Here is a 72,089-nt window from a genome sequence, read left to right as displayed (position 1 = left end):
ACTTCAGGCATATATATTTGGGAGATGTATGAATTATATTCCGCTGTGACTGTTGAGACATTATATATATATATATATATATATGCATGTATGTTTGGATTTTGGATTTTGTGTTAGACGTAGCGTCTATTTCTTGAATATTTGTTATATTCGCGTGTTTTATCGCTTCAATAGAAATAGGGCGTTACACATAGAATTGCCAAGATCAAAACCTCCAGTAAACTGATCACCACTTTGAGATATAAAGATCAAACACTCACAGAAACACAGAAAATCTCCACACATATATTTAATTATTACAAATCTTTGTTTTGTTCTAACTTTGTTTTGCAGGAACATCACCTTGTAGATGAAGTTATCCCAAATCTAATTACTAATGAAATCAATGCTATGCTGACAACTCTACCTACAATTCAAGAAGTTAAAGCAGCAGCTTTTTCTCTTAATAAAGATAACACACCTGGTCCTGATGGGTTTGGAGCTTTCTTCTTTCAAATTTACTGGTCAATAGTGCAGAATGTTGTTATGAATGCAGTTTTGGAGTTCTTCATAAAAGGGTGGATTATTCCAGGTTTTAACTTTAATACCATTTCTTTAATCCCAAAAATCCCAAATGCAACTTCTATTGATCAATATAGACCAATAGCGATGGCCAATTTCAAATTCAAAATCATTACAAAGATCATATCAGACAGACTGGCCCAGATTATGCTAGCTTTGATTTCCAAAGAGCAAAAAGGTTTTATGCATGATAGAAACATATGAGATTGCCTTTGTACAACATCTGAAGCTGCTAATCTTCTTCATAATAAATCTTATGGTGGCAAACTTATCTTGAAAATTGACATATCTAAAGCTTTTGGTACTTTAGAGTGGCCTTTCTTGTTGAAAGTATTGAAGGCATTTGGTTTCAATGATACATTCTGCAATTGGATAGATGTCATTCTAAAGTCTGCTTTTCTATCTATTTCTGTTAATGGGAAGGCTCAAGGATTCTTCAAGTGTTCCAGAGGTGTTAGGCAGGGGGACCCTCTATCCCCTCTTCTTTTTTGTTTAGCAGAAGATGTACTTAGTAGAGGTATTTCTAAGTTGGTTATGAAGGGGAAGCTTAATATGATAAATGGTCCTAGAAATATACAAGTTCCCTCACATTCTTTTTATGCTGATGATCTCATGGTGTACTGCAAGGGTAATGGTTCAGGTCTTGAACATCTTAAGGATCTTTTTACAAGGTATGCCTTAGATTCTGGTCAACTGATTAGCACATCAAAATCAACTTTTTTTCCAGGAGAAATTTCAACTAATAGAATTGGTCAAATACAACAGTTGTTGAACTTCAATATAGGATATCCTTCTTTTGACTACTTAGGGGTTCCAATCTTCAAAGGGAAGCTTAAAGTATCTCACCTTCAACCTGTAGTAGACAAGATCAAAGCTAAGTTGTCAGCATGGAAAGCCTCTCTACTCTTTGTGGCTGGTAGAATTCAACTAGTGAGATATGTTATTCAAAGTATGATGATGTATTCTATTTCAATTTATTCTTTGCCTTGTTCTTTGATTAAAGATATATAAAGATGGATCAGAAATTTTATTTGGAGTGGAGATGTGGAAAAGAGGAAATTGATCACTGTTTCATGGAAGAAAGTTTATAGGCCTTTGTCTCAAGGCGGTTTAAGTTTGAGGTCTCTAAAGAATTTAAACTCATATACCAAGCTTAATCTTATATGGAAAACTCTTCACTCACAGGAAGATTGGGCTTTGCTCCTAAAAGATAGAGTTTTTAGAAACTCGAAGCCAATCAAGCATCATATTTATTCATCACTTTGGAGTAGTATGAAAGAAGAGTTTAAAGATATGAACAACAACACTTTGTGGTTGTTGGGGAATGGAGAAAATATTAACTTTTGGAATAATTGTTGGTGTGGTGCTCCACTTTCTCAAGCTTTGCAGATTCTAGAAGCTATCAGTCAGAATTTAACTTCATTGGTAAGTGATTACATTGTTGATGGAATTTGGGAGATCCTTGAGTTCCTTCATCAAATGTTTCCTGCTTTAAGACAACTTGTTCAACAAGCTATTATCCCTTTGGAACCAAAAGATGACCAACTATTATGGAAGCATACTGCTAATGGTGAATTGAATCTCAAGCAAGCTTGCCAATTAAAACTTCAGAGTCATCCTCAATTAAGCCGGACTAAAACTATTTGGAACTCAGATATCCCCCATCAAAATCCTTGATGGTGTGGAGACTGATGCATAATAAGATTCCAAGAAATGATAATCTAATGGAGAGAGGTTGCCAAATTCCCCCAGTCTACAACATGTGTTACAATAGCATTGAAACCTCATCCCATTTATTCTTCTCTTGTTCTTTTGCTGTTAAGCTTTGTTCTTGGCTTGCTTCCTCCTTGAACACCTCTTTTCCACTTACATCAGTTGATGATATATGGAGTATTTGTGATAGATCTTGGTCCCCTCAGTGTAAGTTCGTCATAAAATCAGTTATTGTCTTCCTAATCAACTTTATCTGGTATGCTGGAAATGAAGCTAGATTTAACAACAACTGCATCAATTGGAAGTCAGCAATCTCATAAATACTATCTAGTACAACTTTGTTAGGTTACGATAATAGTAAAGCTTCAACAATTCCATAAGGGATTTCACCATTCTGAAAGCTTTTAAAGTCAACATCAGACACCCTAGGGCTCTAAATGTTACAGAAGTTATGTGGAAACCTCCACCCCCTACTTGGATCAAATGCAACACTGATGGAGCATCTTCAGGTAACCCTGGCACTTTCTCTTGTGGAGGGGTTTTTAGAAATGTTGAAGCAGATTGTATTGGATGTTTCTCTGAACCTTTGGGAGTTTCAACCTCCTTCATTGCTGAAATGCATGGTGTGATGAGAGCTACAGAAATTGCTAAGGTAAAACAATGGCTAAATCTTTGGTTGGAAACAGATTCCTCCTTGGTGGTTCACGCCTTCAAATCAAAAAATCAAGTTCCTTGGTGTTATACCCTAATTTTGGACCTAAAAATACTTGTTCAATTCTTCTTTTCTTGCATTATAAGTCATTTGATATGTCTCTGATCAATTGCATCTTTCTCTGCATTTTATTTCAATGTTATTTGCAAAATTCATGAAAAAGGGTATTTTAGTCATTTCCTGCATTCAACTCATTTTAATCCTTGAAAATTGTTTGAGTCTTTTAAATTGGTTTGTATAAGTCCTTGTTTCAATTCTATGTCAGAATCCATTTCAAAAATTGCATTTAAAGTCATTTCGAGTCAATTTTGCCCCTAGGGGCATTTTAGTCTTTTCACGTGTTAAAACCCTGTTTAAATTTTAAAAATTGTCTCTGAGTCTTTTATTTTGCTTGTATGAATTCTTGCTTTAATTCCCTGTTAAAAATCCATTTTTAAATTGCATCTGAGTCATTTTTAGTCGTTTTAGTCCCTAAGGGCGTTTTGGTCATTTCACATATTTCTGTTTCATTTTAATCTGCTTTGTTGTTTTTAATCGTCTCGCTTTACGTTAATTGTCAGTTTACTTTTTCAATTCGATTTTAGTTTTAATTTTCATTTTAATCCTTGCACTTTTATTATTTGCATTTTAATCCCTTTTTTAGTTTGTTAGAGTCCAAGTGCCACGTGTCCAAATGTTATTGGTCCACAAAAGTTTGTTACAAGTCAAGTCCATGTGGCATTTCCTCATTGGTCCAAGCATCCCTCTCATCACCTATATAAGTCAAACCTATGGTCAATTTTCAACAACTAATCATTTTTTACAACTAATTATTTTTCCACCATTTTTTTCACAAAAATCACAAACTTTTTCTCTCAATTTTTCCCTCCCATTTTCTCATCTCTAACAAACTTTCCTCCACCACCTTCTTCCTCCCTAACAACCTTCAACCACCCTAACCACCTTCTCTCTCAACTCTAACAACTTTTCACCACCACCAAAACCACCCTAACTAACTCCTCTAATAACCTCTAACCACCACACAAAAAACTCCATAAACCACCACAAACAACCACAATTCCCCAATCTACCACTAATTTACCACCAAATCCGAAATTCAACAACGCCTCCATCAACATATTCATCGCCGTTTCTACTCACGCAATCCCATTCCCGTTTTTTCATCATTCTTGTTCATCAATCATATGAAATCGTCACCGTAATTCAATCACCGACTCGAAGCCAATTGGAAGTTGGAGCTGAGTTCGTGAGGGACAGCAACAACAACTGATTGGAATCGCATGAAGAAAGGAAGGAGTGAGCAAACCAAATCACGAAAGAAAAGGAATCCGAAGCTTGGAATCTCAACAACGACATGGCGGTGGTGGATTCGAACTCCAAGTGCTTAGGAATTCAATTCTGAATCGAGTTGAGCACAGCAAGAATAGAGGCGAAACAGAGGTAAGTTTTATTTTGCTTCAAATGTTGTTGCTTAGATCTACTTGTATCCGTTGTTTTTCGTCGAAATCCGAGTTCGTATTTGAGTTCTAGGAAGAAAAGGATGATTAAAGATGTAAAAAGATTTTGATTTGGTGGAGTTTTGAAACTCCGACGCGGTGGTGCCACCACCGGCCACCGCGTCGGAAAACCATTGCTCGCCTGAGAAGAAGATGAAGGGGGCGGCAGTTTGGTGTGAGAAGAATTCTCACGTGTTGGTTAAAAAGGAGAAGGAAGGGGTACTTGCTTGTTTGTATTATACCAACCCATTACCCATGCTCCCTCTTAGGCCCAACGAATTTTTGCTCTTTTTTCCAGTATTCTTTTCACACCCCCCCTTTCCTGCGTGTGTGTGTTATATTTTGCTAATTGCACCCCTGCGTGTTCAAAAAGTCCTTTAAAAATTCCTAAAAAATTCCTATAATTTTCTTTGTACTTTTTGATCAATTTTGACATATTACATGTCAAGATTGATCAAGAAATACTGGAGAATTATTTTTACTTTGGTTTATTGTTTTTTTTCTTTAATTTTTGTTGAAAATCTTGATGAAAAACTTGTAAAAACCTTGTGATTTCTTTTACATTTGTTTTGAGTGATTAAGACTTGTTTCTTTTGACCTTTTGCATGTTGAAAATTGTTAAAAAGAATACATGTGAAATTGTGAGTGATTTGTGTTGTTTTTTTATCATATTTTGTTAAGTCTTTTTTGCACATTTTAATTCCAATATTTTGGCTCATGATAATTGGTGCTTGAAGAGTAATTTTGGGGCATTATTTGTTATTGATCTGGAATATTTGGTGCTGTTTGTAGTGTATGATATTACTTTCTTGTGTTGTGATGTGTTTGAATATTACTATGTGCAAAATTGGTGTAAAAATAGGTCTAAAGTATGCCAAAACTTTGGAAGCTTGATGTGGCCTTGTGATTTTCATGTCATATGCTGAAATAAAACCCTTTGGAAATTTGCAAGGACATGAAAATTATAGGTCATGATTTTGCTTTCATATCATGGTAAATTTTAGGCATGTCTTTGCCACTTTTTAGTGCTAATTTTCATTGATTTGCTTAATATTTTCTTGCCTATCTCTTCTATCATTTTGTGCCTATCATCACTAACCATTTGTTCATTGTTTCATAAGCATACTTCATTCTTCCATCTTAGTTTCATTTCTTGCACTTTAATTCATACAAGACTTAGAATGTAAAAACTTAGGAATTCTTGTAATATTTTACTTTCATGTCATTTAAATTCCTTGCAAGACCATAGAATGTATCTAGGCCAATGATGTAATAAGGACAATGGACTCTAATGATGTACACCGACACAAGCACCGACACATGCACACACATCACTATATAGCTAGAATATGCATGTTTAGATGTATGTTTAGGATTGTATGTTTAGATGAATGGTTAGGCTTTATACTTAAAAAAAATCAATTTTCCAAAAAAATGTGAACAAAATCACTCAAATCATTTTCAAAATAAACCTTGGGATCAAAATCCCATTGTAATTTTCCTTTTTCATTTTCTTAATCAAACTTCAATGAAAAATAATCATGCTTAGACCATATTTTGCAAATAACTAATTCCACCTCACAATTTCATAATCTCATGCCCTTGAGGCCTCTTTCTATTCTTCAAAATTCCGATTTTTAAAACCTAAAATCAACCAACAAAAACAAAAACATTTTTTGAGAGAGAACTACGGTGGATTTGATCCCTTAAACGGGTACGTAGGCAAGGAACAAAATTCCTTCAATTCAACTAAAACAAAAATTCAAACACATTCTTCTCCCTCCAATTCTTCATTTAGCAAATTTTAGGTGTAAATAACATTTCAAAATAGCATTTAAAAATAAAGCGCGCGCGTAGAAATTAAAGACGGTTCCTATAGGTTACTATAGTCGTTATGGGTGCCTAACACCTTCCCGTAGCGAAAACAACTCCCGGACCTCGATTCTCAAGGGTTTTGCTTACTTTTTCCCTTCCCAAGAAAAAATAAGATATCACCGGTTTAAAAGGTTCAAATATAATCAATGTTTGACACCCGAAAACCAAGATAAAACACTTGGCAAATTAGAAACAGATGGAGCAATGCTTTAGTCATTATTAGAAGTATGAATTTTGTTGTAACTCATATTTTTAGAGAAGGAAATCAGGTAGCAGATTCCCTTGAAAACTATGGTTTAAGCTCAACCTCTTTTGAGTTTTGGTAAGACATACCTGGGTTTCCAATTTAATCTTTTGCTAAGAACAAGATTGGCTTACCTAATTTTAGATTTTCTTCCTTTTGAAGGAGTTTTGGTTCGGTCCCCTCCTTCTTTTTCTTGTACTTTCCTTTCTTTTAATATATTTTAGGGGTTGCTAGCTCTTTGCTGCACCCTTTCTTAAAAAAAAAAAATAATCTTAGGAAAAGGATGATGAAATTTTAGGTTGATGAACTTAAGCTTCAAAAGGAATAAGCGGTGGATTTTAAATCCATCACGAAGAACAGGCACAATATGAAAAGAAATTTGACGAACTAGGTTAGATGAACCTCTTCGAAACACTGAACGGACCTTGCTTTTCAACACTTGTCAAAGACTTCTGGATAAGAGCATAAGTGCTAGAAAAGGCTGATGAACAACATGATACAGAGATCATATCCTCTGTCATGGGGATTGGAATTATTATCATAAACAGCTGGCGACTTCACTGGGGAGATTCGAGAGTTACGCCTAGTCTTTATTTCCACGCTTGCGCTTCGTTTTTACTTGTTTCTTTTACTTGCTTTCCTATGTGAATTCTTGTAAACGTGTGGGGTGAGAATATCAAAAGTCCTGCACCCGGGCTGAGTGAACTTAGGATTTAGGGGGGATATAATCGACAATTCATTCCGGGGGTTGCCTCGTGTTTTGGATTATGCGATCAATCCCGCATAGCTGAGGCATTTTGGGGGTGATGTTGTCGGCGCGTGTTGTCGCGTTTAGGCACTTTACTTCTAATTGTTCTATGACGCTATGAACCGTAGATAACCGAACCCATCCATGGCCATTTTCTAGGATGTAGTGCGGAGGCTAAACCGAGTGTTGTCTCGAGTTTTAGTCGTCACGCGATACTACACTCAAGTTAGACCTTCCACGTATAATCATGGAGCGAGTGTTGTCTCGTGACACCATGAGATACGTCGGAGAGGTTGCAACTTGGGAACCTTTTTAGAACCCGGTTACTATTATCCTAAAGCCCTAGTTTCACCGGACACCGTGTCCACCCATGACTCCTCGACTTTGAACTTCAACCCACCATGTTTTCTCCGAACTTGAACATAATCATGCATCCATGCATACATGCATACATGCATAAACTTTTTTCCATGCATTTATCGGAAGACTTAGACAAGTCATCTTTTGAACATCACGGATGTGAACACCAAGTGATACCATCTCAACTAAACTTCTAGTTTTGCTTAAGATCTTCAAATAAAACTGTGTTTCTCCGTGATGTTCACAACCACTTTGACAAAGTCCTCTGACAAAAAAGAGTCTTTTCGCATTTGCATATCATGCATCATTCATCGGTCACAAATGGCTTCCCGTGCTCATTGTCTCCTGGTTCTTCTGCCGCGGTCTGAAAGGTGGCTCGTGCTCGCAAGATAGAGTTTATCAAACAAGATTGTACAAGAGAAGAAACATGGCCAACCTTGAGGAAGAGAATGCCAGCCCCTCGGGCCAGCCCATTAAAGAGTCTAATCTGGACGAGATTCTGAGGCTTATCAAAAAGAGCGATTATAAAATTGTTAACCAGCTGCTGCAAACTCCATCAAAGATATCCATCTTGTCTCTGCTCATGAGCTCAGAAGCTCACAGGAAGGTGTTGATGAAGATACTTGAGCAAGCTTACGTTGATCACGAATTCTCTGTGGAGCAATTCAATGGAATAGTGGGTAATATCACTGCTTGCAACAGTTTGGGATTCGGTGATGATGAACTCCCCGAAGCAGGGAAACATCACAACTTGGCTCTACATATCTCGGTGCACTGTGGGTCTGATATGATATCCAACGTGTTGGTGGACACTGGATCATCGTTGAATGTAATGCCTGAGTCCACACTAAGGCAATTAAGTCATCATGGAATTTCCCTGAGGGGTAGCAGCTATCTGGTTAAGGCTTTCGATGGATCCCGCAAGGATGTTCTTGGGGAAGTAGACTTGCCAATTACCATTGGTCCTGAGACATTCCAAATTACTTTCCAAGTCATGGACATCAATGCTTCTTACAGTTGTCTCCTCGGAAGACCGTGGATCCACGACGCTGGAGCAGTAACTTCTACGTTGCATCAGAAGCTCAAGTTCATGAGGAATTGTAAGATTGTCACGGTGCATGGTGAAGAGGCATATCTGGTTAGCCAAGTGTCATCTTTCTCTTGTGTTGAAGCAGGGTCCGCTGAAGGGACGTCGTTTCAAGGCTTGACCGTGGAGGGTGCAGAACCCCGAAGGGCTGGTACTGCTATGGCTTCACTGAAAGACGCCCAGAAGGCTGTTCAAGAAGGACAAGCAGCTGGCTGGGGCAAAGTGATTCAGATCCTGGAAAACAAGCGTAAAGAGGGTCTTGGATTCTCCCCAACCTCCGGTGTTTCAACTGGAACTTTCTACAGTGCTGGGTTCATCAATGCTATTGCTGAAGATGCTGCTGAGAGTAGTTATGTGCCTACATTTGTTGTACCAGGAGGCACTGTGAGAAATTGGGAGGCCATTGATGTTCCTTTAGTCATGCATGCTTTCATGTAATGTGTCTTGTTGCTCATGTTTTTCTTTGTTTTCAAAATAACAATCCTTTCGCTCTGCCCAAGGCGAAAGTGATATCATTGTAAGGGCATGTTTGTTTCGGCATTGCCGTTATCAATAAAAGTTGTCGTCTTTCTCACGACTCTTTGTTTTTACTTTTAGTGCCTTTTTCTTGGAAATAATGGTAATGCCAGAAAAAACCAAAACATCTGTATTTTCTTATTAATTTTAAAAATCTGCATAGAAAAACATTTTTCTAAAAATCATCCCAATCATATTGTGCAGATTGAACCATAATAAACCCGTTGAACACAGTGACCCTATGGTTCCTCCAAATTTTGAATTTCCTGTATATGAAGCTGAAGATGAGGATGATGATTATGAAGAGGTACCGTATGAGATCACTCGACTGCTTGAGCAAGAAAGAAGAGCCATTCAGCCTCACCAGGAAGAGATTGAACTCGTCAACCTGGGTACTGAAGAGGACAAGCGAGAGATCAAGATTGGTGCTGCACTTGAGCCAGAAGTGAAAAGGAAGATTATTCAGCTTCTCCATGATTATCCAGATGTCTTTGCATGGTCTTATGAAGATATGCCGGGTCTAGATCCCCAGATTGTGGAACATCGGATACCGACAAGACCTGAATGTCCTCCTGTCAAACAGAAATTGAGAAGGTCTCGTCCAGACATGGCTCTTAAGATCAAGGCTGAAGTACAGAAGCAAATTGATGCGGGTTTCCTCATGACAGCTGAATACCCTGAGTGGATTGCCAACATCGTACCAGTGCCAAAGAAAGATGGGAAAGTTCGAATGTGTGTTGATTACAGAGATCTGAATAAAGCCAGTCCAAAGGATAACTTCCCATTGCCTCATATTGATGTGCTTGTTGACAGTACTGCTCAATCCAAAGTATTCTCCTTCATGGATGGTTTCTCTGGTTATAATCAGATACGAATGTCTCCTGAAGATAGAGAAAAAACGTCCTTCATCACTCCGTGGGGAACGTTCTGTTATAAAGTAATGCCGTTTGGCTTGATAAATGCTGGTGCTACCTATCAAAGAGGTATGACAACTCTGTTTCATGATATGATTCACAAAGAAATTGAAGTATATGTTGATGATATGATTGTGAAGTCAAGTGATGAAGAGCAGCATGTCGTGTATTTGAAAAAGATGTTTGAAAGATTGAGAAAGTACAAGCTGCGGTTGAATCCCAACAAGTGCACATTTGGTGTACGATCTGGAAAGTTGCTAGGCTTCATTGTCAGTCAGAGAGGCATTGAAGTTGACCCTGACAAAGTCCGAGCCATCAGAGAGATGCCGGCCCCTCAAACTGAGAAGCAAGTCAGAGGTTTCCTCGGACGTCTAAACTATATTTCAAGATTCATATCTCACATGACTACTACCTGTGGACCAATTTTCAAATTGCTCAGAAAGAATCAGCCTGTTGTATGGAATGATGAATGCCAGGAAGCTTTTGATAGCATCAAAGAATACCTGTTGGAACCACCTATCCTTGTCCCGCCAGTGGAAGGAAGGCCTTTGATTATGTATCTGTCAGTGTTGGATGATTCAGTGGGCTGTGTTCTCGGTCAGCAAGATGAGACTGGTAAGAAAGAGCATGTTATCTACTATCTGAGCAAGAAATTCACCGACTGTGAGACTCGGTATACAATGCTTGAAAAGACTTGTTGTGCTTTAGCTTGGGCTGCCAAACGCCTGCGTCATTATATGGTGAATCATACAACTTGGCTGATATCCCGAATGGATCCAATCAAGTACATCTTTGAAAAGCCTGCTGTTACTGGAAAGATTGCGCGTTGGCAAATGTTGTTGTCTGAATATGATATTGTGTACAAAGCTCAGAAAGCAATCAAAGGAAGTGTCCTTGCTGAGCATCTTGCTTGTCAACCTCTTGATGATTATCAGCCGATTAAGTTTGATTTCCCTGATGAAGAGATTATGTATTTAAAAGCAAAAGACTGTGAAGAACCACTGATCAATGAAGGGCCGGATCCCAATAGCAAATGGGGATTGGTGTTTGATGGTGCTGTTAATGCTTATGGTAAAGGAATTGGAGCCATCATTGTGACTCCGCAGGGGCACCACATTCCTTTCACTGCTCGAATAACTTTTGAATGCACAAACAACATAGCTGAGTATGAAGCATGCATCTTGGGCATTGAAGAAGCCCTTGACCTGAGAATCAAACACCTTGACATCTATGGAGACTCTGCACTCGTTATTAATCAGATAAAGGGTGAATGGGAGACTCATCATGAGAAGCTAATCCCATACCGTGACTATGCAAGACGTCTGTTGACATACTTTACCAAGGTTGAGTTGCACCACATCCCCCGGGATGAAAACCAAATGGTTGACGCTCTTGCTACTTTGTCTTCTATGTTTCGTGTCAATCACTGGAATGATGTGCCTGTAATCAAAGTGCAACGTCTTGATAGACCCGCTCATGTGTTTACCATTGAAAATATGCCAGATCAAGCTAATGAAGATGGGAATGATAAAAAGCCATGGTATTACAACATCAAACAATTCTTGCAGAATCGTGAATATCCATCCGGTGCTTCCAACAGGGATAAAAAGACCTTGAGACGATGGGCTAGCAGATTCCTTCTGGACGGGGAAATCCTGTACAAGAGGAACTATGACATGGTCTTGTTGAGATGTGTTGACAAACAAGAAGCTGAGAAGTTAATGCATGATGTACATGACGGTACTTTCGGGACCCATGCTTCGGGCCATACCATGTCAAGAAAACTGTTAAGAGCCGGCTATTACTGGATAACCATGGAGCGTGATTGCCACAAACATGCCAAGAGATGCCACAAATGTCAAATTTATGCTGACAAGATTCATGTACCTCCACATGCTCTCAATGTTATATCTTCCCCATGGCCTTTCTCTATGTGGGGCATTGACATGATCGGAAGAATTGAACCAAAAGCTTCCAACGGACATCGTTTCATTCTAGCGGCAATTGACTACTTCACCAAGTGGGTTGAAGCTGCCTCTTATGCCAATGTGACCAAGCAAGTGGTTGTCAAGTTTATCAAGAATAACATCATCTGTCGATATGGTGTTCCTAACAAAATCATCACTGACAATGGTTCCAATCTGAACAATAGCATGATGCAAGCTTTATGTGAAGAATTCAAAATTGAACATCACAACTCTTCTCCTTATAGACCTCAGATGAATGGTGCAGTTGAGGCCGCTAATAAAAACATCAAGAAGATTGTTCAAAAGATGGTCACTACTTACAAAGACTGGCATGAAATGCTACCGTTTGCCTTGCATGATTACCGTACTACAGTGCGCAGCTCAACCGGGGCAACCCCCTTCTCTCTGGTATATGGTATGGGAGCAGTTCTCCCTCTGGAAGTGGAAATTCCATCTCTTCGAGTAATCATGGAAGCAAAGTTGACTGAGGCTGAATGGTGTCAAAGTCGGTATGATCAGTTGAATTTGATTGAAGAGAAACGTATGGATGCTATGACTCATGGACAGTTGTATCAAGTGCGAATGAAGAATGCTTTTGACAAGAAAGTCCGACCTCGAGAATTCAAGGAAGGCGAACTTGTACTGAAAAGAAGGATAAGTCAGCAACCCGACCCAAGGGGCAAGTGGACACCTAACTATGAAGGTCCTTATGTTGTCAAGAAGGCTTTCTCTGGTGGTGCTTTGATTCTTACACACATGGATGGTGTTGAGCTTCCAAATCCTGTTAATGCCGATATAGTCAAAAAATACTTTGTCTAGAAAGAAAAGAACAGCGTGGTAGGTCGAAAACCCGAAAGGGCGGCCTAGGCAAAAAAGCGCTTCCCGGTGGATCGAAAACCCGAAAGGGCGATCCAGGCAAAAGTTAGGGACAAAAAAAAAATATATGAAAAAGCTCGCTGAGATTGTACGCAACTCAGGCAAGAATGAGCGCCTCGATGAGCCGAAAACCCGAAAGGGCGGTTCATGCAAAAATGAGGTTGATAAAAGACAAGTAACTATATCTGGCAAATCACCATCACCCCTTGGGGCATCTGCAACTGTCAATGATCGTCTTCATCAGAGGCTTCTGTACTTGTGAATTCAAAATTTCTATGAAATGTAGCGGTCATCGTGTTCAATGTATCACCAACCAACAAAATTACCATTTTCCAAGCTTTGTAAATCCGTGAAGTCGTGCCTTTGGCTGACTTTCACTCTTCTACATCAATTTGAGCCTTTCTATTGTTTGAAACTCTATTTCCTTTCTACTTTCAATGCTATATACAAAACATTTTCTTTCCATTTGATAATGTCAATGTCTGAAACAAACATCTTTTGAAAACTAAAAATCTTTTTCTGTCTATTTTGAAAGCAAAACTGAGCAATATGGTACATTTCAATGAAACATGCATGAATAAATGAATATCAATGTCTATTTCAATACATGTTACAAGCAGGTTACTCCCCAGGATGATCTGTGGTCAATGGCAAGAATGAAAAAAAATAGAATGAAAATGAAAAATGAAAAATGAAAAGCTCGCTAAGTTGAAAACCCGAAAGGGCGGTTCAGGCAAAAATGGGGTTTGAAAATGAAAAATGAAAGAATGAAATATTGAAAAAGCATTGACCACAGATGCGAACATCCAATGATTACTCAGCACTGACACGCCTAGCAACGGCGACCTGTATCCAAGAACCTTCCAAGGGTCCCTCCTCTACAAGTTTATTGCCCTCAGCCATGGATTCAATACGTCTCTCAACGACGGTCTCTCCAAAGAGGTTTTCCCCTGTGAATATGTCGCAGCACGAGCCACTACGTGCCCAATCTTCCAATGTCTCGTCTGCCTTTGTGAAACTTTCTTGTCAAGTTACAAGCCAATCATGCATTTCAAGCATTCATACATGCATAATCATGCATTTTATGTGCTCATACATCCAATAATCTTGTTATACCATACATACATGTCAAATATCCAATGTCAAATGTCAAATGTCAATGTCAATGTCAATGTCAAATGTCAATGTCAAATATCCAACGTCAAATGTCAAGTTCAAATGTCAATACCCAATGTCAATGCCAATGTCAATATCAATGTCAATGTCAATGTCAATATTAATGTCAAATGTCAATGTCAATATTAATGTCAAATGCCAATGTCAATGTCAATGTCAAATGCCAATGTCAATGTCAATGTTAATGTCAAATGCCAATGTCAATGTCAATGTCAATGTTAATGTCAAATGCCAATGTCAATGTCAATGTCAATGTTAATGTCAAATGTCAATGTCAATGTCAATGTTAATGTCAAATGCCAATGTCAATGTCAATGCCAATGTCAATGTCAATGTCAATGTCAATTTCAATGTCAATGTCAATATCTAATGTCAATGTCAATGTCGATGTCAATTTTCAACTCAAATCAATGTCAATTTACTCTTGGGCCAACAAAAATGGTCATGTCTACTCTCAAATCAAGTCAATGACAATTTACCCTCAATTGGTATCTTGTTAAACCAGACTTTCAATTTGAATCTTGTTACCGGTCAAGTGCAAGGTTCAATCCAAAAAGAACCACTTGTACCTGCTTATATGTCTATGTTTCCGGTCAAACGGCAAGTTCGATCCAAAGAACAGTTTGTACCCTTTGCTTATGTTTTGTTATCGGTCAAATGGCAAGTTCGATCCAAAGAACAGCTTGTACCCGTGTCTTGTTTGTATTTCCTCGGTCAAGTGGCAAGTTTGATCCAAAGAACAGCTTGTACCCGTTTCTTGTTTGTATGTCCGGTCAAGTGGCAAGTTCGATCCAAAGAACAGCTTGTACCCGTTTCTTGTTTGTATTTCCTCGGTCAAGTGGCAAGTTCGATCCAAAGAACAGCTTGTACCCGTCTCTTGTTTGTATCTCTCGGTCAAGTGGCAAGTTCGATCCAAAGAACAGCTTGTACCTGTCTATTTGTTGCCCGTTCTTTCTACCTTGATGTCTATGAATCCCTTGGCGGTGTGACACAGCCCGTAGATTCCGGTTCGATTGTCTTGCATTCATAAATGAAATGTTGCATGACATTCATGTCTTTGAAAATCTGAAAACGTATTTTTATGTCCAAAAGCAGTGCAAATGTTAATATTTAAGTATCTTCGTCCCGTCAATTCTAAGACTTCGTCTCTTGACTCCCCGGACAAAGAAACTTAAATAGGGGCAGCTGTTATACCCTAATTTTGGACCTAAAAATACTTGTTCAATTCTTCTTTTCTTGCATTATAAGTCATTTGATATGTCTCTGATCAATTGCATCTTTCTCTGCATTTTATTTCAATGTTATTTGCAAAATTCATGAAAAAGGGTATTTTAGTCATTTCCTGCATTCAACTCATTTTAATCCTTGAAAATTGTTTGAGTCTTTTAAATTGGTTTGTATAAGTCCTTGTTTCAATTCTATGTCAGAATCCATTTCAAAAATTGCATTTAAAGTCATTTCGAGTCAATTTTGCCCCTAGGGGCATTTTAGTCTTTTCACGTGTTAATACCCTGTTTAAATTTTAAAAATTGTCTCTGAGTCTTTTATTTTGCTTGTATGAATTCTTGCTTTAATTCCCTGTTAAAAATCCATTTTTAACTTGCATCTGAGTCATTTTTAGTCGTTTTAGTCCCTAAGGGCGTTTTGGTCATTTCACATATTTCTGTTTCATTTTAATCTGCTTTGTTGTTTTTAATCGTCTCGCTTTACGTTAATTGTCAGTTTACTTTTTCAATTCGATTTTAGTTTTAATTTTCATTTTAATCCTTGCACTTTTATTATTTGCATTTTAATCCCTTTTTTAGTTTGTTAGAGTCCAAGTGCCACGTGTCCAAATGTTATTGGTCCACAAAAGTTTGTTACAAGTCAAGTCCATGTGGCATTTCCTCATTGGTCCAAGCATCCCTCTCATCACCTATATAAGTCAAACCTATGGTCAATTTTCAACAACTAATCATTTTTTACAACTAATTATTTTTCCACCATTTTTTTCACAAAAATCACAAACTTTTTCTCTCAATTTTTCCCTCCCATTTTCTCATCTCTAACAAACTTTCCTCCACCACCTTCTTCCTCCCTAACAACCTTCAACCACCCTAACCACCTTCTCTCTCAACTCTAACAACTTTTCACCACCACCAAAACCACCCTAACTAACTCCTCTAATAACCTCTAACCACCACACAAAAAACTCCATAAACCACCACAAACAACCACAATTCCCCAATCTACCACTAATTTACCACCAAATCCGAAATTCAACAACGCCTCCATCAACATATTCATCGCCGTTTCTACTCACGCAATCCCATTCCCGTTTTTTCATCATTCTTGTTCATCAATCATATGAAATCGTCACCGTAATTCAATCACCGACTCGAAGCCAATTGGAAGTTGGAGCTGAGTTCGTGAGGGACAGCAACAACAGCTGATTGGAATCGCATGAAGAAAGGAAGGAGTGAGCAAACCAAATCACGAAAGAAAAGGAATCCGAAGCTTGGAATCTCAACAACGACATGGCGGTGGTGGATTCGAACTCCAAGTGCTTAGGAATTCAATTCTGAATCGAGTTGAGCACAGCAAGAATAGAGGCGAAACAGAGGTAAGTTTTATTTTGCTTCAAATGTTGTTGCTTAGATCTACTTGTATCCGTTGTTTTTCGTCGAAATCCGAGTTCGTATTTGAGTTCTAGGAAGAAAAGGATGATTAAAGATGTAAAAAGATTTTGATTTGGTGGAGTTTTGAAACTCCGACGCGGTGGTGCCACCACCGGCCACCGCGTCGGAAAACCATTGCTCGCCTGAGAAGAAGATGAAGGGGGCGGCAGTTTGGTGTGAGAAGAATTCTCACGTGTTGGTTAAAAAGGAGAAGGAAGGGGTACTTGCTTGTTTGTATTATACCAACCCATTACCCATGCTCCCTCTTAGGCCCAACGAATTTTTGCTCTTTTTTCCAGTATTCTTTTCACACCCCCCCTTTCCTGCGTGTGTGTGTTATATTTTGCTAATTGCACCCCTGCGTGTTCAAAAAGTCCTTTAAAAATTCCTAAAAAATTCCTATAATTTTCTTTGTACTTTTTGATCAATTTTGACATATTACATGTCAAGATTGATCAAGAAATACTGGAGAATTATTTTTACTTTGGTTTATTGTTTTTTTTCTTTAATTTTTGTTGAAAATCTTGATGAAAAACTTGTAAAAACCTTGTGATTTCTTTTACATTTGTTTTGAGTGATTAAGACTTGTTTCTTTTGACCTTTTGCATGTTGAAAATTGTTAAAAAGAATACATGTGAAATTGTGAGTGATTTGTGTTGTTTTTTTATCATATTTTGTTAAGTCTTTTTTGCACATTTTAATTCCAATATTTTGGCTCATGATAATTGGTGCTTGAAGAGTAATTTTGGGGCATTATTTGTTATTGATCTGGAATATTTGGTGCTGTTTGTAGTGTATGATATTACTTTCTTGTGTTGTGATGTGTTTGAATATTACTATGTGCAAAATTGGTGTAAAAATAGGTCTAAAGTATGCCAAAACTTTGGAAGCTTGATGTGGCCTTGTGATTTTCATGTCATATGCTGAAATAAAACCCTTTGGAAATTTGCAAGGACATGAAAATTATAGGTCATGATTTTGCTTTCATATCATGGTAAATTTTAGGCATGTCTTTGCCACTTTTTAGTGCTAATTTTCATTGATTTGCTTAATATTTTCTTGCCTATCTCTTCTATCATTTTGTGCCTATCATCACTAACCATTTGTTCATTGTTTCATAAGCATACTTCATTCTTCCATCTTAGTTTCATTTCTTGCACTTTAATTCATACAAGACTTAGAATGTAAAAACTTAGGAATTCTTGTAATATTTTACTTTCATGTCATTTAAATTCCTTGCAAGACCATAGAATGTATCTAGGCCAATGATGTAATAAGGACAATGGACTCTAATGATGTACACCGACACAAGCACCGACACATGCACACACATCACTATATAGCTAGAATATGCATGTTTAGATGTATGTTTAGGATTGTATGTTTAGATGAATGGTTAGGCTTTATACTTAAAAAAAATCAATTTTCCAAAAAAATGTGAACAAAATCACTCAAATCATTTTCAAAATAAACCTTGGGATCAAAATCCCATTGTAATTTTCCTTTTTCATTTTCTTAATCAAACTTCAATGAAAAATAATCATGCTTAGACCATATTTTGCAAATAACTAATTCCACCTCACAATTTCATAATCTCATGCCCTTGAGGCCTCTTTCTATTCTTCAAAATTCCGATTTTTAAAACCTAAAATCAACCAACAAAAACAAAAACATTTTTTGAGAGAGAACTACGGTGGATTTGATCCCTTAAACGGGTACGTAGGCAAGGAACAAAATTCCTTCAATTCAACTAAAACAAAAATTCAAACACATTCTTCTCCCTCCAATTCTTCATTTAGCAAATTTTAGGTGTAAATAACATTTCAAAATAGCATTTAAAAATAAAGCGCGCGCGTAGAAATTAAAGACGGTTCCTATAGGTTACTATAGTCGTTATGGGTGCCTAACACCTTCCCGTAGCGAAAACAACTCCCGGACCTCGATTCTCAAGGGTTTTGCTTACTTTTTCCCTTCCCAAGAAAAAATAAGATATCACCGGTTTAAAAGGTTCAAATATAATCAATGTTTGACACCCGAAAACCAAGATAAAACACTTGGCAAATTAGAAACAGATGGAGCAATGCTTTAGTCATTATTAGAAGTATGAATTTTGTTGTAACTCATATTTTTAGAGAAGGAAATCAGGTAGCAGATTCCCTTGAAAACTATGGTTTAAGCTCAACCTCTTTTGAGTTTTGGTAAGACATACCTGGGTTTCCAATTTAATCTTTTGCTAAGAACAAGATTGGCTTACCTAATTTTAGATTTTCTTCCTTTTGAAGGAGTTTTGGTTCGGTCCCCTCCTTCTTTTTCTTGTACTTTCCTTTCTTTTAATATATTTTAGGGGTTGCTAGCTCTTTGCTGCACCCTTTCTTAAAAAAAAAAAATAATCTTAGGAAAAGGATGATGAAATTTTAGGTTGATGAACTTAAGCTTCAAAAGGAATAAGCGGTGGATTTTAAATCCATCACGAAGAACAGGCACAATATGAAAAGAAATTTGACGAACTAGGTTAGATGAACCTCTTCGAAACACTGAACGGACCTTGCTTTTCAACACTTGTCAAAGACTTCTGGATAAGAGCATAAGTGCTAGAAAAGGCTGATGAACAACATGATACAGAGATCATATCCTCTGTCATGGGGATTGGAATTATTATCACTCAATCCAGTCTGGCCAAACTGCTCGGTCTAGAGAACTCTGGATTCCTTGAGACTGATACCAATGAAATTTCATCAAAGTATAGAGATATTATTCGGAAGACTTTCTACAAAGAAAAGTAATAGAGGTAGCAAGGTCCGTATAGAGATATCAAAGTAGATACCAAGGTCCGTATCTACAAATCATTGGTATCCACATCAATAGATCTGAATGTAGTAACTCTGAATTCATTGGTATCTACAAAGAAAAGTAATGTGGATACCAATGTAGTATTTCAGATATGTGGTATCCACATATCTGAATGTGGTAAAGATGAATGTGGATCATTGGTATCCACATTCTAAGAGCTTCCGAATATTGTCATTGCTTGAAGAGGTATCCACATTCAGATCTAATGAATGAAACTCCTGATGATTCAGCAACCACTGTCATCAACAAAAAGAAGAAGAGGTTGGCCTAGTGGTATTGGCTTGGAACTTGGGAGTGTGCTCCTCCTCAAGGTTTCAGGTTCGATTCTATCTGGTGCCAAGTTGAGCGGGTTAGTTTAGCTTCTTCAAAAAAAAACAAAAAGAAGAGAAAATCCTCCATCAAGATTACAACATCTCCTCCCATGAAGAAGTTGAAGAAGGTTGAGGATAAGACTAAAGGTGAAGAGAAAGTCTCTCCAACACCCAACAAGCTCAGACAATCCAAATCTGGCTCAGAGACAAATGAAGGTGAAGTGGTTCTGTCATCTATCTAAAAACTCTCAAAAACTTATGGAACGATTATCTCACCCATTCCCTCACCAGAAAGGGCAAAGAAAGAACCAGTTAAGGAAGATTTGGGTCATGTAATTTTCATCAACTTATACGAGAGTGAAAATCAAGAAGAGAAGCATGAGGTAGAAGTGGTCAACATAAAGGAAATGGAAGCAGCTGTCACAGAGTCATGCAATGAGGAAGATTCCCAGACTATATAAGGTATTGATTTTGTCTTCATAGAATAAGTTAATACTTCTTCTGAACCTTCCATCATCACTCTTCCTCCATCTATATCATTACCATCTAGCCCAACCTTGAATCAGGACATTGATTCAAACTTTATGAATAGTTTGTTTAGTCATACAGATGGAGACCTTTTCAATCCCAGATCCTACCACCACCTCAAACAGAGAAACCCACCATACAAACCCTTCAAGAAATTTCTTATGATAATCTTGTACCTCCGTCTCTTCAAGAAATTCTCAAAACCCTACCACCACTTACACCATCACCTGAACAGAATTTTAACCGCCGACTCTCTTACATTCATCCCTGGATAGCATATGTAACGCCCTACTTCTATTAAAGCGATAAAACACGCGAATAATGCAAATATTCAAGAAATAGATGTTACGTCTTCAACAGATTCCAAAACAACATGCTTATATATAAAGTTTCTCAAAGGTCGCAGCGGATATAAAACATACTTCTCCAAGTATACATGTCAAAAACTCCAAATACATCAATACATAAAATCTCCAAATCCCGACATATGGGCAAAAATCTCAACATCATAAACCAATCCAAAATAAAGTATAGACCGACAATCCTACATCAGAGCCTATACTACGACTCGAACAGATAAATAGAGGAAGCTCCCGCTATCCTCAAGCAACTCACCAAGCAAGCTAAAAGATCAATCCTGCACGACGTCTACCCATTCACATCAATCATAATCAAGATATGAAAACATAAGCATTCAAGGATTCACGCGTATCACATATACATACCCATCCCTCCTAGAATACTAACATCACATAATTATTATCCCCCATTCCATACACATCAAGCTATCACAATACTAACATAGCATAGCAGGCATATTCAATATCTAATCAAGTCATCGACATAAGGTCATCATTTATCAACATCAATCAATGAAAGGATTACTCACCTTATTCTTCATTTAGCATACTTAACTCAAAAAGTACAATTCATCATTTCAAAGTTATAAGCAAGCAATCATCATTATCAAAGGAATCACCACATCATATATATATATATATAGATACACATATACATATACATATACAATTCTCACCTCATTACTATTACTAAAATAATTATCATCAAATAGATTAACCTAGTGTATAAGCACAAGCAAGTAAGACATGCAATTAGAGCCTAGTCCAAATATTCGCAATCATCAACAAAAATCCACCAATATACATATACACCAATCCACATAATCACAAAACTTACCAAATTTCACCAATGCACAAATTCACCAAGTCACATATTCAATTATGACCCGACTCATCAACTACTCAAATGCATGCAATGTTCTAGACTCTTCTAGATGCATGCGGTACCATCACCAACAAAGGTCGTCACCTCATGATGCAACAAAAACATCATATCCATTGAATACAAAGTATTCAAATCACACCATTGGATGTAAATATCCTAATCTCCATCAGTCATGTATGCATGAACATATGACTCAACAACAATGCATATTTTCACGCACACAAATCACTAACACCATCACCATTATTTAACATATATGCATTATTCAACATCCACTATGTTTAACATATATGAATTCACCAACAATATCGCCATCAATTAACATATATGCATTCACCAACAATATCAACATCAATTGACATATATGCATTCACCAACATCAATTACATCATATAATTCAACAACTCCATACAGTTTCTCACAATCCAAGTAAAGGAGAAAATACATCATATTAAGATGAACATCATATTCAACACCTAACAATCAGTTACATATCTTCATATAATCATACAAAGCTATTCACAAAAGATTTGCAAAGTATTCTGTTTCAAAGATCATTTTTGACCAAGTTCGTCTATCATTTTACAACTTTAAACGATTGAGACTTTTGAACCAAAACCAAGTAACCAAACTCTAGTGCCTCAACTATGTATACTCTTAGATCACTTATGAGTGCAGTTGAGCATACATGTGCGTTTCACCGGCCAACTGCAACAAAATCAACAAAAAAATTCACCTAAGTTCATCTCATAATTACTTCATTCAATGCCAAGAAACACAAGGACTTGTTGGGCCCTTTATACAAAGTTTTTTCTTTCATAAAAACTCCCCTAGATAGTTAGGATAAAGCCCCTACTCTTTGGAACAAGTTTGGAAACAATTGGATGGAAGAAAAATGCATTTTTAAGGTTTCTAGTCTGGCAAAATCGTGGCACAATTTTTCCAGCGGTAAAAACACTAAAATCCTGATCAATCATGGCACGTTGGTCCCAAATTGTGGCACGATCTTGGCCTGACAAACAACATCCAATTTTCAACTTTCACGTTTTCGCGCGTAAAATTCAAACCGTTAATCCGTTTTAGATGCTGTTTCCGGCTACGCGTTCCTGACACTTTGCTCTATCATAATATATAGAAAAATTCAAGTTTCAACCATCCCAAAATAGATTTCCAAAACCTCACATAATCACTTATTTGCAAAAATGCTTAAATATTGACTTTTCACACAAAAATCTTGTTTTCTCCCAAACGACTCGACTAAAACAACCACAACATGAAAACAAAATTTATACTAGCTTTAACTCACCCAACAACACCAAAAACTCAGTAAACAACCTCATATCTCAAAAGTTCATTTTGGTGCTCCACATGAACAACTCACACAAACTTCACAAATTCAAACAACAACTTCACAAAATGGAATACCCATGATACAAATCAGCAATAACAACATACCCAATTCAACAACAACTTCATTTAAACATGAATTCATCACAATCAACAACAACAACACTAATTCATACCCATTTGAGTGAAAATCAATAAAATCTCATATAACCACAATTCAAGTATGTAAAATCAACAACAACAACATGTTTAGCAACAATTTCACATACCCAAACATAGCATCAAAATAGGCACACGAATTTCAACATATAAATTCACAATAATCACTTTTCACAATTGAGCACTTATAGGTTTAAGTAGAAAAGAGATTATTCTAAAAGATTATGAGAGAATACTAGCCCCCTTACCTCAATTGGTAATAAACCTAGCCAAAGCTTGGATTTAGCTCCTAGAATCTCTATCACCTCCTTGATCTTCAAGCTTTTATCTTCTAACCCTTTTTCTCTTCCTCTCGCTCTTTCTCTCTACCTCTCTCAAATTCTTATGAAATGAATGTGAATCCTATTTTTCTACAAAGACTGGAGCTTAAATATTGTCCACACTAATGATCTTAACCCTTAAAAAGTCTTAATGGGCCTAAGACCCTCAATGACTAATCCACAAAGTATTTACTCGCTTACGGCTAAAAGTTATTGAACAGTTACCGCTCATACCACAACTACACTAGTAACTTAGTAAAAAAAAAAATTGTTCTCAGTAGAAGCACTAAAAATAATCCTCACAGTGAAATTGCTAATTTACCCTTGCTCACACAAAGTCCAAAATATCCATATGTCCAAAATGACTAAAATACCCTCTGTAAGCCAAAATCCACTAATCCCGAAGTAAAATACACACAGAGACAACTAATCACAAACAAGCACACATAAACACACATAATAAATAATAAAATAAATCTAGTGAAAATCGGGTTGTTACAGCATACATGCTAAGCATCACCAAGTCTGTTGAAGATGCTCGTGTATTAGCTACTGAACCCAATATCATTCTTGTTGAGATCATTGAGCTTAACCCAAATATCACTCTATACCAATCTCAAACTGATGCCCTACTAGAAGCTTTATACGATGACTTACTTGTACACGATGATACCCAAAACATCACTGAACAAATGAGTGTACCAAACATTTTATTCACCACTAAAAACCTTGAAGAAGTGGGTAATCGATTCCCTACTAGGACATGTAAACTTTTCTCCAGAAGCCTAACAACTATATACTCTGGAAATATCAACTATCAGTGGGAATGTTTGCAGTATGTTGTGAATCAGATTCTTGAGCAGTTGAAGAGACATATGTAAATTAATATGACAAGAGCTCAGAAGCAGTGGCTAAAGGAGGTTTGAAGAGAAATAAAAGTTGTGGAGTTAAGAAGAGACATAGGGAGACAACTAAAGGATGAGCCCGAAGAACAAGGACCAGAGCTTGCTATTGTATTGTTTCAGAACCAACAAGAAGATTCAGAAATAGAACCTGAACATATTCAGGAACCAGCTCAGATTGAGGAAAGAGGCAGTGTTATGGTTTAGGACATACAAGCAAGACTGGAGGAAGGAGAGCATCTGATATGAGATGAGGTGGCATTCGTAAGGATACACATCCGACAATGATCACATAAGTAAAGGAATCATCTCAAGCTTAGCAGAGGGCAGATGCCAGATCAGAAGAAACCAACAAAAATGTCATGAAGTTGGTTGGGATGGTGTTTGAGCTTAGAAATAAATAGGAGCCAAAGATATTTTACTTTATTTTATGTTTAATACTTATCTTCTATTTATGGTTTGTAACTTTAACTTTGAACTTCAACATTCTAGACTTCATGCATAATTTTCTCTCTCATTTTATATCTTGCTCTTATGGTTGGGTTCTATGTTTGTTGATGTCAAAAGGGGGAGAAGGGCAAAGTATTTTATGCTGAGCCTAACACAGAAGCTTAAAGAACCTAGTTTTTTGTCTATTTCTTATGCAAGATTATTATAAAAATAAAAAAAATAAGCTCTTAACAATTAAAATTATCAGACTCTAATAAAGTATCAGATTGAACTTAATTAGAGCTTGAAAACCTCTGTGTGATCAAAAAACTTTGATATCTTGTCAATGTTCTGATAAACATTTGATTACATATTCTGATGCACTTAAGAGTGACTAAGAATGAATTTATTTAACTAGGAATAACACTTAAGGGAGCTTGCAAACCTAACTTTAAAGGACTATCACAGACTCAGGGATATTATTTGAACCTCAGACCTAAGACTGTCAGACTCAGGGGGAGCTTGCAAACCTTAGAACCCAAAGTCTAACTGTTAATTTAATTAACAAAAATTGTTCAAAATACTTGTGTTTGTTACCATCAAAAAGGGGAAGATTGTTAGAACAAGAATGGTTCACACAAGTTCTCTTGGGTTTTGATGATAACAAAGTATTGAAGAACGAGTGGATTACTAACATATGTTCAAGTGTGCAGGAACTCTTATAATTAAGAAGGAACATATGAAGAGCATCAGAAAGGAATTGGGAAGCTTAGAAGACTATGGATGAAGATCTACTGAAAGGTCAACTAGAAGTCAACATCCTAGTGGTCAAGAGTCTAATGGAAGCTGGGGAGTAACATCCACAAATTCTGTGAAGGACTTTAACACAGAATATGGCTAGGCTACATCATTCTGAGGGACCAAGAATCCATGTAAGCTTTTGTCTTATACTATGAGATGTCTCTATCATTGCATCTGGCAGAGCAGCTACTTTGTCTTCTTCTATCTACGTGTAAAGAACATCAAGAATGAGGAGAGCAACTTATAATTCCCCTTTCAGCAAAGGATATTCAAAGTAAACGGGATTATCCATATCAAGCAAAGGGCCAACATTCGTGATTGAAGCTTCTCAACGACTCTATTTGCGCCATCACTCTTCTCTTAAGTCTCTCAAATTATTGCCTGTATAAGGAGCTGAAGACCTGAAAAAGAAGTAACAAGACTCTGCTATTTAATTGTGCCATTAGTCTATCAAATTTAATAGTGCAAAGCACTTATGATTTGTTTTCAAGTTTACTTTGAAATCCTAAGGAGTCTGTTCACTTGTTGCGTTTACGCTTACTAATTACAAAAAGCGTAAGAACAAGTTAACATGTTTGCAGTTGGGGCAAACACTTTAGAAAGTCCCTTGCCTACGTGCTTGAGCATATAAGTCTCTTGGATGTGTCCTTGAACATTCGTAATCAAGTGTGATTCTAGTGAAATCCCTTGGAAGTGCAAGGGGACTGGACTACTCCTGGATTGTAGGAGGAACCAGTATAAATTTTTTGTACGTATTCTTTCTCTATCCCTATCTTTTTATCTTTGTGTTTTGTACTTATCCGCCGCACTCTGACTCTACTTCAAAATCAGTGTATTTCAGATTCTGGTCAGGCTGCATTTTAACCAAAGAAAAAGAAACATGAGAAAGCTAACATAATTCAACCCCTCCCCCCCCCCATTCTTGTGTATTTTTCTCACCTTCAGACTACTCCTGTGTTGTGGGAGGAACCAATATAAATTTCTTTGTGTTTGTCTTCTCTCTCTGACTCTTTATCTTTTATCTTTGCGTTATGTATTTTCGCTACATTCAGATTCTGAGTCAGAATTTGCAACATCAGATTCTGACCAAGTTTTTATAAACACTTAGATAAAGAATTCGTCAATAGACCCACACAATTCAACCCCCCCCCCCCCCCCCCGATTCTCATGTGTTTTTCTCACCTTCAGTATCACATTTTTACATTTAGGTTGTCACGTATTTAATTTTATAATTTTGTCAAAAAGAAATTATCTTATAGTACTTTTAGTGTATAAATAAATATGTTGCCACCTAATTGATGCATAATATTTAAATCTAATTTTTTTTAGCGTACATCAATAATATTTATCTTTTCATATTTTTCCATTGCCTGTCGTGAAAATCTCAAATAATAAGAAAATCTAATGAATTTTTTTAATTTAAGAAGGGTGAGTGATCAATTAAATGAGCTAAAGGGTAAATACGATGTCTTGACCTTTCTTAGTCACATTTAACAACTTTGATTTATTAATGGTTGCTTGTAGCACCTAAAGGGTAAAAACTATTTACTTGAAATTAACAAAACGAATATTTTACTTATAAAGTGTTGAAATAAGTTTCAAGTTATTACTACTTGGAAAGGAGGAAAAATATGGCTCAAATTTCCAAGTCTTTTTATGCTTTGATTATATTACTTTCTCTAATTCTTGTTGTAACCGGTAAAGGTAAGTGATTTTGCATTTTGTTCTTTATGTTATACATAACCTTTCATTACCTTTTGATGAAATTGATTTATTGTTATTTTACTTTGCAGATATAACATGCACTGTCGCTGGTGATTGTCCAGACTTCTTTAGGTGTCCCCCTAATACATTTGTGAGGTGTATTAGTAATATTTGTGAATGCAGGTTAGTCTATTTGAATACTTTTTTTTAATAATTTTTTAAAAGTTTTTACTGATAAAGTTTTTATATTTTGAGAAAATAAATTCAGTTAATCCCTAGAGAAAGCAATAGTGTCAATAGAGAAGAAAAGATAGGTAGAGAATTAACAAAACAAGGTAGTTGAAACAAGATGCAAAACTCAATCTTGATGGTACAAGGATATGCAATAAGATTGCTCCATTTTTGCTACAACTTCAAGATAATACGATTGACCCATTTGGGGTTGACCTAGTGGTTGGCTTGGGATCTTGGAGTGTGCTCCTCTCAAGGCCTCATGTTCAATTATCTTTGGTGCCAATTTCAGTGGGCAAGTCCATACAGAGCTTTGCTCTGGCTTTACACGAGGACCCTCGTAAATGGGCGATGGGACGGGTCTCCTCGGATTACTCGGTCCTTGGATCAGATACCGAGTTTTAAAAAAAAATATTCCTACAAATGATTTAGCAATTCAAGTATAAATTTTTAATTTTATAACCCTTCCATCTCCTCTCTTAAAACTCCAACACTTCCATTGATTAGTTTCATTATTTTGTTGCAATCTTCGTCATTAGAAGTCTGTTTTGCTTGAAACTAACGCGAAAATTATGTGTAATCCAAAGATTTTATGATTATTATTATTATTATTATTATTATTATTATTATTATTATTATTATTATTATTATTATTACTATTATTATTTTTTATTATTGTTGTTGTTATTATTATAAATCAATAAAGTTGAGTCTGAACTCATATGTGTAGCTATTAGTTGTGACCACATTAATGACTGGATGATGAACATGAATGATTAGATATATTACTTTAATTAACAATATGTTTTTGACTACTTAACCACAATTGATATTGTGTATATGTGTTAAACTATAGTGAATCTTTTAAATTTGCAATATTTTTATTTAGTTATCATATTTGAATATATAACTACCTGTAAGTTGTTTACTAACTGCTAATATAAATTAACATGATTTGATTACTCACCTTCATGGTTTGTGTTAGGAGTTTGTCACATCAGCAACCTTAAACAACTTTCAGAGGAAGCCAGTGTGTTGGTGACTATCAAAGATGTTTATCCACTTTAACTCGTATTAATAATGTTCTATTTTGGAGTCATTGTTCCTTGTAATTTCGGCCTTTGATAGGTGATATCTGGTTGAAAAATAATAATTTTATCCAAATTATTGTTTGGATGAAATAAGTGTCTTGTCTGAGAATTATTTTAAATATTATACTTCTTACAAAATAATACCAAAAACTATTGATTTCCTCATCTTGAATTTAGGTTTAGGGTGTCACATAACCATTAATATGAAAAATATTATATGTTAGTTATAAACGAATAATGCAATTCTATGTCAAAATTTTCCGCACACTTTAATTTATGTTTTTTACCTTTCCATTTCTTTGACCTTGAAATGTATTATTATATAAGACATTAAAAACAAAAATGCAAACATAATATTTTGACAATGTCACTTCATAATTATAAGTATCTACTTTGATAAATAATGTCAATGTATGACTCCGAAGATTAATTATACATTCTACTTATAAATTTAGCATAAGATTATTTGTTAGGTTTTTAGACAAGTATTGGCTTCATTTTGTTAAAACTTTAGTTATAGCAAGATATCAGACATAATGTCTTAACATTTTGGTACAACATCATAGTGTGTCTTGATCCGCATTGTTGGATATTTATCTTAAACGTGAAGATTTTCATATAATATCAAAAGATTTATTTCACGTGAAGAGTTGACCAAGAAAGCGTGTTTCTAGAAGCAGAGGAAGGCAGTTTATGCTTAACTTAGTCCTTAAGAATGTTGTTGCAACATTTAAGGAAACATCTAATCTGCTTCAGAATATTTGTGCTGAAATATGGAGATTTCAGCTGATCTTTAGCCAAGACTTGCATATCACACCTATTCTGCATTTAGGCTATATAAACAGAGACAGAAGACCTAATTACTCACTGAAGCCGCAATTTACAAGAGAGTCTTTTAGGGTTTTAGTCTGTCGTTGTTATTTGTGAGCCACTCTTATATCACTTTAATATTAGAGTTGGACTTTGTTATTGAGTTGTAAAACTCTGAATCTCTCAAAGCTTTTAAGCACGAGTTGATTTCTGTCGCGGAGAGTGTCTCCATATTTGTTCATATTACTTTAAGGACGGCCACTGGATCTGTGACTAAGAGGAAGTGGGAGGGGGATCTCTCATATCCAGGACTAGTGAGAGTCTTAGGTAGAAACTGCACGAGTAGTGATTAAGTGATAAGTTAGTAGGCTGGTGAAAGCTTTTATGTAAGCTTCGAATTGATACTACTATAGTGAATTTCATTCCTACCTTGGTAGCCTCCATATGTAGGTGAAGTTGCACCGAAATGGTGTTGGTCTATATGGCTAATTAGTTTGTAAGCTATAGGGGGTGAATAGCTTTTTAAAAAGTGAGTTTAACAAAATTGACTACTGGAAACGTGCGCGAACAATCACAACAATATACAATAAGATAAATCTATGAGCAATAAGATTTAATCTAGAATTGAGAGATTCACGATACAAATCTTATATACGATCTAACTTTAATAAACCTTGAACAATGTACAAAACTTTTTAGACAATTTCAAACCAAACCTATATGAATGAAATTACTAAGCTATCAAATGAAAACACAATACATGTGTGATTGAAGAATTGAATAGATTTAGCAATCAATTGATATAAGCAAATTATTTGAAACCTAATTCAATGAATTAGATTATCCTTAAATGAAAAATAACTTAGATCAACACTAGCAATTATCCTAACAATTTTTCAATTAATCACATGCAATAGTAAAAAGTAAAGAGGATAGGGAAGAGAGATAACACCGATATTTTTATAATAGTTCCCTCTTTCTCGTCTTCGCTAGAGCTACGTCTACTCTTCTTGATGAAGTACTCCTTCACCAAGGTGATCCACTAAGTAGCAAATGTTGATTACAATGTGTTTAGAAGAGTTCCTTGAAATTAAACCTAATTCTTCAACCCCTATGTAAACACTCCCCCAAACTTCAAATAACTTTTGAATATGGTGCTCCTTGAATCTTCGAATCCTTGAAAACTCGTGCACCCTTTCGAGCTCTTCACTGGAGCCTTTGATGCTACGTCCGATAAGCGAATCCCCTTTGACTTCAAGAACGGTTAGAAAGACCTCGAAGCCTTTGGATGTGGAATGAGATTATTAACTTCACTTTGGAACCTTGATTAATCCCAACCAATTTCCTTAAAAGAACCAACTTACAATCCCTACTAGAACCCTAACAAATCAATGTGACTCAGTGTACAAATTGATTCTAAGAAAAAGTGTTTAATCTTGAAGAGTGTATGAACAATGAGTTTTTGAGACCTAGATAGAATATTTGCAAATGATTCAATAATTTTGTGAGTGAGTGGAGGAGACTATATATAGTGAGGGGTGATAAGAGCAAAATTTCACACAAAAACAACTTGGTGAATTGATTCACTAAATGAGTGAATCGATTCTGACAACAAAAGACAACCCAAGAATGCAAGATAGATGAAATGATTCAATGCATGAGTGAATCGATTCAAGTAAAGCCAGGCTATAATTTCTAACACCATTTCAGTCCAATGCACCATCGATCCCCACTACTAATTCAACATAATTGAAATTTATTAGTAGCTCACCTCAATGAGTGGCCTTTCTATTGAGCCATTAGAAAGAAGACAAAATTTAACACAAAATAGGCTTCGGAATGGCTTAAATAAGTTATGTTATGACTAAGAAATCTGAGTTACAATGAAGAATGATACGATTTAACCTTCAGATGAATCAATTTAGTGCAAGTCAGAGAGTTTTCTGAAAAGATTCAAACTAAAAGGAATCAATTCAAGTGTGATACGAATCAAGAAGTTGTGAATCGATTCATCTGTAGTCAGAGACTTAGATGAATCGATTCAGTGTGTGGTGAATCGATTCAATATCCTACAAGAAGAACAATGACACATTTTCGCAAGTGAATCCTAGATGAAGACACATAGATGTTGGGTGCTTTTACATACTAATCATAAGGAAATTATTAAGACAATAAACTAAGCTAAAGAATATCATCAAAAATATATAAAGTAAAATTGTGGAGGCTTCAACTGGGTTAACAAACTCCCTGTGTCCTTTTACTTCTTGTACCTCTTTTATTGTTTGCTAACAGTGTTCTTACAAAGTCTTGACATTGTTCTTGACTTCTATCTGGACATCGTACATAACATCCATATTATGTGCCGGAATTTCAATTGGCATCAGAACAGGCACCCTGTTCTATTAATGGTGAGTTCACTGGAAATATTTTCTAGTACTATGGAAAAAGAAAGAGGGCAAGTTAACAAACCACCTGTTCTGGATGCGTCCAACTATGATTACTAGAAAGTGTGCACGGTAGCTTTTCTGAAGTCTATTGATAATAGAACGTGGAAAGTTGTTCTAAAAGGTTGGGAGCATCCTTTAACCAAGGATAAAGATGGAAAGGATACGATCGAACTGAAATCTGATGAAGATTGGTCAAAAGAAGGAGATGATCTTGCTCTTGGAAACTCCAAAGCCTTGAATGACCTGTTCAATGGGGTTGACAAAAACATATTCAGACTGATAAGCAACTGTACTATAGCCAAGAAAGCTTGGGACATCCTGAGAACCACTCATGAAGGTTCAACATGAAAGTAACTGCCATTGAAGAAGCCCAAGACATAAAGAATATGAAATTGGAAGAACTCATTGGATCACATCAAACTTTTGAAATGACAATCAGTGATCATATTGAAGAAAGAAAGAAAGGCATTGCTCTTCTGTCAAATAACAGTGTTGACCAAACTGAAGGTAACTTAGAAACCAATGAAGAATCATCGGAGGCTATAGTACTCATTGGGAGGTAGTTTAACAATATTCTCAAAAAAATAAATGGAATGCGTGGGACTGATGTCAGAAACACTCCATCCAACATCAATAGTGGATCTCCAAGGGAGAGAATTGACTATAAAAATAGTCAAGGAAAAGGTGCTCAATGTCATGCCTATGAGGGATTTGGTCATGTCAGATTCGAATGTCTAAACCACTTCAAGAATCAAAAGAAAGGTCTATCAATAACTTGGTCTGCTGATGATTTGGCTGAACAAAAACATGAAAACTCAAATCAAGTCAAAGCCTTAACATGAAGATAAAAACCTAATGAGGAATATGAAAATGAAGGAGTTTCTTACAAAGAATAAGATAACTCTTACAAGGAACTCTATATAAGAAGTGAAGAACTGATCAAGACCGAAGAAAAGCATAATTGAATCATCTCTCAATTGCAAAATGAAAAGGACAAATTGAAGCCTCCACAGTTACTTTATATGTTTTTGATGATGTTCTTTAGCTTAGTTTATTGTTTTAATAATTGCCTTATGATTAGCATGTAATAGCACCCAACATTTATGTGTCTTGGTCTAAGATTCACTTGTGAAAATGTGTCACTGATCTTTTTATAGCATATTGAATCAACTCATCACACACTGAATCGATTCACAACTTCTTGAATTATATCACACTTGAACCGATTCATTTCAGTCTGAATCATCTCACAAAACTCTCTGACTCGCACTGAATCGATTCATCTGAAGGTTGAATCTTATCATTCTTCATCCTGGGCTTACTTGAATGGATTCACTCATGCATTGAATCGTTTCATGCTTCATGCATTCTTGGGTTGTCTTTTGCTGTGTGAATCGATTCACTCATTTAGTGAATCGATTGACCAAGTTGTTTTTGTGCAAAATTTTGCTCTTATCACCCTCACTATATATAGTCTCCTCCACACATTCACAAATTTATTGAATCATTTGCATCTATTCTCTCTAGGTCTCAAAAACGCATTGTTCATACATTCTTCAAGATTAAACACTTTTTATTAGAATCACTTTGTACATTGAGTCACATTGATTCGATAGGGTGCTAGTAGGGATTGTAAGTTGGTTCTCTCAAGGAAATTGGTTGGGCTTAATCAAGGTTCCAAAGTGAAGTGAATAATCTCATTCCACCTCCAAAGGGCTTGGGGGTATTTCTGACCGTTCTTGAAGTCGAAGGAGATTCGTTTACCGGATGTAGCATCAAAGACTTGAGTGAAGAGTTTGAAGGGGTACATGTTTAATCAAGGATTCAAAAATTCAAGGAGCACCAAATTCAAAGGTTATTTGAAGTTTGGGGGAGTGTTTGCATAGGGGTTGAAGAATTAGGTTTAATTTCAAGGAACTCTTGTAAACACATTGTAATCAACATTTGTTACTTAGTGGATGACCTTGGTGAAGGCGTACTTCATCAAGAAGAGTAGACATAGCTCTAGCGAGGACGAGAAAGAGCGAACTACTATAAAAATATTGGTGTTATTTCTCTTCCCTATCCTCTTTACTTTGTTACTATTGACGTGATTAATTAAATGATTGTTAGAATAATTGCTAATGTTGATCTAAGTTGTTTTTCATTAAAAAAATAATCTAATTCATTGAATTAGGTTTCAAATAATTTGCTTAGATCAATTGATTGCAAAATCTATTCAATTCTTCAATTTCACATGTATTGTATTTTGATTTGATAGCTTAGTAATTTTGTTCATATAGGTTTGGTTTGAAATTGTCTAAAAGTTTTGTACATTGTTCAAGGTTTATTAAAGTTTGATTCTATAATAAGATTTGTATCATGAATCTCTCAATTCTAAGATTAAATCTAATTGCACATATATTTATCGTTTTGTACATTGTTGTTATTGTTCGCGCACGATTTCAGTAGTCGATTTCGTTAAACTCACTTTTTGTTAAACTCTGGAAAAACTTTTTATAAAGCTATTCACCCCTCCTCTAGCTTACAAACTAATTAGGCATATAGACCAACTAGTGGTATCAGAGCTTGGTCTCTTCTTGCGGCTAACTACCGGAAGAGTTGATCCATATGGCTAATAAGGAGCCTAAGGGGGCGCATAATAGAGCACCTATTTTCGACAGAGAAAATTATGACTATTGGAAAGAATGCATGAGCGTTCATATCCAATCGGTGGACATGGATGTGTAGGACTCCGTGGTCAATGGGCAGTTTCAACCGCAAGTTGTTGCCAACGGTGTAGCACAAGATAAGCCAAAAGCTGATTGGAGCGATGATGACAAAAAGAAGGTCCAATACGATTTGAAGGCACGTAATATTCTCATCTCCTCTCTTGGCGTAAATAAGTATCATTCCGTCTCTCATTGTAAGACCGTTAAAGATAAGTGGGATGCATTGGAAACCCTTCACGAAGGAACCAATGATGTTAAACAATAAAAAATCAATACCCTTGTGCAACAATACGAGCTTTTCCGTATGGAAGATGGTGAAACCATCTCCTCCATGCAAATGAGATTAACTCATATTGTAAACAAGTTCCAAAACCTTGGTAAAACAATTTCAAACCAAGATTGCACTAATAAAATTGAGGTGTATGACAAAGGAATGGCAGCCCAAGTTTACTGATATTAAGGAATCGCAAAATCTCAATGTTCTTAGCATGATCACACTCTTTGGAAAGCTAAAGGAACATGAGCATGAGATCACTCGATTCAAATATAGTGAGGAAGAGGGCAAGTTGAAATACAAGAAACCAACTGTGTTCAAAGCCTCTTCATCCAAGGCAAGTTCATCTATCATTAGTGAAGGCGACTCCGGAGGAGAATCACCAAATGAAGAAGATATGGTACTCTTTGTGAAATGTTTTAATCGATACATTTAAAAGCATGGATTAAGACGTAATGATAAAACCTCTAGAAGATCACAAACAAAAGGAGAGAATAGTAAAGAGGAAAATGGCATAAGTTGCTTTGGATGTGGCAAGGTTATTCATCTAAGAAGTGAATGTCCCGATTTGATCAAGTTTAAAGGAAAAGCAAGTTCATCCGATATGTCAAAACGAATGAGGGCATACATAGCATGGGAAGACGATGAAGTATCATCCACAAAAAGTGACTCCGAAAATGATGAAATTGCTCAACTATGCTTCATGGGACAAAGGAAGAAATCAATTGAGGTTAGTGATGGGAACTCTAATTTTTTTTTTGAAGAAGCTAAATTAGCCCACCCAAGTTGACACCGAGGTTGTCACAATAGATGACTAGATTGGCTGTTAGAGTGTGGCCAAGTTCAGTGAATAGGGAAAGGACGTATAACAGCTCACTCTAAATTTAATCCATCCTATGATGAGTTGCAAAATGTTCTAGTAAAAATGCATGGAGATGCCATGAATGCTTTTAAAACTATCGGAACCCAAAAGAGAACTATTCTCAAATTGGAAGCCGAAATTGAAAAGATAAGAAACGATTTTGAAAACTTCAAAAAAGAACATGCATCTCTAAAGAAAGAACTATTTGCAACTCCTCCTAAAGAGTCACCTACTATTGATGTTCCAAAGTCCTCAAAAACCGAGGACATCAATACTTGTTTAGCTTGTCCTAGACTACAATTAAAGATTGTGTCTCTAAAAAGTAAGATAAAAGAGGTCTCAAGTGCCTCTATGAATTTTGCTTATCGATTTACAAAATCTTTAAATTTCAAAGAGTTGCCTAAGAGAATGTTTAAAAACAAAAATCCAAAAAGCAAAACTAATGAGCACAAAATTAGGTGCAACTATTGTAGAGAAATTGGGCATACCACTCCTTATTGCCATGTTATGAAAACTTTAGTTCCAAAAGGTATTATGATGTGGGTACCCAAATTGTCTACCTTTGTCATTAATCCCAAGGACCCAACTTGTGTTGGGGACCTAAATTTTACCTAAATCATTTGTAGGAATGCCTTGCAACCTCGCAAAGAAAGTGGTATTTGGATAGCGGTTGCTCAAAGCATACGATAGGGGACATCTCAATGTTTATTGACTTTACGAGAAAAGAAAAAGGGTTTGTCTCCTATGGGGATAACAACCGAGGTAGGATATTAGGTAAGGGTGTTGTGGGAAATCCCTCCACAACCACCATAAAAGACGTTATGTTAGTTGATGGGCTTAAACATAACCTTCTTAGCATCAGTAAGTTTTGAGACAATGGGTCTACAATCACCTTCAATACTCAATGTTGCATAATTCAACAAAATGATGACAAGAATGTTATGTTTAAGGGTTTGCGTGTTGATAATGTATATGTTCTTGATTTAGATGATGTATCATCAAGTGGTGATAAGTATCTCATAGTCAAGAATGAAGATTCTTGGTTATGGCATAAACGTCTTAGTCATGTCCACTTTGATTTGCTAAACAAAGTTGTGTCCAAAGATCTAGTCATTGGTTTACTTAAAATAAAATTTGAAAAGGACAAATTATGTGATGCTTGTCAAAAGGGGAATCAAACTAGAGTGTCTTTTAAACCCAAAAATATTGTTTCTACTTCAAAACCTCTAGAGCTTCTTCACCTTGATCTTTTTGGCCTTTCAAGGACGAAAAGTCTAGGTGGCAAATATTACGGGTTTGTAATCGTTGATGACTTCTCTAGATTTACTTGGACATTATTTTTGCCTAGCAAGGATGATACCTTTGAAGCCTTTGTTAAATTTTCCAATGTCATTCAAAATCAACTTTCTTTAAAGATTATCTCTCTTAGAAGTGATCATGGTGGTGAATTTGTTAATCATCGCTTTGAAAACTATTGTGACGAGTTTGGCATCTCACATAATTTCTCATGTTCTAGAACTCCTCAACAAAATGGTGTGGTTGAAAGGAAAAATAGAGTTTTGGAGGAATTAGCTAGAACTATGATAAATGAAATGAACCACCCTGAGTATTTTTAGGCGGATGCTATTAACACCGCATGCCATGTCTTAAATAGGATTATCACTACACCGATCCTAGATAAGACACCATATAAACTACTTAAGGGAAGGAAGCCAAACTTGTCACATTTAAGAGTCTTTGGATGTAAATGTTTTATTTTAAACAATGGAAAAGATAAACTTCGTAAGTTTGATGCAAAGGCCGATGCCGGTATTTTCTTAGGATACTCATCTAAATGCAAAGCATATAGAGTTTTTAATGAACAGACTCTCACTGTTGAAGAGTCCATTCATGTTTCTTTTGATGAGACACCTCCCCAAGAAGTTGGGAAAGGTACTTTTGGTTTTGATATTGCATGAATAGATACCAAGGATATTCTCAAGGATGGTGTCCAACAAGAAGCTCCTCCAAAAAATGAGGACAACAAGGACAAGGAATTTGAGGGAGATTTACAAGAGGACAAAAAAAAGAAACCTCACCATCTTCTCCTCATGATTGGATCACCACGAGAGATCATCCATTGGAAAATGTTCTTGGTGATATTAGAAAGGGTGTAAGTAAAAGGTCTCAAGTAAGTAACTTTTGTGGTTTTACCGCTTTCGTTTCTTAAATTGAGCCTAAAACCATTAAGGAAGCAATAGTTGACTAGTTTTGGACTCTTGTTATGCAAGATGAGCTAAATCGATTTAAAAGAAATGAGGTTTGGGACCTTGTCCCTTGCCCAAAATGAAAGTCAATTATTGGGACCAAATGGGTTTTTAAGAACAAGTTGGACGAAAATGGGATTATCACAAGAAATAAAGCAAGGCTAGTTGCTAAAGGGTATAACCAAGAGGAAGGAATTGACTATGAGGAAACCTATGCTCCCGTAGCCCGACTCAAAGCTATACGACTACTTTTAGCTTTTGCGTCTTTGCCTTGATTTCAAATTGTTTCAAATGGATGTTATATGTGCATTTTTTTCACATGCATATACACTCTTTTTGTGCCTTCTTTTGCATGTTGCACTTGTGTTCAATTGCGATTGTCACTTGCGTTGTTTCATATTTTTTTTTTACTTTTGCTATAATCCTTTTTGACATTTTCAAAGGGGGAAAAATGTTGATGTTCCAAGTTGATGTTCATTGTTACTTTTATCCTTCTTCCTTTTTTGTTGTTTTGCGGTTTTGGTTTTGTTATGCTATATGTTAAGGGGACCTATCATCAACTATTTGACATCATCAAAAAGGGGGAGATTGAAGCCTCCACAGTTACTTTATATCATTTTGATGATGTTCTTTAGCTTAGTTTATTGTTTTAATAATTTCCTTATGATTAACATGTATTAGCACCCAACATATATGTGTCTTGGTCTATGATTCACTTGTGAAAATGTGTCACTGATATTTTTGTAGCATATTGAATCGACACATCACATACTGAATCGATTCATCTAAGTCTCTGACTACAGATGAATCGATTCCCAACATCTTGAATCGTATCACACTTGAATCGTTTCATTTCAGTCTGAATCGTCTCACAAAACTCTCTGACTTGCACTGAAATTAATTCATCTGAAAGTTGAATAGTATCATTTTTCATCCTGGGCTTACTTGAATCGATTCACTCATGCATTGAATCGTTTCATCCTTCATGCATTCTTGGGTTGTCTTTTGCTGTCTGAATCGATTCACTCATTTAGTGAATCGGTTCACTAAGTTGTTTTTGTGCGAAATTTTGCTCTTATCACCCCTCACTATATATAGTCTCCTCCACACATTCACAAATTTATTGAATCATTTGCATTTATTCTCTCTAGGTCTCAAAACTCATTGTTCATACATTCTTAAAGATTAAACACTTTTTCTTAGAATCACTTTGTACATTGAGTCACATTGATTCGCTAGGGTGCTAGTAGGGATTGTAAGTTGGTTCTCTCAAGGAAATTGGTTGGGCTTAATCAAGGTTCCAAAGTGAGGTGAATAACCTCATTCCACCTCCAAAGGGCTTGGGGGTCTTTCTAACCGTTCTTGAAGTCGAAGGGGATTCATTTACCGAACGTAGCATCGAAGACTTGAGTGAAGAGTTCGAACGGGTGCACGGGTAATCAAGGATTTGAAGATTCTAGGAGTGTAACGCCCTATTTCTATTAAAGCGATAAAACACGCGTATAATACATATATTCAAGAAATAGACGCTACGTCTCAACAAAAATCCAAAATCATCATGCATATATAAAATATCTCAATAGTCACAGCGAATACAATCATATATCTCCAACATATACATGCCACGGTCAAAAATACATCATCATACAAAAAACCTCCAAGTCCCGACAAGTGGGCAATCTCAACAATAAAACAAAATCCAACAAAATATAAAGACACTAACAACCTAATCAGAGCCTAAACCTACGACTCCAACCAATAGCAGAGATAGCTCTCGCTATCCAAGCACCCACCAAAAGCAACTACTCCTGCACAGCTTCTACCCATCCATACAGACAGGTAGGCGGTCAAAACCTCCATAGTTTGCATGCATAATAAACCTCCAAATACATTCATACAATCAATCCAAGTATCGCAAGCCAGCACTCATCAACAAATATCACCAACAACATCATTCACATATCACAACAAGATCTCATCTCTATTTGCAATGCGCCTAAACTTGACACATATATGCATGTGGTACCATACAACAACATTAGATGTCAACCGCACATCTATGTAAGAGTACATCTCCTCTTACAACAACTATGTAGAAGTACACCTCCTTTTACATTTCAACATACGACTCATATGATATGATGCATAGACATACAACAACGACCCGATAATGCACGATTTCATAACAACTATCAACGACAATGTAAAAGTACACCTCCAATTACATTGACTATCTCAACAACATTTGCATTATCAAGTATTCATGTCCACACATTCAACAAATCACGAATCAAATAAGAGTCATCAACATCAACTACAAACTATCACAACAATTCCATAAACTTCTCATAAACCAAGTAAAATGGAACAACACAACATATCATGATAATCATATCCTCAATTAATCATATGAAACCATTCATGAAAGATTTATAAGGTAGTTGGTTTAAAGACACCATTTTCAACCAAGTTCGTCTATCTTTCTACCATTTTCAAATAATTGAAGTATTGAACCAAAACCAAGTAAACAAGATCCCATGCCTCAACTAAGTATACCTCTAGGCTACATGTAAGTGCAGTAGACTATACCTTGGCGTTTCACCGGCTAAACACGACGAAATCATGAAATTCACAAAGTTTTTCTCACTTTATCATTTTTACAAAAGAATCCCATTTTCAAAGCAAAACATGTTAAGACTTGATGAAACCAATCACAACCATTTTTAAAAATCATATAAGTAGCATACAACCTTAACCCTACTTCAATTCCCCGAGAAAAACGAGTTTCCAGAAAATTGACGTTTTGGACCGTTTTTCAAAAGTTAAGTGAAATTCACAAAATCAAGTCCAATACGATTCAAATAAGTTCCAGTAGGATTAAGTGTATAAACAGAGGTTAAACAAGTCAAAAGAAACATCTTAGAAAGCCCGGATTGGTCACCAAGTGCACGAAGTGAAGAAATAAAAATGGCTGAATTGGGAGCTGCACGCTTAAGCTTCCTCTGCACGCTTAAGCGTCCAACTTCCAGTAGCTTCTGGGAGTTGCTCTCTTGGAGCACGTTTTCTGCACGCTGGGTAGCTCGCTTAAGCGTCCTCAGCACGCTTAAGCGTCCTACACCAGAAGTTCAAAAACCAGTTACGGGTTCCACCCATTTTCACCCCAAAATCCCCTTTTTGATCTTTTCAAACCCCAAAACTTAATCCCAAAGATGTTTATAGGTCATATACACTTCAAAACACTTAGACATGCACAAGTTTTGAGATTAAAACATCAATTTAACAAATTCACCATTTCACCAACACTTTCTCAACTTTCAACAACAACAACAAATTTCATCACCAATTCACCAATTCATGATACCCAATGCATCAATTCATCAACAACACATTTAACAACAACAACAACAACATCTAATCAAGAATTCATCCTCAGTCTAACAACCACAACATCATTCATCATCAATTTCCCATAAAAACACATTATGTTCATATATACCCATTTTGACATACAAATTCAACAACAACAACACAATTATCATTCAATTCATGTACATAATCATGTCATCAACATTAAGCACGAATGTCTACATCTAAAATCAAATTAACCACTTAATCAAAGAATTAGGGAAGAACTACAACTATTAATTATGATTAAAGCCTAACCCCCTTACCTTAATTCTTCACAAAATCAACTAGGGCTTCACTTTAGCTCCCAAAGCTTGAATCTCTAGCTCCCTCTAGCTCTCTCTAGATCTTCCTCTTCAATCCTTATCTTCTTTTGCCCTTTCTCTCTACCTCTACTCTTTATAATGAAAACTGATGGTAAAACCCTATTTCTCTCTAACACTAGAGTTTATATAGTTTCTACCTAATTGGGCTCAACTCACAATGCCTTAATGGGCCTAACCCATTACTAATCTAATTCAAAATGTTACTACTCACTTGACGTTAAAATGTAATAATAACGGTCACCTACCGGTAATAAAACAATTCACTACAACTCCCTAGCACTTAGTAAAAATAATACTAGTTCTCACTAAGCACTAAGAATAATTCTCAACAAAATTGCTAAATTACCCCCACTCAAAAATGACCAAAATACCCCTGAGTCCAAAATGACTAAAATACCCTTCTAACACCGAATTCTACAATCCCAACCAAAAATACACACATAAACAATTAATCACATAAGAGCACATATAACACACATAAATAAATAATAAAATAAATCTAGTGAAAAATCGGGCTGTTACAACTCTCCCCCACTAAAAAGAATTTTCGCCCTCGAAAATTACCTGAAGGAAACAACTCCGGATACGAAACCTTCATCCTACTCTCCGATTCCCAAGTGGCACTCTCACCAGTTGGTCAAAGCCAAATCACATTAACCAAAACGATCTCCTTGCCACGCAAACGCTTCACCTCCCGATCCTCAATCCTAACTGGTCAAGTCTCAACGGTCAAATTATCTCTTACTTCCAAATCATCCACTTGAATCACATGAGACGCATCATCTACATACTTCAGCAACTGAGACACATGAAACACAATATGAAGATTCGACAAAGATAGTGGTAACGCAATCCGATACGCTACAACTCCAACCTTCTCAACAATATCAAACGGTCCAACAAAACGAGGAGTCAACTTCCGACACTTCAAAGCACGACCAACAAGGGTTACATGATTCACTCTCAAAAACACATGATCACCAACCTGAAACTCAATGTCCTTCCTCCTCTTATCATGATAACTCTTCTGCCTACTCTGAGACGCTCTCATCTTCTCTTGAATCATCTTAACATTTTCCGTAGTCTCTTGCACAACCTCCGGTCCTAACAAGGCATTTTCACCTGACTCATACCAACACAACTGAGTCCTACACCTCCGACCATACAAAGCCTCAAACGGTGCCATTTCGATACTAGAATGAAAACTATTGTTGTAAGTGAACTCAATCAACAGTAAACATTCGACCCAACTGACACCTTGCTCCAAAACACAAGCTCTCAACAAATCTTCCAAACTATGAATAGTCCTCTCCGTCTGTCCATCAGTCTGGGGATGATAAGCAGAACTCAACCTCAACTTAATTCCCAAAGCAACTTTCAAGCTCTCCCAAAACTTAGAAGTAAACCTCGGATCCCGATCCGACACAATGCTAGAAGGAATACTATGCAATCTAACAATCTGCTCAATGTAGATCTCAACCAACTTTGCCACAGACATACCGGTCTTGATAGGAACAAAATGTGCCGACTTTGTCAACCGATCAACAATCACCCAAATCGAATCAAAACCCTTAACGGTCTTCGGCAACGCTCCGACAAAATCCATAGAGATACTATCCCACTTCCATTCTGGCACAAACAACGGTTGCATCAAACCCGACGGTCGCTGATGTTCAATCTTAGACTTTTGACAAACCAAACAAGCATACACAAACTCTGCGATCTCCTTCTTCATTCCAGGCCACCTAAACAACCTCTTCAAATCCTGATACATCTTAGTCGCTCCTGGATGAATACTCAAACTAGTTCTGTGACCTTCCTCTAAAATCCGTCTCTTAAGCTCAGGAACATCTGATACACAAACACGATCACAAAACATCAAAACACCGTTCTCACCCAATCTGAAGTCTCCACCCTTGCCTTGGTTAACCAACACCACTCGATCCACAAGTTCCAAATCTTCCTTCTAACCATTCTTAATCTCTTCCAAAATATTACTCGTCAGCTTCAACATTCCCAACCTTACACCCTTTGGGGTCAACTCACTAACCAAACTCAAATCTCGAAACTGCTAAATCAATTCCAACTCTTTCACCATCAAAGCAGACATATGCAACGACTTCCTACTCAAAGCATCGGCAACAACATTCGCCTTTCCATGATGATAACTCAGCTGAAAATCGAAATCCTTAAGATACTCCAACCATCTTCTCTGCCTCATATTCAACTCTTTCTGATCAAACAACTACTTCAGACTCTTGTGATCACTGAACACCTCAAACTTAGAACCATAAAGATAATGCCTCCAAATCTTCAACACATACACAACTGCTGCTAATTCCAAATCATGAGTCGGATAATTCTTCTCATGCACTTTCAACTGCCTCGAATCATAAGCCACAATCTGGCGATTCTGCATAAGCACACCACCAAGACCCATCTTAGAAGCATCACAATACACAATAAACGATTCCTTAGGATTCGGCAAAATCAACACTGGAGCTGAAGTCAAACTCTTCTTCAACTCTTGGAAACTCTTCTCACACTTAGCATCCTAAACATAAGCTTGTCCTTTCCGAGTCAACTGCGTCAATGGCAATGCCAACTTAGAGAATCCCTCAATGAACCTCCGATAATAACCTGCCAATCCAAGAAAGCTCCTAACTTCAAAAACAGACTTAGGTGATTCCCACTGCAACACCGCATCAACCTTTGACGGATCCACAACAATACCACCTTTAGAAATCACATGACCAAGGAAACTCACTTCCCGCAACCAAAACTCACACTTCGACAACTTAGCAAACAACTTCTTCTCCTTCAAGACACCCAACACAATCTTCAAATGCTCGGCATGCTCTTATTCAGACTTCGAATACACCAAAATATCATCTATAAACACCACCATAAAACGGTCCAGAAAAGGATGAAATATTCTATTCATATATTCCATGAAGACACCTAGTGCATTAGATACTCCAAATGGCATCACAGAATACTCATAGTGTCCATACCTTGTTCGGAACGCAGTTTTGGATATATCCTCCGCCTTCACTCTGATATGATGATATCCTGACCTCAAATCAATCTTGCTGAACACTTCCGCACCAACTAACTGATCTATCAAATCATCAATCCTCGGAAGCGGATACCGATTCTTAATCGTCACCTTGTTCAACTACCGATAATCCACACACAACCTCGTGCTTCCATCTTTCTTCTTAACCAACAACACAGGAGCACCCCACGGAGAAACACTCGGCCTGATAAACTGCTTCGCAAGCAACTCTTCCAACTGCTTCTTCAACTCACCCAACTCTGATGCAGACATCCGATAAGGCGCAATCGAAATAGGACTCGTTCCTGGTACCAAATCAATTGCAAACTCAACTTTCCTCTCCGGCGGTAATTCGGTAATGTCGTCCGGAAAAACTTCTGGAAAATCTTGCACTACCGGCAAATCACCAACTCCTTTCTCACTACTCTCCTTCAAGGAAGCAAACATGATGAACACACTAGCTTCACCATCCAAAGACTTCTTCACTTGCTCCGCGGTCAAGAACTTCCCACCTTCCTCAGATACCGGCTTAGAAAACGTTATACTCTTGGTCAAACAATTAATGTTAACACCAAAAGTCAACATCCAATCCATACCAAAAATCACGTCCATATGCTTCAACGGAAGACACACAAGGTCCAACTCAAAATCAACGTTACCAAAACTAACAGGGTACTTAGCACACATTAAAGAAGTAGTCACCGAACCACTAGCCGGGGTGTTGATAACCATCCCTCGCGACAATGGAGTCACAACCAAACCTAGACGCTCAACACAACTAGCCGCGATAAAAGAATGAGTAGCACCAGTATCAATAATTGCAATCAAAGGAGTACAATTGATAAAACACATACCTCGGATGAGATTATCTGGATGCTCTACCTCTTCCGCATTCAATGCAAACACCTTCCCCGCCGCCTTCTTCGGCTTGGTACACTTAGTACTGACATGCCCCTTCTCACCATAATTGTAGCAAGTAATCTCCCTCTTGCACTCAAACGCCTTGTGACCTGCTTCCCCACACTTGTAGCAACTATCACCCTTCTTGCAATCATTAGCAAAATGACCCAATGTGCCACACTTGAAGCACCTGACCTCAGCAACATTAGACTTAGAGCCTCCACCAGATTCTTTCTTCTTTCCTTTGTCCTTGCTATACGGTTTCCCAAATCCATGACTCTTCCCATTCTTATCATGTTGAGCCTTGTAATGATTAGCTTTGGCCCTCCCGGCATCATCAAACATACGACACTTGTGAACCAAAGTGTCAAAGTAAAGGATCTCTTGAATACACATATACTGGTAGATATCGGGCCTCAAACCGCTCTCAAACTTCACACACTTGGAAACCATTGCATCCACATCACTGATGTGTAGACAAAACCTCGAAAGCTCCTCAAACTTTGCAGCATACTCAGCCACTAAACGGTTCTCTTACTTCAAGTTCAAGAATTCCACTTCCTTCTTGGTCCTCAAATCCTCAGGAAAGTACTTCCTCAAAAACTCAGTCTTGAACCTAGCCCAAGTCACAGCCTCTCCACTAGCCTCAAGCCTTCCCTTAGCATTGGTCCACCAATACTCAGCCTCCTCAGCAAGCATATGAGTAGCCATCCTGACCTTCTGATCCTCACTAGTCACCATAGCATGAAAGATCCTCTCCATGGCCTGCATCCATGTCTGAGCTCCATCCGGGTCATACCTATCCTTGAACGTCGACGGACTATTTCGCAAGAAATGATCAAGCCTCCACTCCTCAGCTTCTCCAGGATCACGATGACCAACCGCCGCCTGCTCATTAGCCTGAGCCAACACATGTGCCATTACAGTCAAAGCCTCTACAATGGTTCCATCATCTCTACCACCAGCCATCTCACTTCTACACAAAACCAACCAACAGATAAGAACAACAACACAACAAAATAAGTACCGAAGGTAATCCATTACCATTCACATACTAACAGGAAAATTCAACTTATACTAGTCCGGAAAAGACTGACCACGGCTCTGATACCAACTTGTAACGCCCTATTTCTATTAAAGCGATAAAACACGCGAATAATACATATATTCAAGAAATAGAATCTACGTCTCAACAAAAATCCAAAATCATCATGCATATATAAAATATCTCAACAGCCACAACGGATACAATCATATATCTCCAACATAGACATGTCATGGTCAAAAATACATCATCATATAAAAAACCTCCAAGTCCCGACAAGTGGGCAATCTCAACAATAAAACAAAATCCAACAAAATATAAAGACACTAACAACCTAATCAGAGCCTAAACCTACGACTCCAACCAATAGCAGAGATAGCTCTCGCTATCCAAGCACCCACCAAAAGCAACTACTCCTGCACAGCGTCTACCCATCCATACAGACAGGTAGGCGGTCAAAACCACTAGAGGTTAGCATTACATTAATCATAATTAATAAATAATAATTGAAATAAATGTTTCAATTCAATTCTCAATAGTTTGCATGCATAATAAACCTCCAAATACATTCATACAATCAATCCAAGTATCGCAAGCCAGCACTCATCAACAAATATCACCAACAACATCATTCACATATCACAACAAGATCTCATCTCTATTTGCAATGCGCCTAAACTTGACACATATATGCATGTGGTACCATACAACAACATTAGATGTCAACCACACATCTATGTAAGAGTACATCTCCTCTTACAACAACTATGTAAAAGTACACCTCCTTTTACATTTCAACATACGACTCATATGATATGATGCATGGACATACAACAACGACCCGATAATGCACGATTTCATAACAACTATCAACGACAATGTAAAAGTACACCTCCAATTACATTGACTATCTCAACAACATTTGCATTATCAAGTATTCATGTCCACACATTCAACAAATCACGAATCAAATAAGAGTCATCAACTACAAATTATCACAACAATTCCATAAACTTCTCATAAACCAAGTAAAATGGAACAACACAACATATCATGATAATCATATCCTCAATTAATCATATGAAACCATTCATGAAAGATTTATAAGGTAGTTGGTTTAAAGACACCATTTTCAACCAAGTTCGTCTATCTTTCTACCATTTTCAAATAATTGAAGTATTGAACCAAAACCAAGTAAACAAGATCCCATGCCTCAACTAAGTATACCTCTAGGCTACATGTAAGTGCAGTAGACTATACCTTGGTGTTTCACCGGCTAAACACGACGAAATCATGAAATTCACAAAGTTTGTCTCACTTTATCATTTTTACAAAAGAATCCCATTTTCAAGGCAAAACATGTTAAGACTTGATGAAACCAATCACAACCATTTTTAAAAATCATATAAGTAGCATACAACCTTAACCCTACTTCAATTCCCCGAGAAAAACGAGTTTCCAGAAAATTGACGTTTTGGACCGTTTTTCAAAAGTTAAGTGAAATTCACAAAATCAAGTCCAATACGATTCAAATAAGTTCCAGTAGGATTAAGTGTATAAACAGAGGTTAAACAAGTCAAAAGAAACATCTTAGAAAGCCCGGATTGGTCACCAAGTGCACGAAGTGAAGAAATAAAAATGCCTGAACTGGGAGCTGCACACTTAAGCTTCCTCTGCACGCTTAAGCGTCCAACTTCCAGTAGCTTCTGGGAGTTGCTCGCTTGGAGCACGTTTTCTGCACGCTGGGTAGCTCGCTTAAGCGTCCTCAGCACGCTTAAGCGTCCTACACCAGAAGTTCAAAAACCAGTTACGGGTTCCACCCCTATTCACCCCAAAATCCCCTTTTTGATCTTTTCAAACCCCAAAACTTAATCTCAAAGATGTTTATAGGTCATATATGCTTTAAAACACTTAGACATACACAAGTTTTGAGATTAAAACATCAATTTAACAAATTCACCATTTCACCAACACTTTCTCAACTTTCAACAACAACAACAAATTTCATCACCAATTCACCAATTCATGATACCCAATGCATCAATTCAACAACAACACATTTAACAACAACAACAACATCTAATCATGAATTCATCCTCAGTCTAACAACCACAACATCATTCATCATCAATTTCACATAAAAACACATTATGTTCATATATACCCATTTTGACATACAAATTCAACAACAACAACACAATTATCATTCAATGCATGTACATAATCATGTCATCAACATTAAGCACTAATTTCTACACCTAAAATCAAATTAACCCCTTAATCAAAGAATTAGGGAAGAACTACACCTATTAATTATGATTAAAGCCTAACCCCCTTACCTTAATTCTTCACAAAATCAACTAGGGCTTCACTTTAGCTCCCAAAGCTTGAATCTCTAGCTCCCTCTAGCTCTCTCTAGATCTTCCTCTTCAATCCTTATCTTCTCTTGCCCTTTCTCTCTCTACCTCTTCTCTTAATAATGAAAAATGATGGTAAAACCCTATTTCTCTCTAACACTAGAGTTTATATAGGTTCTACCTAATTGAGCTCAACTCACAATGCCTTAATGGGCCTAACCCATTACTAATCTAATTCAAAATGTTAAACTCAATTAACGGTAAAATGTAATAATAACGGTCATCTACCGGTAATAAAACAATTCACTACAACTCCCTAGCACTTAGTAAAAATAATACTAGTTCTCACTAAGCACTAAAAATAATTCTCAACAAAATTACTAAATTACCCCCCGCTCACAAAATGACCAAAATACCCTTGAGTCTAAAATGACTAAAATATCCTTCTAACACCGAATTCTACAATCCCAACCAAAAATACACACAGAGGCAATTAATCACATAAGAGCACATATAACACACATAAATAAATAATAAAATAAATGTAGCGAAAAATCGGGCTATTACAAGGAGCACCAAATTCAAAGGTTATTTGAAGTTTGGGGGAGTGTTTGCATAGGGGTAATTTTGTTCATATGTATTGTATTTTGATTTGATAACTAAGTAATTTTGTTCATATAGGTTTGGTTTGAAATTGTCTAAAAGTTTTGTACATTGTTCAACTTTGATTGTATAATTAGATTTGTATCGTGAATCTCTCAATTCTAAGACAAGATCTTATTGCACATATATTTGTCCTTTGTACATTGTTGTGATTGTTCACGAACGATTCCAATAGTCGATTTCGTTAAACTCACTTTTTGTTGAACTCCAGATAAACTTTTCAAAAAGCTATTCACCCCCTCCCTCTAGCTTACAAACTAATTATCCATTTAGACCAACACAAATTACTGTCAACCAATTCTGATCTTCAAAATGAGCTAATTCTTCTATCTTCTAAGCTTGATAACTTGACAAAGACCATTAGAATGTTGAATAGTTGGTCTAACACTCTTGATGAGAGATCACTTGTTGGAAAAAAGGCTGGAAATGTCCAAGGGATAGGGTTCAATCAGAAGAATCTAAACAAGCAAGGAAAGACTCAGGTCACAAAATTTGTACCTTCTAAAACAAAATGTGATATCACAATGTCAGACAACTTGTCTCGACACCTAAGTAAAGACAGAAGAATTCAAAATAATAGCAAGTTTCCTCTTTAGAAGTGTCATTACTGCAATAAAAATGGACACATAAAACCTTACTGTTATCAACTGTATGGGTTTCCTAAAGGCCTGAAGTATCCAAGAAATAATCATGTGACTAGAAAAGTTTGGATAGTCAAGAATACTGGAACTGCTCTTATAGCAAACACATCTTTCAGAGCTTCTTCTAGAGAAGACTGGTACTTTGACAGTGGATGTTCCAGACATATGACTGGTGTCAAAAATTACTTGGAAGAAATTTGATCCTAAGTTGAACTATATGGCTACTAGGTTACCAAACTAGAGGGGGGAGAATAGCTCTTTGAAAGGTTATTTTCGGAGTTTTATTGAAAACCAATTTCAACAAGATTAACTATTGGAATCGTGCTCGAACAATCACAAACAATGAATCAAAAAGACAAATATATGTGCAATAAGATTTAATCTTATAATTGACAGATTCACGATACAAATCTTATTATACAATCAAACTTTAATCAACATTGAACAATATACAAAATTTATAACAATTTCAAACCAAACCTAAGTGAACAAAAATACTATGCTATTAAATCAAAACACAATACATGTGTGATTGAAGAATTGAATAGTTTTTGCAATCAATTGATCTAAGAAAATTATATAAAACCTAATTCAATGAATTAGATTAATTCTTAATGAAAAACATCTTAGATCAACACTAGCAATTATCTTATCAATTATTCAACTAATCACATGCAATAGTATAAAGTAAAGAGGATAGGGAAGAGAGATAACTCCGATATTTTTAAATCATTTTGCTCTTTCTCGTCCTCGCTAGAGCTACGTCTACTCTTCTTGATGAAGTACTCCTTCACCAAGGTCAATAAATGTTGATTACATTGTGTTTACAAGAGTTCCTTGAAATTAAACCTAATTCTTCAACCCTTATGCAAACACTCCCCCAAACTCAAAGTAACCCTTGAATTTGGTGCTCCTTAAATCTTTGGATCCTTGATTACCCGTGGACCCCTTCGAACTCTTCACTCAAGTCTTCGATGCTACGTCCGGTTAACGAAACCCCTTCGACTTCAAGAACGGTTAGAAAGACTCCCAAGTCCTTTGGAGGAGGAATGAGATTATTCACTTCCTTTGAAGCCTTGATTAAGCCCAATCAATCTTCTTGAGAGAACCAACTTAAAATCCCTACTAGCACCCTAGGAAATCAATGTGACTCAATGTACAAAGTGATTCTAAGAAAAAATGTTTAATCTTGAAGAATGTATGAACAATGAGTTTTTGAGACCTAGAGAGAACAGTTGCAAATGATTCGATGACTTGGGAGTTATGAGGAGAAGGGTTTATATAGTGAAGAGGAACTAATCATAATTTTCACATAAAAATAAATGAGTGAATTGATTCATTTGACAAATGAATTGATTCAAACACCAAGAAAGACAAGCCCAAATATGAGGAAAGGTTATGAAGATTGATGCGAGTCATGTGATATGTGAAACGATTCAAGCTGCCAAGAAGAGGATTTGAATCGATTCAAGATTGGTTTGAATCAATTTAAAGAAAGTTAGAGAGTTGAATGATACGACTCAAGGATGATTGATATGATTCAAACATGAATCGATTCACAATCATCATGAATCGATTCATATCAAGTCAGAGACTTAAATGAGACAATTCAAACAAGGGTGAATCGATTCATGCAGAGAAAAAACACAAATGAACAGATTACTATAGTTTCACTAGGGTGTTTAACAAATTCTATTAAGGAAAATCTAGACTCCAACACCATGTATCCATTCTCTGCCAAGTAGTAGATTGTAGTTAGTCTTTGATTCCACTACCAAGAATAAAATCAGCCTTTTCACAGTTCCTACCACTAGGTCAACTTCAACAACACCAAAGGAATTTCTAGATTTCCCTTCGTAGTTGCAAAGAACTACATTATGTGGCTTTAAATTAGACTCTGACAAGCTAATCTTTTTCAAAAGAAAGTGTGGCAATAGATTTACTGCTGCACCTCCATCTACCAGCACCTTGTTTATTCTAACATCATTAATCTTCGTCTAGATGAACAAAGGTTTGAGATGATGATGCATGTGATGATCAGGTCTTTTGAACATAGCCTGATGTCCTTCAACACAACCTTTATCCATCAAATAATAGCACTTTGGCTGGTGAGCAGCCATTTCTTCAGTGAAATCTTCCTCATCTTCTGTAACCTCTAATATAACATCATATTCAATCGGAAGCATTGATATGACGAGAATTATATTGAGGCTAGGTTCAGAATCGCTGAAATTCAAAGTTAACTCTTCATCTTTGACAGTAAGACCTTTCTTCACAACTAAAAGGGGAGGAAAAATCCTCTCAGTGGCAGGCTTTCTAAGTGTATCGAAGATAGTTGGTTGTTGGTTCTCTCCTTTGTCAATGTTCTTGCTAACATTTGTAACATCTTTCAAGGCATCAACCTTTTTCTGACGCTGGAATCTACGTCATTGAGTTTTTGTCGTGGGATTTCTCCCTTTGTAGTTGACGTTATGAACGAACCTTTCGAACCATATATTTCTTCACTCTTCAGATTAGGCATCTCATATCGATCGCCATTTACAGTAGTTCTCTTTCCACCAGAAACTACCCACTTCTAAATTGGAGAATTTCCAGTGCCTTTCTTAACCCACTTTGCAGGTGGAGAATTGTCATTAGACTTTTTACCACCTGAAAATACCCATTGATTATTTGAGGATTTAGAGGGAGGAGAGAAGGTTTTCATTGGTCCATTCTTCTAGTTTGCAGTTGGAAATATGTCCTTTAGAGGAATGTTTGCTTTTTCGAAACTGAATTTAGACCTTTTGTCAGCCAATTTTCCTTTCCGCTTCGACTGAGGTCGTAAACCTTCAACATTCTCTGCAGATTTCTTATAAAAAACCGCACCACTTCTAGGACACAGCATAACTGGGAACCAGAAATTTTGCATCTGTTGAGAAAATCAATAAGATCTTCTTCAGCTTTGGGAAATACCACTTGTATTTTTTCTTCGTACTGATCTTCAGTAATCACTGTGTCAGCACATTTATGGCCTTCAATAACCATTTCGACGTCAACCTTTGGGCCATCAGTAGCCACTATAGGATCGATCTCAGATATTTCCACCATGTTCATGCCTACTATTTCCAGGTACATGGAATTTGTTTTCTTCAAAGGATCGGCGTCAACCTGCATTGGCTGCTTTGGTTTATCTCCAAACTTCAGCCTACCTTCATCTGGTGCTTTTTGCACTGAATTCCTGAAAACCACACAACGAGATTTGTTATGGCCAAAATTACCATGGAATTTACAATATCCTCTTTTTTGCCTTTGCTCTAGAGGAGGTAATTTCAAACCTTTAGGCACTATCACTATGCCTTCATTGACCAAAAGATAAAAGATCTCATCACATTTGGTAACATCAAATGTGCAAGTTTTAGACACAAATCTGTAATTTTTAGGTTCTTCAGGATTTTTTCCATTAGGAGGTTTCAACGATTTACATACGAATGGAGGTCATGGTTGCAGTTCAGCGATATTAACTTCGCTTTCTTCAACGGGACTAAAATCAATGTCAAAATCTTGATTGCTGTCATTAGTATCGACATAAGAAACCTTCTCTTTTTTACCACCATACTTGCTAGCCCTTGCTTTTTCAGCTGTAAGTCTTTCGACTTGTCGGACTCTATCTGCTAATTATGCCATATCTCTTAGATTCTGTGTATCTAATTTCTTTCGAATAGAATAGTGTAGACCACCAGCAGCCATCTCGACTAATTCATGTTCAGTCACTTGGGTAAAACATCTAGATTTGAGAAGTCTGAACCTATTCAAATAATCATCAATAGATTCTGCCGTTTTACGTCGAACACTTGCCAATTCTTTGAGACTAATCTTAGATTGTCCCATGTAGAACTGTTCATGGAAAGACTTTTATAATTGACTCCAAGTAAAAATAGACCTTGGAGGCAACATTGTATACCAAGTAAAGGCATTCTTTGTCAATGAACTTGGAAAATACTTCATTATCAAGTTCTCATTATTCGCTATGTCACCTGCCTCTGTCAAGTAACGAGCAATATGTTCGACATTCGATTCATTAGTCTCTCCACGAAACATGGTGAATTTAGGGATTTTCCATCCCCTGGGTAATTCCTCTATTGTCACATACTCAGACAAAGGTGACACAAAATTAGGTTTAGGTAGACCCAAATTGAAACCATTTTAAGTCAAATGATTGACTGTCAAAAGGATTGACTGCCAATCTGATCAGCATTAGTCAACTATGTGAACTATGTGATCAAGGATTAAAAGTTAACCTCGCCAAATTAAAATGCTTAGTCACAAATGAGCAGAATGAAGTTATCATGAAATGAACTAGGTCAAAGGATAACTGCTACTTATGGTTGCCTAAAGAAATTGCAAAATCTTCCAAATGTATAATATCTAAAGATGAAGAAGTCAAACTATGGCACCAGAAACTTGGTCATCTAAATCTTAGGGGTATGAAAAGGTATTTAACCTGGAATTTGGTAAACTACTAAAAGGATTTAAATCAAAGGCGAGCGAGATCAACCAACAAATCTCAAGGCATTTTGTGCTTGATTGTTTTCCAAAAAATTGTGATTGTTCTTGTTACTAATAGCGAACTATGAATATAACCGTCGAAATCCTGTTACAGGGTAAGACCTATCGAGATTATCTTCAAGGGATCGATGCGAAAGCTTAAAAGAAAATATTAAACTAAAAAAGAGTCTAAAAAGTTAAACTAGAATTGCATTAAAATTAAAGTAAATTGGTGCACAGATTCATACATTAGGACTTGTCTGCTCGTTTCTCCTTATGCGAGCGGATTGTTTGAGCGTATATTTTTAGTATGATTGAATGGTGACCAGTTTTCCATAGAGGAAAATGCTATTTATACGAAGTAACTTCCTACTGACACGTTCGAGACGTAACTTCCAATAACTACTATAGACTTATTTAAATTTCATATAATGTCTCTTCGACGAGAAACCACTACTTAGCTCCTCTTTTCAACGCCAATCTTCCTTCGACATCTTCTTCACTATGTCGAACCATCCTCTCGATCAGCATATCTTCTGGACTTCGCTTTGACAGTCGAACTTGAGAATTGAACTCAATTCATTCTCTTCGAAGTCTAAGTCAAACTTCATTGACCACATTTATTATAGCCTGTCGAAAATACAGGCTAACAAAAGGATCATGACTAAAGAGGGTATCAAAGGACTGCCTAAACTCCAGATAGAAGAAGGAAAGGTATGTGGAGAATGTCAAATTGGAAAGCAAACCTCAATGTCACACCCAAGGTTGTATCATCAGACCACGACAAAAGTTCATGAACTTCTTCATATGAATTTGATGGGTCCTATGCAGGTAGAAAGCCTTGGTGGTAGGATATATTCTTTTGTGGTTGTGGATGACTATTCAAGATTTACATGGATTAACTTCATTAAAGAAAAATTTGATACCGTTGAGGTGTTCAAGGATCTCTGTCAAAGATTTTCAAGAGAAAAAGAAACAGGTATAGTTAAAATTAGAAGGGATCATGGAAAGGAATTTGAGAATGCCAAATTCTTTGACTTTTGCTCCTCAGAAGGAATTTGTCATGAATTTTCCTCTCGTATTACTCTTCAACAAAATGGGGTTGTTGAACGTAAGAACAGAACCCTACAAGAATCAACAAGAGTAATGCTACATGCAAAGAAACTTCCCTATCACTTTTGGGCAGAAGCCATGAACACTGCATGTTACATTCACAATCGTGTCACCTTGAGAACTGGCACAACATCGACTTTTTATGAAATGTGGAAAGGAGGAAAACCTACTGTTAAATATTTTCATGTCTTTGGAAGTAAATGCTACATACTGGCTGACAGAGGACAAAGAAGAAAGATAGATCCTAAGAGTGATGAAGGCATTTTTCTTGGCTATTCTACAATAGTAGAGCCTACAGAGTATTCAATTCCAGAACAAGAGTTATGATGGAGTCTATTAATGTTGTTGTTGATGACTCTCATGAAAGAAGATCTGATGTCGAGGAAGATGTTGGAGCTTCATACCTTCAGAATGATGATACTGGAATGGAAGAAGAAACTGCACTAAATAATGAAGATGCTGAAACTGAAGTTGGTGATCCTCAAACCAGCAAAGGACCATCTATCAGAATTCAAAAGAATCATCCCAAAGATCTGATCATTGGGAATCTTAATCAAGGGATTATAACCAGGTCTAGAGAAGTGATATCCAACTCATGTTTTGTCTCAAAAATTGAACCCGAAAATGATAAAGAAGCACTTGCTGATGAATTCTGAATCAATGCTATGCAAGAAGAATTAAGTCAATTTAGAAGGAATGAAGTATGGTAGCTAGTTTCCAAGACCTTAAGATGTAAATGTCATTGGCACAAAATGGATTTTGAAGAAAAAATCAGATGAAAAGGGTGTTGTAACATGGAATAAAGCAAGGGTAGTTGCTCAGGGGTACACTCAAATTGAAGGAGTAGACTTTGATGAAACTTTTTCTCCAGTTGCACATCTTAAGTCAATAAGACTACTACTTGGTGTGGTATGTATGCTAAAATTCAAACTATTTCAGATGGATGTAAAACCTAAGAGATTTATAGATCCTACCTTTCCAGAACATGTGTACAAGCTAATGAAAGCTTTGTATGGGCTGAAGCAAGCACCTAGGGCTTGGTACGAAAGGCTAACATAATTTCTAATCAAGAATGGATATAGAAAGGGTGGAATTGACAAAACTCTGTTTGTCAAACTTGAAGATGGCAAAATTATGATAGCTGAAATATATGTTGATGACATTGTGTTTGGTGGAATGTCAAACCAGATGGTTCAACAATTTGTCAAACAAATCCAATCAGAATTTGAAATGAGTTTAGTTGGGGAGCTGACCTAGATTCTCGGTCTATAAGTCAAACAAATAGAAGACACCATCTTTATCTCACAAAGCAAATATGTTAAGAGTATTGTGATGAACTTTGCTCTAGAAAGTGCTAGTCACAAGAGGACACCTGATGCAACACACTTGAAGCTAACCAAAGATGAAAAAGAAGAAAGTGTAGATCAAAGTCTCTACCGAAGTATGATAGGCAGTCTACTTTATATTACAACCAGTAGACCTGACATCACCTTTGTTGTGGGAGTATGTGCCAGATACCAAGCTGAACCTAAGATGAGTCTTACTCAAGTAAAAAGAATTATAAAATATGTGAATGGTACTAGTGATTATGGAATGATGTATTCACATAGTTCAGATTCCAATCTTGTGGGGTACTGTGATGCAGACTGCGCAGGCAGTGCAGATGATAGAAAAAGCACCTATGGAGGATGTTTCTTTCTGGCAAATAATCTTATCTCCTGGTTTAGCAAAAAGTAAAACAATGTGCCCTTATCCACTAGTGAAGCTGAAAACATTGATGCAGGAAGTAGCTGCTCTCAACTAGTTAGGATGAAACAAATGTTAACAGAGTATAATGTCAAACAAGATGTCATGACATTAAATTGTGATAATCTGAGTGCTATCAACATATCAAAGAATCCCATTCAACATAGCAGGACAAAACACATTTACATTTGCCATCACTTCATTAGGGTTCTTGTGGAAGATAAAGTTGTCACTCTTGAGCATGTAGCAACTAAAAAAACAACTTGCGGATATTTTTACCAAAGCATTAGATGCAAACCAGTTTGAGAAGCTAAGGGGAAAATTAGGAATTTGTGTATTTGAAGCATAACAGTTATAGAAACGAAAGTGCACAACGGTTATTCTCTCTTTCCTTTCTTTGGTGCCAACCAATCATATTTCTACTATTGCCACAAGTTTGGTAAAATTTATCTACATTATAGGAACAAAAACTGACTTTAACTTGGCTCCTATGTGTTTGAGCAAACTATGAAACATGCTAAATCCTTTGTTGTAAAGATGCCCATTGCCTTTCCTTCACTCATTTGTGCTATTATTTTCAATCAACATCATGGGATTCCGGTAAGTACTGATGTTGCTAGTAAGAGGGAATCTCCTCTTTCTTTGCACTACAAACTGTTCAAGGGGACATATGTCCCATATATTGTCATGACATCCAATAATGAAGTTAGTAGATCAACATCTAAGGATGGAATTCTTGCTGAACTAAAGGATATGTCCATGACATTAGAGGAAACTATTAGGGCAAGCACTGAGAGGAAGAAAAATGTGGATAAGATGATTCTAGCATTGTCAGCTCAGAATGAGGAATTGGACGAAGAAAATGCTGCTTTGAAAGAAGATGAAGAAGTAGCCAGGGACATAGAGGATGAAAATGATGATCAGGAGGACCATGAAGCTGAGGCTTGATTCTATGTTATCTTCATTTTTTTGTTTTCCTTATTTGTGGGCTATGCTATGAATTTATTAGCACTATATGTGCCTGATATGTAATATCTACAATATATGACCTGCTACTTTATATTCTGCATTTTTAATTTCTGCACTACTATGACCTGCTATTTCCTGGTATCTCTACCCCATGACCTGCACTTCTGATACCCTTAATTTACTTAAGCATGGAAGTTTGTCAGAATTTTAGGCTAAAAAGGGGGAGTAGTAGTTAGATGTTATGTATGTTGTTCTGACATGTTTCTAATGTTTCTAATATGCATGAGTTCTGTACCTAGTAGCCTGATAAGAGGCTCTGATATGCTCTGTTATGAATGATGCATGTGATCTGTTAGGGAGTAGCTCATATGTGTGACTTCAATTGTTATGGCATATTTTCATTATGCATGTTGCTAAGGAAGCATTGCCTGTGGGGGAGCATAAATATTTTTTTGATCTACCATTGAGTGGGAGCATTATTTGTTACTAGCCTACTTATATATGATAGATTTAATGCTAGTATGTGCTTGATTGAAATGCATGTGGGTGTGTGCGATCTGGTGAACTGATATCTTACCAGATGCCCTGACTTGAAGATATGAGAAATTTATTTTTTTCTCTGATGCATTATACGTGGGAGTTTATTTCTCCCTGGTCTGATAAATGATTGAGAGTGTATTTCTCTTTGTTGAATTTATCTCTCCTGATACTTTCTGTGAGGCTGGGTTCCATATCTGTTCCGCTGCTGCGAACGCCTCTAATTTGTTGGATAATGTCTCAACATGTCCATTTGTGCATTATTTTTAAAGCAACGACTTATAAATAATGTTGAAGTTCCTCTTTTGCCTTCTTTCAAGCGGAAACTCTTTGATAAAAAGTAAGAAGGTATGACCTTATGATCTCTCATTCTTTTGTTCATAATGCAAAGGTTGTTTTAGCTAAAATTTACCAAAGGGGGAGATTGTTAGGTTTTTAGACATGTATTGGCTGCATTTTGTTAAAACTTTAGTCATAGCAAATTGTCAGACATAATGTCTTAAAATGTTGGTGCAACATCATACGATGCCTTGATCCGCATTCTTGGTGATTTATCTTAAACATGAAGATTTTCATATAATATCTAAAGATTTATTTCACGTGAAGAGTTGACCAAGAAAACGTGTTTCTAGAAGCAGAGGAATGCGTTTTATGCTTAACTTAGTCCTGAAGAATGTCGTTGCAACATTGAAGGAAACATCTGATCTGCTTCAAAATATTTGTGCTGAAATATCGAGATTTCAGCTGATCTTTAGCCAAGACTTGCGCATCACACCTATTCTACATTCAGGCTATATAAACAGAGACAGAAGACCTAATTACTCACTGAAGCCGCAATTTACAAGAGAGTCTTTTAGGGTTTTAGTCTGTTGTTATTTGTGAGCCACTCTTATATCACTTTGATATTAAAGTTTGACTTTGTTATTGAGTTGTAAAACTTTGAATTTCTCAAAGCTTTTAAGCACGAGTTAATTCCTGTCTAGGAAAATGTCTCCATATTTGTTCATGTTACTTTAAGGACGGTCACTGGATCTGTGACTCAGAGGAAGTGGGAGGGGGATCTCTCATATCTAGGACTAGTGAGAGTGAGAAGTTAGTAGGCAGGTGAAATCTTTTATGTATGCTTCGAATTGATACTACTATAGTGAACTTCATTTCTAGCTTGGTAGCCCCTAGATGTAGGCGAAGTTGAACTGAATTGGGTTAACAAACTCTATGTGTCCTTTTACTTCTTGTACCTCTTCTATTGTTTGCTAACAGTGTTATTGCGAAGTCTTGACAATGATCTTGAAATATGTATGGACATCGTACATAACATCCATATTGTGTGCTGGAATTTCAATATTATTTACAAGCCTTAAAGATTATCATTAGATACAAAAAGAGGTAGTAAAAATCTCCCTAAATGTCACAAGCCTTAGAGCTTATTGATCTGTAACTTAGCCATGTGCATCAAATCATACCAAATCAGAAGGTGACTACCAATGCAGTTTCTCTACGGTTGTTGTACAGTGATGGAATGCTTCAGTTGGAAGTATCTCAATGGTTTGTAGCTAAAGAATATTTAACCTTATTGCACTCATCCTTTTTCCCTTTGCGACTTGCTTTTACTAGAACCTCCTTCCTTCAAACAGTAATTTGGTAACCACCGTTTTCACCTTTTTGGAACCCCTTACCGCCATTTTCGAAAAATCAAACTCAAATGGCTTCTGCTAGTGGTCACGCACTTGGATCCACTAAAGGTAAGGAAATACCTTTTGCTACAAATGTTGAAGCCTTTCCGATGAAGAACAATCAAGCCTACGCCCCAGAACCTGACCTAGACCCGGAAAAGGTGAAAATCTAGCAATCTCAGGTATTAATTCCATACTCCGTTTCTGGTTCCGTTCCCCGGTTATGGAGATTGAAAACGCATAATCTGTTTGGAAGATATTCCCAATATGTCCTTCGTGACTCATTGGGTTTTCCGGTCTTCCCCTTTAGCTATTCATTCATCTGCCTTTCTGAGCTGGCCAAAGAAAGTAGAATTGAAAAATGCTCAAGCTTGGAAAACCTTAGGTATTTTTAACCTCATCCAGCTTTCCAAAACGGGATTAGGATATGATGAAAACCTGATATTGGCTGCGATGCACTTCTGGGAAAGCTCTACCAACACCATGCAACTCAAATGTGGTTTGTTATCCCCCACCCTGTTTGATGTAGCCACCATTACCAGGTTGCCCCCAGTTGGCAAAACTTACAATCCCAATCGAGAGAACAAGACACAATTCAAACCAAGCATAGTTGCTTATGGTGCGTTCATAAATGAGTACTTCGACAAAAATACCACTGAGGTTTCTGACGAGGAGCACATTGCTTTCCTTGCCTTCTGACTATACCATTATGTCTTATGCACCCGTTCACTTCAAATAGTCAAACATTTCATTACCATGGCCATCCAACTGCACGAAGGTCACTCATTTAACCTAGGCAAGCTGCTTATGGGTACTTTGTATGATTCCATAGAAATCAGGTGTGATACTATGAAAACCCTGGCAGAAGGTAAAACCCTGAATCTTGTTGGCCCTTGGTGGCTCATTCAACTGTGGTTTGTTGCTACTTTTAAAGAAAAGTTGAACTTCCACATTCCACCAGTTCATAACGAAGAAGTTAACTGTCATAAAATAGAAGGATCTCGATTGGCCTATCTCACCAGAAAAACAACTGACCACTCATCTGTCGAAAACTTTTTAGAGTACTATGATGTCTTCTCTGGTTGTGACACCTTCGAACCAACTATGCCTCCGTTCGTTGGTCTTAACCTGGGCCCCAAGTGGTTTCAAAGGTAATTCCCATCAAAAGAGACCAAACATCTGAAAAATAATGTCGATGTATGGAAGGCTTATTTGACTCCCACTTTTCTCTCTATGAAAATAACAACTAGCAAAACTGATTACAAACTAATTGGCTACTATCCCTATCTGATAGCGAGGCAGTTTAGATTATGCCAACTTAGACCAACATCTATAGCCAAATTCTATGAGATCATCTATGAAAATTTCGACAAAATGTCAGAGGCCCAATACAATCAACACCTTAGTGTTTTCGATGGTCTAGCTCCGAGCTTCGTGCCTATTTATTTCCAGGCCTCTCATGAATGCACTGAAAGTTTCTCTTTTTGGTGGCATTCATACTAGGGCTGGGCAAATACGGGTCAAACTGAATTAACCCAACCAACCCGATATGATTTTACGCATTCGGTTCGGGTTAAAACGGGTCTCAGGTTGAACGGGTAAAAAATACGGGTTGTTGTGGGTATATTAGGGTCGGTTCGGGTGGTTAATTGGAAATTGTTGTAACAAATCCGACCAACCGGTTATTATTATCCTTCTTATTAGTTTTTCACACCAATTTATTACTAGGCCCAAAACAAAACAAAAAAAAATCTATTTTTGACCCAGCAGCCCAAACCCATCTCATAACTCATATAACTCATTTACATTTCCTTAACCCTAATTTTTTCAATTTGTTCTCATCTCATATCAGCAGTAGCAGCAGCTTCCTCCCTCACACAAAACAACTTCCTCGAGTCTCTCACTCCATTTCTTTCATCTCCATATCAAGTATCAACAAGCTTAATTCTACCTCTTTGTTTAACTGAAATCCATCAACAGGCTAGATATTGTAGATTTATATATGTTATTTACGGTTTTTTGTTTTGATTTTATTTTCTATTGAATACATTTTCTGCTATCAGATACTTCATCTGTTGTTCATTCTATACTCAGAAATTGAGTTTGGTGGTTATGAGAGTTTAATGGAACCGTGTGAAAGGGAGTTTGGCAAACTGTGTGCAGATTTATTTTTTGGAAGCTTTGTTCCCAACCCAAAATAAACCGAAGCAACAATCCGAAATAACCCGGACCCGAATGACCCGAACCCGGTAAACCCGAAATAGAAAAATACATTAATTAGGGCCAAGGCATAGAACCCGTCGGTTAGGTCGGTTTGGGGGTTTGGACCCGAACCGAACCGAACCAATGCCCACCCCTAATTCATACTATTTCGCTCATCTTGTTGACGAAACACCATTTCGTGCCATCCTGATCAATGCTTTTCGTTCTTTGCAGAGCAAATCCAAGAAAACCAAAGGTATACACATCAAAGAGATACGGACAAAAGGCGATCAATGGTTTTCCTTCTTTGCATATGGAATGGCGATCAAACTTTTTTTTTCACGTTCTTGGTTTGAAATGGTGAGCATGCCATGTTTTAATTTTTGTTTTTTTATTTGTGTTCTATTTATAAAATGGCGAGCATGCCATTTTTTTCATATAATTTTTCCAAATTTTTGTTTGGTTGCGGTCTAATTTTTGTTTTTACGATTTTTTTAATTTAAAAACCACCTTTCTTGAATTTAAAAACCTAAAAAATTAAAATGAAACATTGTTACAAACCTAAAACATCTATTACATTTATCTTCTCCAAATTTTATAGCTGCGTGTTCTAGTTTTCATCATGATTATTGAACCCTTATACCAGCTGTGTTTACAAATGAGTGTATACGCAATCTACAACACAAGGTTTGAAGTAGTCCACGACAAGGGTTATTGGCCCCCGAATGAAGGACCAAAGCTTTTCCACGATCCAACCATGCGAAGATTAAAGAAAGGTCATCCAAACAATACTCGCATCTTGACTGAAATGGATGTTGTGGAAAAAGAACCGAGAAAATGTGGACTATGTTTCAAGACTGGTCATATTTGAAGGTGAGAAAAACACAAGAAGGGGGGGTTGAATTGTGTTTTCTTTTTCTAATCCTAAAATTGAAGTTACTGATCAAAAGCTGATAGAGTTCAGGTTCTGATGTAATGTTCAGAGTCTAAATGCAGAGGTTAAGTAGAGAGAGAGAGAGAGAGAGAGAGAGAGAGAGAGAGAGAAGAAAGACAAAAAGCAATTTATAGTGGTTCCTTCCGCAATCCGGAAGTAGTCCACTCTGAAGGTGAGAAAAACACAAGAAGGGGGGTTGAATTGTGTTAGCTTTTTCTACTATTTCTCCTAAGCTGAAATTACTGTTCAGAAGCAGATAGAGTTCAGCTTCTGAAGTAATGTTTAGGATCTAGTTGCAGTGGATAAAACAGAGAGAGAGAAGAAAGTCACAAAGCAATTATACAGGTTCCTTCCACAAACCAGAAGTAGTCCTGTCCCCCTTGCACTTCCAATGAGAGTTCACTAAAAATGTAATATCTGATTACAACTGCTCACTGCTAAAACTAGCAAGAGACTTCAAACTACTCAAGCACAACTACTCAAGCACAACTACAAGAGATTTCCTATGCTCAAGAACCAAATCACCAATGATCTTTTGCCTGATTTCGTTATCGTCCTATGAAGGATCAATTTCAAATCCATTCCAAGTATGGAGAAACACCAGTGTAGGCACAGCTGTTGTTCTTGTACTATTTCAGACACAAAACAGAGTAGTGGAGATAGTGGTTGTACACTTTGTACTATTGTCCTTGTCCTTTTTCCAACGTTCTCCAACAAATAAGCATCCAATGCCTTCAATTCCTTTTGAATTAGCTGTTACTTCATGTTTCTAGTCTTCTGCAATGATAGGTGTGATTAAAACATTTGCACAGCCTTTAAATGCTTCAAGTCTCTCAGCTTCTGATGATCTTCAGCTCCTGATGATCTTCAGAACCTCTGATGACGTCAGCTTTTGGTGACCAGCTTCTGAGGAAAGTGCTTCTGATGACGTCAGCTTCTTCAGGACCTCTTGTCTTCAGAACCTCTTGTCTTCAGAACCTCTTTTCTTCAGACGCTTCAAGCTTCCTTCTTGTTGATTTAGTTGCTCTCATTTGTTCTTTCAGAACCTATGCTTAAATAAGACACGGAAAATTTTGTCTATGGTCCTGCACACTTGAACAAATATTAGCATATCCAATTGACAATATTTAATACCTTGTTATAATCAAAACTCAAAGGGTAATGTTTAAACACATTTAGTTCCAACACACTCCTCCTTACACTTCCAAGGAGAGTTCACTAAAATCAATATCTTATTACAATTGCTCCAAAGCACCAAAGCAAAAGACTTCAAACTACTCAAGCACAACTGCAAGAGGTTCCCTATGCTCAAGCACAATTGCAAGAGACTTCCTATGCTTAAGCACAACTGCAAGAGACTTCTATTCAAACAGAATTACAATGAAAATTGTTTGAGGTTGAACACTTGATATACAATCAGTGGTGTTCACAATACAATCAGATACAGACATTTTTTGATGATAACAAACACTTGTATTAAAAAGTTCAATTGTTGTTAATCTCATTAACAAGTTGACTTTTAGGGTCTGAGGTTTGTAAGCTCCCCCTAAGTCCAATAGCTCTTAAGGTGAGGTTTGTAAGCTCCCCCTAAGTTCTATTAAGGTTAATTAAATTCATCTTTAAAAACGTAATAACACTCAGAATAATCTCACATGAAGTTAAAGACTAAGAGATGAGAAACAGGTTCTCCTAATTCAATTTAATTTAGAATTAAATTAGTGGGGCTCAGAGCCTAAATAATTACTATATCTACTCCCCCTTTTGTCATCAACAAAAAGTATAAAAAAATAAAGATCAAAACAGGGAAGTAAAAACATGAGATAATTCAAAAAGTGCAACAATAATATGGATAAACATAAGAATTTTTTTTCAGATTTGTCAGAAGCAATAGCAATATATCAGAGCAGTAAAGGAAAGAAACATTGTTCAGACGCAAAATATAAGAAACATCAGAAGGAAATTAGAAACAAGATAAAATGTGTGCATTCTAAGGGTTGGCTTGTTTCTTCATCATCTCCATCATTTCTCCCATCATATTTGCCATATCCTCTGATTGCTTCTGCATTACTTCCTTTAGCTCATTGCAACCTCTGCTTGAGCTTCTTCTTTCTGGAGCATTAATGTGCACTTTCAGCTTTGTTAACCAATTCAAGCTTAAATCTTCATGAACATTTGCAGTGATAATTGATGAAACATCCAGATAGAAAGGAGAGTTTCATATGTATAGCCTGTGCTTCTCTTGATCTCTATTAACTTCTACTTCTTTCATGCTGGAGACAACATTCTTGAACCAGTTGTTAAGAGTGTTGATAGACTCCTTATGAGCTTCTAGAGATAGCTTCTGAAGTTCATACATGACTGTATCAACTCTTTCTTTGAGGGCAGTCCATTTTTCTTCATAATTCTCAAGATGGACAAAGTTGTTTCTGAAACAACTATATCAGGAACTGTTTCAGAGGCTTTTTTCTGAACTTGAACATAACTAGGCAATTCTCCTTTGTAATGATCAGACAATGCATCAATTACAGAAGATTCACTAGTTTGGTTTTTTTTGAGAGGCACTAGTTTGGTTAGATGGTTGAGGTTGAGATGATGCTGATGTTGGAATGTTAGAAGCTGGCTCATCTGGCACAAGTTCAAACTGTTCATCAGCATCAATAGTTTGAAGTGGCAGAATAAAAGGAGGTTGAAATGGATGATCAGCAGGTAGCTTCTGACAGATGTAACAACCCGATTTTCACTAGATTTAATATAGTTGTTTTAATATGTGTTTATTTACGCTCGTATGTGATTAATTGCCTATGTGTGTATTTTTGGTTGGGATTATTAGAGTTCGGTGTTAGAAGGGTATTTTAGTCATTTTGGACTCAGAGGTATTTTGGTCATTTTGTGAGTAAGGGTAATTTAGTAATTTTGATGAGGATTATTTTTAGTGCTTAGTGAGAACTATTATTATTTTACTAAGTTACTAGGGGGTTGTAGTAATTTATTTTAAAAACGGTAAGTGATCGTTATTATTATTTTTACCGTTAAGTGAGTAGAAACATTTTGAATTAGTTTATGAGTGAGTTGAGCCCATTAAGAGATTGAGGGTTAATCCCAATAGTAGTGAACCTATTTAAGCCTTAGTCTTTAAGAGAATTAGGGTTCACAAATCATTTTACAAAATTTTGAGAAGAGGTAGAGAAAGAGCAAGAGAAGTAAAGGATTTTAAAGAGGGAAGAGCTAGGAGAGCTAGAGGAGGGTAGAGATTCAAGGGATTGGAGCTAAAGTGAAGCCTTAGCTTAGAATTGTGAAGATTTCTGGTAAGGGGGTTAGATTTCATTAATAATCTATTAGTTGTAATCCCTTCTCTAATTCTATGCAAAAGTGCTTATTTGAAATAAGTGATTATTGTGATTTTAATTGGTGAAATTAGTGCTTATGTTTTGATGTAATGTTTGGGTATGTGAATTTGATGATAATTAAGTTGTTGATGATGAAATTACTGCTCAAGTTATATATATATATATATATATATATATATATATATATATATATGTATGTATGTATGTATGTATGTATATGTATACTTTGTGTTTTGCTCAACATTGGTGTGGAGTATGATGTTGGTGTTGATGGATTGTTGATGAATTCATATCTAATCGATGTTGTTGTTATTATGAGATGTTGTTGATGATTGAAACATTGGGCAATCATAATTATAGACTTATGGTGTGAATTTGAGTTGTTTTTGGAAGTTTTATGAAAAATGGGTTGATTGATGATTTGTGATAAAATGATGTTTTGATTCAAGTTTTATATGGATTAGAGTGCCTTTTTATGTTTATAAATGAATAGAAAAACTTTTGGGACAAATTTGGGGTCAAGGGGATCAAAATTGGGAATTTGGGGTTGAGAATAGTGGATTCCCGTAAGGGAAAACACAAGAACAGGGTTGTTGTTCTGTGCAATTCCCGCCACGGCGACAGATGGCGTGCACGGCAGGATTGCCAGAAACAGCAAACCCCGTTTTTGTTGTCTTAGGTAGTTGGGGGCTGATCTGAACTTTCTAATATGCTTCTTTCAACATGTTTAACAACTGTTTTCATTCTTTAACCTACTGGAACATCTCATAGATGAGATTGGACTTGATTTTGTGATTTTGAACTTAACTTTTGAAAATTGTCCAAGAATGTCAATTTTTCCGAAACTTGTTTTTCTCAAGGAAATGGAGTAGGGTTAAGGTTATATACTAATTATATGATTTCTAAAAATGGTTGTGATTGGTTTCATTGAGTTTTAACTTAGTTTCCTTTGAAAATGGAATTCTTTTGGAAAAGTGAAAAAGAGAGACGAACCTTGTGATTCTCATGATTTTGTCGTGTTAGCTGGTGAAACGTACATGCATACTCAACTGCACTTATATGTGATCTAAGTGTATGCATAGTTGAGGCATTATAATTTATTTACTTGGTTTTGGTTCAATTGCTTCAATCATTTTAAAGTTGTAAAATGATAGACAAAATTTGTTGAAAATAATCTTTAAGACCAAATACTTGGCAAATCTTTTGTTGATAGTTTGATATGATTATATGAAGATATATGAATGATTTCTAGGTGTTGAAAATGATATTTATCCTATTAAGATGTATTTTCTTCTTTACTTAGATTGTGAGGAATTGTATAGAGTTGTGGAACTATGTGACATAGTTGATGTTGATTATAGCTATTGATTATAGCCGTTGAATTATTGTGAACATATGCATGGTGGATTGAGTCATATGTTCATGCATCATGTGTCGTGTCGGATGTTATATCCATATTGCCGTTGACCGGATACTTGTATCCATATAGCTGTTGATTATAGCCGTTGATAATGATGTTTTTGTTGCATCATGAGGTGACGACCTTGGAGGAGTATGGTACCACCTGCATATATGTGTCGTGTATAGGCGAATATCATATTGGCATGAGTCTTAATTGTTGCATTTGAATGATGATTGTTGATGATAAGTGTGTTTGATGAATACATACTTGTGACATTTGGAATTGATTGGTTGATGAATTTTGTCATAATTGAATATGTGACTTGATGAATTTGTGCATTGGTGAAATTTGTTGAATGTTGTGATCTATGTGGATTGGTGTATATGTACAATTGTGGACTTTGTTGATGGTTGTAAATAATTGAGCTATGCTCTAATTGCATGCCTTACTTATTTGTGCTTATACACTTGGTGAATCAATTTGATGATAATTATTTTGATAATAATGATGAGGTGAGATTTGTATGTATGTATGTATGTATGTATGTATGTATGTATGTATGTTGATAGACGTTTGGCAAGTGCACTAAATACTATCGAAGTAGTAAATATATCGATCCCACGAGGACTGTTTTTAACTTCAATAATTCAATTTCGTTATATAATTAGGATGTGTAAAGTTTATTTTTAGTTTGCCACTAGGCAGAAGATTTGGTTTGATTTTATGAAATCAAATAAAAGAGAATAAAGATTTGATTAAGAAAATATGGAGAGAAAGATGAGATCAGATCCGTCGAATCCTCTAAGTTCCCCTAATTGGTCTACTGCACCTATTTGTTATGAATCCTTTTCTAATTTACGATGATTAACAAAATATCCCTAATCAATCCCTTGAGTTAGGACCCTCTTCTTAAACTACAGCCCCTAATTCCTTAGGTGGTCTAATAATTCTTGAAGGTTTTACCGAACGTTAACCTATTATCACTAACAAACGATTATCTATTCCTATACTAACCCTGTTTATTAGAACAATTCAATTAGGTCTAAGTTGAAAGCCATGGTCAGTGGTCATTCATTCTCACGAAATCAAGTTATATGTGATCAAGATATAAAAAGCATTAAGAACAATTGAATTGAATAAACTAGAATTGAATTCATAAACAAAATAGAGTTTCACAGCAACATGTGTCAATTAGGGTTACAAAGATTCATCTCGGATCTAATCTCTAAGAGATTTAGCTACTCATAATCGAGTTTACAAATAGCATAATCAATGAAATAATTAAAACATACATGAATTGGTAAAAGGATGAAGAAATCGCCCTTCTAGCCGTCTCCGATGTCTCAAAATCGCACTTTGCTCTCCAAAATCGTAACCCTTGTTCTCACCAAAGAGTGCAGTATTTATAGGCAAATAACAAACTGCCAGCACAAAATCGCGCCACGCCACTTTTTAGCTGCGCCACGATTTTGCCTTTACAGAACATAGTGAATTTTTCAACCAAAATCGCGGCAAGGCTGTAAATTGGAGCAGCGCGATTCTTCTTGGCAGCACACCAGTTTTTCATCATTTTGCACTCCAAAACAGCTTAAATTGCATCAGAACTCTATCAAAATGTCACAATAAGTCCTAAAAATTACGTAATGACAGCATGTCATCACAACCCCAAACTTAAGCCATTCCTTGTCCTCAAGGAATTTGCTTGCAACAGTGACAAACTACAGTGAAATAACAGTTACCTGACAAAACGATAGTACCCAAAAGTTCATTCTCCTTCTAGCTAAAGATGAGCTAGTTTGACTTGTTCGCATCCACCAGTTCACAACTCCACGCATTCAAATTGAAATAGGGTTCTACCAGTCGACATGCAGGTCTACATATTACCATACGCTTGAAAAGTTTCTAAACATCAATCAAAGTCAATATCATTACACACTTTTGAGGTCTTTAGGGTTATAACGGGGCTTAGGTGAAAGGTGGGATATATTTGGATAAGTAGGCTACACAAAATTTGAGTTAGGCATTCCTACGGAAGTTAAAGCACAAAATTCAATCCTTCATTCATTCACCTTGTGGAAATACAATCAATGCAAAGTTACTAGAGAACATTTTTAACATTTAGGGACAATCGAGTTTGAAGTTACTCGGATTTTCAATGTTTTGTCCCTTATTCATCATTCAATTTCTCTTTTTTTTTTTTTTGATACACCATTTTTGTGTGTATTTTGCATGTCAATTTCATATTTTTGTTCTCTTATTCTCTAGTACCCCCACCCCAAACTTAGTTGGTTGCAAATTCCAATAGCAACCCCAAACTTAATCTTAAGCAACATTCTACAATGCCTTAACTCAGAAAATACATTAAGGGACAAGTCCTAAAAGTCTCTAGGCTTGTAATGTAGTTTGTTACCGAACAAAAAGTTCTAATCCTACCGGCTCACAATTGGTTAAGAAAGGATAAATTCAACAAATTAAAACAGGGTAGGCTTCAAAAAGGCTCACAGGACCAAGCACTTTTGCCTCAGTGTGTAATTGACAAAGACCAATCAATAATAGAGAAACAATGCAAGTTCTAGAAATGTAGTTGCATGGAAAACTAATCTAAAGAAAAGTAAATTGAAAAACAAATTTGGCAATGAACCTTATGGCTGAGATTTCTGGGAGTATGTGACTACCTAGCAACGCCGTACACTTCGCCTTTGAATCAAGTCACCCCTCCTTTAGAACTTTTGGAATACCGTTTCATCAAACAACTGTTACTAAACTGGAATAGGTCACATGAAACAAAACAAATTCATTAATAATAAACAAGTGCAGGAGCAATTACAATAGGGAAATAAGTTCAATGGACTTCGACATAAAAAGAAAATAAAGAAAGTACATCAAAAGAAAAATGACTGAAAATAAAATACAAAGCAGGAAATGCTAATCCATAGTAGATCAGCCCATGTTCACATCATCATCCGGGTGTCCAGCCCCCGGTGTCCTTAATCCCTCAAAGATGACATCCCCTTGATCTTGCTCGGTGGCATTGAAATCATCAGTGATTTCCCTCCTCATGCGCAGACCATACTCTT

At 36.5% G+C, this 72,089-nt stretch overlaps 1 protein-coding gene and 1 long non-coding RNA gene across 2 annotated transcripts in view; both read left to right on the top strand.

Moving 5' to 3' along the window:
- Positions 1–2,238, top strand: part of LOC146955078 (uncharacterized) — an 8,126-nt gene extending 5,888 nt beyond the window's left edge. The window contains exons 4-6 of the mRNA XM_085747569.1: positions 334–739; positions 872–1,491; positions 1,747–2,238. Coding sequence (XP_085603695.1) covers positions 334–739; positions 872–1,491; positions 1,747–2,238 — 1,518 coding nt within the window. The remainder of the gene's footprint in view (positions 1–333; positions 740–871; positions 1,492–1,746) is intronic.
- A 25,007-nt stretch (positions 2,239–27,245) lies between these two features.
- Positions 27,246–28,985, top strand: LOC146955077 (uncharacterized). Its single transcript, XR_015016142.1, has 3 exons — positions 27,246–27,498; positions 27,588–27,681; positions 28,715–28,985. It is a non-coding gene; the product is annotated as an uncharacterized LOC146955077 (long non-coding RNA).
- Positions 28,986–72,089: the final 43,104 nt, after the last annotated feature.

The sequence above is a fragment of the Medicago sativa genome, chromosome 1 (genome assembly GCF_051527215.1).
Source record: "Medicago sativa cultivar Bolivia chromosome 1, Bolivia_mono, whole genome shotgun sequence".
In the NCBI taxonomy this organism is placed as follows: Eukaryota; Viridiplantae; Streptophyta; class Magnoliopsida; order Fabales; family Fabaceae; genus Medicago; species Medicago sativa.
This window is presented reverse-complemented; position numbering and strand designations above follow the sequence as displayed.